The 72,089-nt window shown below is 42.9% G+C and overlaps 1 protein-coding gene across 1 annotated transcript; it reads left to right on the forward strand.

The window, feature by feature from the left end:
- The first annotated feature begins 25,389 nt into the window (after positions 1-25,389).
- Positions 25,390-53,073, forward strand: ARG2 (arginase 2). The gene is made up of 8 exons (XM_063439000.1): positions 25,390-25,604; positions 28,224-28,296; positions 36,963-37,140; positions 38,226-38,385; positions 42,754-42,848; positions 44,112-44,216; positions 50,263-50,399; positions 51,524-53,073. Exons 1-8 carry the CDS (start codon positions 25,488-25,490, stop codon positions 51,727-51,729), a joined length of 1,071 nt encoding a protein of 356 aa, XP_063295070.1. The 5' UTR covers positions 25,390-25,487; the 3' UTR covers positions 51,730-53,073.
- Positions 53,074-72,089: the final 19,016 nt, after the last annotated feature.

The raw sequence follows: 72,089 nt of genomic DNA on the forward strand, positions 1-72,089 counted from the left end.
TTGATTAAACCCAGGTAACCTTTCTCGGCTATGTGATCTCTGGGGAGGGATTTAAGATGGATCCGGATAAGCTCCAATCCATTCTAGAGTGGCCTTTACCCAAAGGTCTTAAAGCCATACAGAGATTTATTGGTTTTTCTAATTATTACAGGCGCTTTATTAAGGGCTATTCTTCCATTATCGCACCTATCACTAATATGACCAAACAGGGGGCTGATACTAAGAATTGGACTACTGAAGCTCTCCTTGCGTTCAAAACTCTCAAGGAGCTTTTCGCTTCCGCTCCAATTTTAGTTCACCCCGACACTTCTCTGCCTTTTCTACTTGAGGTAGACGCATCAGAGACTGGTTTAGGTGCTGTCCTATCTCAAAGGCTGGGGGTTGATAAACCATTACATCCATGTGGATTTTTCTCTAAAAAATTGACCGGTACTGAAAGCAGATATGACATTGGTGACAGAGAATTACTAGCGGTTATCAAGGCTTTGAAGGAGTGGAGACATTTATTGGAAGGTACATTACATCCTGTTACCATTCTTACTGACCACAAAAATTTGTCTTATATCGGAGAGGCTAAGCGGTTGTCCTCCAGGCAGGCTCGTTGGTCATTGTTTCTTACCCATTTCAATTACGTTCTGACTTACAGACCTGGGTCAAAGAATTCTAAAGCCGATGCGCTATCTCGCCAATATGAGCCCTCTGCTTCAGTTGAACCACTTATGTCCTCCATTGTACCCAAATGCAATATTATTGCTAATACCAGTCTCAAAATTCATTCTCCGCTACTTGACCAGATCTTGAAGTCACAACATCTAGCTCCCGGAAACACTCCTGAGGGAAGAAACTTTGTTCCTCCTGAACTTCAACTGGAGCTCTTACAGTGTTTTCACGAAAGTAAAATAGCTGGTCATCCTGGTATTCGCAAGACATACTCTTTGATATCCAAGGATTTCTGGTGGCCTTCACTTCGAAAAGATATTGAGGAGTTCGTCGCAGCTTGTGAGACGTGTGCCAAGACTAAACTACCTCATGCATCTCCATGTGGCCTGTTACACCCCTTGGACATTCCTGAGAAACCTTGGTCCTGTTTGTCCATAGACTTTATCGTTGATTTGCCTGCTTCCAAGAGACAGACTGTTATTCTCACGGTAGTGGATAGATTTACTAAGATGGCTCATTTCGTGCCATTACCTAAACTTCCGACTTCTCCTGAATTGGCGGAGATTTTTGCAAGAGAGGTTTTTCGCCTACATGGGATTCCTTCGGAGATTGTTTCTGATAGAGGCTCTCAATTTGTCTCACGTTTCTGGAGATCCTTTTGTTCTCAAATGGGCATCAAATTGAACTTCTCCTCGGCCTATCACCCTCAGTCTAACGGAGCTGCTGAACGTACCAATCAAAAGATCGAACAGTATCTGCGTTGCTTTGTTTCCGAACACCAGGACGATTGGGTCGGTCTGATTCCTTGGGCGGAGTTCGCACACAATAACCTTGTTTGCGATTCAACTCGCTCTAGCCCTTTCTTCATGAACTATGGCTTTCATCCTTCGATTTTTCCTTCGGTTTCCTCTTCTCAGGGGATACCGTCGGTTGATGATCATGTCGCCAACCTGAAGAAATTATGGGACCAGACTCGGCAAATTCTGTTACATAGTTCCTCGTTGTTCAAGAAACACGCTGACAAGCATAGAAAAGCGGCTCCTGTTTTTGTTCCTGGGGATAGGGTATGGTTAAGTACTAAGAATATTCGACTAAAAGTTCCATCTATGAAATTTGCTCCTCGCTACATAGGCCCTTACAGGGTTCTCACTCGTATCAATCCGGTTGCGTATCGCCTTGCTCTGCCACCTGCCTTACGCATTCCTAACTCTTTTCATGTCTCCTTGTTGAAACCCCTTATTTGCAACAAATTCTCCTCTAAGGTCTCCTCGCCTCGTCCTGTGCAGGTGGAGGGTCGGGAGGAGTACGAGGTAAGCTCCATCGTTGATTCCAGAATTTCAAGGGGAAAATTGCAATATCTGGTCAACTGGAGGGGATATGGTCCTGAGGAGAGGAGTTGGGTACCTCAGGAGGACGTTCATGCTTCTCGCCTTCGCAGAGCATTTCACCTCCGCTTCCCATCTCGCCCCGGTTCCTTCCGCCCGGTGGGCGTATCTGAGAGGGGGGGTACTGTCAGGGTACCTGAGGCCTCTACCTCTAAGGGAGGGAGAGACTTGGTGGTTTATCCATCCAGGCGAGCTGTTTCCTCCGTTCCTCGCGGTTCATCCGGCCACTTAAACACCGGCCGCGAGGAATCCACATCCTTTTCTAGCAGGACGCTCAATACGTGACGTCATGACGCTATCACGAGCGACCTGTCACTCAAGTGTCCGATATCCAATCGGCACTTGTCAGAGGCGTGTTTACCATCCGGAGCCAGGGTATTTAAGCTTGCTTCTCTCTTCAGCTCATTGCCCTGTCGTGGTTCTAGCTTGTCTAGTCACTCAGTGCTCTGGTATTCTAGTTTGCTCTATTTGGTTTTGACTCGGCTTGTTGTACTACCCTGCTTCTCTGTTATCCCTTGACCCGGCTTGTCTCTCGCTTATCTGTCTTCTCGTTCCCTCGACCTCGGCTTGTCTCTGACTATTCTCTATTACTCTCGGTACGTTAGTCCGGCCATTCTAAGGCCCGGTATACGTACCTTTCCACTCTTTGTACCCTGCGTGTTGGATCCCTGTCCCGATCCTGACACGTAGCCAGGCAGCGGAAAGGCCTCATCCACGAAATGGAGAAATTACTGGCGATCAGGTTTAACGACCAGATACAAAAAAGAATGCTGATGAGCCTGCTCATAATTCAAGCCAAAGCACTCTTTTTCCAAAGCTGTAGCAGAAACAGAAAGTGGTGAAGTAACCTTTCACGATTTTTGGAAATCATACAACATTTTACACTGCATAAACAACATTAAATCAGCTTGGGGGCAAGTGACAGAAAAGTGTATGCAAGGTATATGGCAAAAATGCCTAAAACGTTTTGTGAATAACCTCGAAGGGTTTGAAAGAGACCAGCATATTGATGGTGTAACGGACCGTTTCAGCAGACAAGGGGTTAAAATCGTTTAGGCGATAATTACCAGATTTTACTAATTACATGACGTAAAGTCATGATTTTATTAAGGACACGGAGGCGAGTATTAGGCTTTATCTCTTTCTTTTATTCCTCAGCAGCAAAGAAAGTTAATATATCTATGATATAGAAAGAAAAACTGTAGAAATACCCCACAGGGTTAACACATTACATCATCATTATCTCCCAGCCTATGGGAGCAGTCCATCTGTAATATCCTGTCACGTGACCTCCTCTCTTCCTCTTTCCTGATGGTGCCGAAGCCAGTATTCATTAACAACCATCAACAAAACACATAACTAATCAACAGAACATGCTGGTAGTCCCACTTATTGACGATGACTCCCTCCAAGAGAAAAACGGATACTCGGGAACTGATCCTTTCAAACTGTGGAAGGTGTCGGTGTTGCCGGGAGGTGTCTTTAGTATTCAGGCTAGAAAGGACAAAGAGAACAGGTGGTAAAATATGTTCTCATCAACTATTTTCATATCACCGTAATATTAAACGATTGTCAGTGCATATAATCGGTTTATACCTAAGCAAGTAATTACTATACATCTGTTAAGCTTGTAAAACCAAACCTTAAAGATGTTAATTCAGTACACGTACACATTCGTAATTCATATCCACATTTATTACGTACCTGGGTTGGGATACAAATTTTCTGAGTGTATCCGATCTGGGTGGGCTAATACTCGCCTCCGTGTCCTTAATAAAATCATGACTTTACGTCATGTAATTAGTAAAATCTGGTAATTTTATTAAAGGACACGGAGGCTCTTATTAGGCTAGTTCAAAGCTGTGAAATAACCATAAATGAAACATGTTCTGTAGGTCGAAATAATGTTCTCTAAACCTAGATTCATGGGACCAATCTGCTGTTCTAAGAACGTCTTCCAGTCTACAGCCCAAATTGAAAACCATTGAAGCCATGGCTCCCCTAGTAGAGTGAGCGCCATACATAGATGTATCTATTTTTGCCAAACTCATGATCCATTTCACCCATTGGGCTAGCGTCAATGTAGATACCAGGTGATGAGGCATTTTGGTAGCCAAAAACAACTCCTGATGTCTCGGACTCCTGAATCCCAGGGTTCGTTTTTCGTATTCTTGTAGACAAGCCACCGGGCAGAGATTAACATTATGTGGAAATGCAGGATAGGAAAACCGAGGTAATCGATGATTTTGTACATCTGGAAATGTTGAATGACACTCCTGTAGGGGTAAAGGAGCGTGCCTCTATGTTCAATGCCCGAACATCTGAAACCCTTTTGCAAAATATCAGGCTGAGAGGCATGGCTAGTTTTGCTGATAGCTGTTTAAGCGTGAGTCCCTCGTTCCGTGGCCAGGATTCCAATAAACAGAGTACCAGGTTTACATCCCACAACAACGTGTATCGAGGCTAGGGTGGTCGAGCAAATTTTATCCCTCGTAGGAGTCGGCACACCAGCAGCTGTTGACTCGCCGGAGTGCCATCTAGATCCCGATGACCAGCAGAGATCGCCGATCTATAGACATTAATGGTACGGTAAGCCAACCCTTGGTTATATAGATTGGTAAGGAAACATAACCGGTAACTCACAGGAGTACGTACGGGATCCACCTGTTGTTTCATGCACCAACTACTCCATCCATTCCAGGCATAGTGGTAGTATCGTCTTGTTCCAGGTGCCCACGCTCCTGCCAGTAGGTCGAAAGTGTCTTGTGGAACATCTGGTATGACCCAGGGTCCCCGGAAAGGAACCACGCTAAGAGTCTGAGGTTCCCCTTAATCAGAAGGGGGTGTGGATTGCCATCTGGATCCAGTAAAAGGTGTGAGACATCGAGTAGTTATCTCGGAAGGTCGATGGACATCTCCATGAGGTATGAGAACCAAGGTTGAGCAGTTCAGAATGGAGTTATGAGGACCAACGATATGTGAGCATGTCTGAGGTGTACTAGTGTCCGCGCTATGAGGGCAAAAGGAGGAAATGCATACAATCGACTTCTCAGGCATTGTTGGAGGAAGGCATCCACTGCTACGGCGTCTGGGTCTGGTCTCCAGCTGAAGAAGGTTGGTTATTGGGAGTTCAAACGAGATGCAAAAGGTCGATGGACATCGGACCCCAGAGCGTTTGAAGTTGTAGGAATGTTTCGCGGTCCAGTCGCCAATGCTGGCATCTCGCAGATGTCTGGAGTTCCAGTCTGCTACTATATTGGATAGGCCGGGAATGTATTCCGCTTGGAAACAAAATATTGCGATCCAGGCAGTATTGCCAAAACTCCTTGGCCAGATCCGTCAGGACGAAAAAAGGAAGAAGGAGGGCTCAAGGAAGCCCATGTGGAGAGTAATTTGGTAAAGGAGGTCCCTACCTTTTAATAATCCTAAGGGAGAAAACACATAAGTAAATAAAATAGACAGGAAGGTAGTGAGAGGTCAGACAGAGGGGAGTATGTACAGAAAAGCAGCTGCCCACTAAACTGGAGCAAGCTGATTAGTATCCTAATTCAAAAAGTCAAAAAGACCCCCCCACAGAGATATGTGGCCTCACAGTAAGTGGTTCCAAGTGGTCTAGAGAACTTAGGAGCTGATACTTAGTTAGTGTCCTAATTCAAAGAGTCAAAAAGACCCCCCCACAGGGATATGTGGCCTCACAGTAATTGGTTCCAAGTAGTCTGGAGGACTTAGGAGCGAGACTGGGAAAACTGCAGACTCTAAAGAGAGACCCTAATGAACCCCAAATTGCTCAGCCCATAACAGAGACCCTTGTATAGGGTAGACTGTCCCTAAGTACCTCAGCAGTGGTGGATAATCCACTAATGCCTACTAGAATACCATATCCCTTCCTGTCTAAATAGCTTAAATAAATCAATTTAAATTAATCCATAAGTGCTACCAATAAGAGTGCAAAAAAAAATAAATAATTGAAAGGCTAGCTCGACGCGCCTTTCGGCGTTTCAGCACGCCGTCGTCAGGAGCAATGAACTTGTACCGTTCCCTGGGGCTGTTTAAATACCCTGGTATCTGATGATAAACTCTGCCGGCTGTGTACGGTCACGTGAGTGGCCGTTCGTGTCCGTCTGTAGTTGGTTGAGTCACTTGCTCAGTCCCGCCTCTCCTAGCCGCGTCATATGACGCGGACCGGTTATGATGGGGGTGTGTGTGCGACGTCTCTAGCCGCGCCCCTTGTCAGCCACGTCATATTACGCGGTATCTGACGTGGGCGGTGAGGCGTGTTCACACACGATCGCGGGATAGTATCCGCCCCCCAGAGAAAAAAGACCGAGAAGGGGCAGCAAGAACCTGTGGTTCAAATATAGCAATATGGGACATAGTAATCAGTGCTCACAAAATTACTTGTGACGGTTAGTCAGAGAGGTATATTATCATACAGCCCAGGGGATTATGGTGTCATGTCAGTCGCATACTGCCTAATTTAAAGACATAGACTTGCGAGAAAGACTTGGCAGGACTTAAACAGCAGTACTGATAAATGTACTCGTTGTAACAATTAATCAAGAGGTTACAAGATCAAGCAGCCCATAAGTCAAAACTGTAATGTCATGACAGTCGCATGGTGCCTAATTTAAAGGTATACACTTGCGAAGAAAACATGACAAAACATAAACAAAATATGTACATATAAATATAAATGCAAAAAAGTGTGTTTATTTACAGTGTAATATCTTCATATAACAAAGGAATAGTAAGGACATCCCTCTGATTTTAATAACATCCTAAGTTAGAGAGTACAGAGAGATTAGACACTTCTAAAGAAAAGCGGAAAAGGAGAAGCCCTCATTTAGGCCTGCGGGAGCTAGAGTTTTGAGTTTGTAAATCCAATATGATTCACGTTGTCTCAATTTTTTGTCCCAATCTCCCCTCCGTGCGGTTTGTAGGATGTATTCAATCCCTATGAATTTCAATTTGTCAGCGGAATTCTGGTGGTAAATTTTAAGATGGAGTGAGATTGGAGTCTCTAAAGGTCTTCTAACCGAATTAATGTGTTCTCTTATCCTTAATTTAAAGGGTCTAAAGGTTTTGCCAACATATTTTTGGCCGCATGAGCAGGTAAGTAGGTAAATAACGCCCTCTGTCCTGCAATTAAAGAAAGAACGTACCGGAAAAGACTCCCTATTCTCACTGTCAGTGAACTCCTTTGTTTTTTGGTCCATGAACTCGCATGCGCTACAGTGTCCACACTTATATGTTCCCTTTGGTAGATAATCTTTGCTACCTCTTTTTAAGGGGGCTAGATGACTGTGTACCAGGGTGTCTCGTAGGTTCCTTCCTCTCCGTGCTGTCACGGAGGGGAATGTGGAAACTACTTGTTTAACATCTGGATCAGATGTCAAAATTGGCCAGTATTGTTTTAGGGTTCCCATCATAAAGTCCCAGCCTGCATCAAATGTGGCAATGCATCGAATTAATTTCTCATCTTGTTTCTGTGTTGTATCATCAGTAAGTAGACGTTCTCGTTCGGTGCTAATTGCTCTAGTATAGGCTCTCCGCAAAACCCTATTTGGGTAGCCCTTATCCTTGAATGCGCGTCTGAGTTCCCATGCTTTAATTTTAAAATCCTCTATGGAAGAACAGTTGCGTCTTAATCTTAAATACTGGCCAATTGGTATGCCAGCTTTTAGAGGACGAGGGTGATGACTGTGCCAGTTCAGAAGGCTGTTTGTGGCCGTTTGTTTCTTAAAGAGGGTTGTTGAGACCCCTCCACCCGGCTGAATGCTTATTGTTATGTCCAAAAAGTTGAGTTGTTTGCCACCCATCTCGCTGGTGAATCTTAGGTTTAGATCGTTTATGTTGAGAAGATTTACAAATAATTCAAAGTCTCTTTCATTGCCTGTCCAGATCATCAGTACATCATCTATGTACCGTTTCCAACAGGAGATCATCCCCATAAAGTAGCTCAAGTGGGGGGCTGATCTGATGTAGTTTTCCCAGGTACCCAGATACAAGTTAGCATAGGATGGGGCACACGATGTCCCCATCGCAGTCCCCCTAATTTGCTGGTAAATTGTACCGTTAAAGAGGAAAATATTTTTGGTAAGGACAGTTCTGAGGATATTAGAAACAAATTCAGTGTATGCAGCTGGGAATTGTAGTTCTTGTTCAAGAATAGTTTTGATGTTGTTAATTCCCTGTGTGTGGGGTATAGAGCTGTAAAGAGACTCCACATCCAGGCTGCACAATGCTGCTTGGTCTGGTATGGGGATATCCTTCAGAAAGTTGAGCATTTGTTTCGTGTCTCTTATGTACGATGGTAACTTAGAAACGATAGGTGACAGGATCTTATCCAGAAATATACTCAAATTCTGGGTCAGATTTCCACATCCTGATACAATCGGTCTACCTGACGGTTGGTCAAGTGACTTGTGGACTTTAGGTAAGCTATAAAAGGTTGAGAGTATAGGCTGTCTTACCAACATGAAATCAAATTCATTTTTAGTGATCAAATTATCGGATAGAGCTTGATTCAACATAGCTTTTATTTCGGTGTAGAATTGCATGGTAGGGTCATGTTTAAGTGCTCGATAGGTATCTTTATCACCTAATAATTTTTGTACCATTTGTATGTAATTGGTATGGTCCATGAGGACCACATTGCCGCCTTTGTCAGACGGTTTGATCACCAATTGATCATTCGCTTTCAATTCTTCTAGTGCTAATTTCTCTGTTCTGGTAAGGTTACCATTAGATACTATATTTATAGTCCCTGGTTCTACTTTTTCAATTTCCTTACAGACCATGTCCAGAAAGACCACGATATTCTTGTAGTCTTTCAGGTGTGGTGTGAAGCGACTTTTTGGTGCAAGATTAGTAGTTGGGATATTAGTGATACGGGGATTATTACAGTCAAGGAGTTCTACCAGAGTCTCGAGGCAATCCATATCTCTAATTGTTAGTCCCAAACTAGATGCTCTTTGTGCTTTCTTATGCATATGATATTTATGTAGGGCCAATTTGCGGGCGAACAAGTGTAAGTCCTTAGTCCAAAGGAATTTATTGAACGGAGGTGTGGGTACAAAGGATAAACCTTTAGAGAGTGTTCTAAGTTGTATTGAAGACAATACAAATGAGGATAAATTAATTACCCTTAAGTCTTTATTACTTAGCGTCGTTGTCTTCTCTGACCCCTGCCCCTCAGTGCTTGTCTTGTTCTGGGACGTTGAAGTTCGTCTGCCTGGCGTAGCCCTAAAAAATCTACACCCTTCCTTAGTATACTTTTAGGTTCAGTTTGTATTGGGTTTGTAGTCAAAGGTTCCCCTTCATTATCAGTGGATTCATATTCTGAAGTGCTGAAATGATCAGAATCAATTCTTATTCTCCTTTTAGTCTGGCGATATACTCTCCCTGTCTCAAAATCTGAGGTGTCTCTTGTAAATTTATTGTGTTTTTTAATTTTGATTTGGTAGGAGAATCTATCCAGGTTAGTTTTTAATTTCACTTCTAGATTCTGGAATTGGGGATCATCCTTAAACTTTTGGATATTTTCGATCTCTGTGTCTAAAGTCTTTTGAATATTTGTGAGGTGTATAGTTTCGTATTTACATACTATAGACATAAAGTTAGAGGAGCAATTTGCTGCTGCATTCTCCCATTCTTGTGTGAATCCTTCTATATCAATGTTTCTAGAGGGTGGAACCAAAACCCTGAGTCCCCTTGGGATAATCTTTTTAGATATGTATGTCTCAAGGGTAGAAATTTCCCAACTAGTCTTAATTTGTTGTTTGAAGATTTTAGTTAATTTGTTAAAACCACTCTGTATATCAACGGGAGGAAGAGTTTGTAGCGAAGAGCTAGTTGAAAAAATAGTATCTGCGTCTAGGCACCATTGCTTGTGGTCTATTTTATTTGTTAGGAAACCGGCCATTGATTCAACCGGGCTATTTCTGATCTTAAATTAATATCCTCTCTTTTGGTAGGATGTACAAAGGGCTAGGTATGGTGCATAACACCTTAATATAACGGTAAATAGTGATAATGATGGCTCTAATTCAGAGGTCAAAACAAAGGGGAAATGACCAATGAATAGGTGCCAGATAGCCCTGTTATGGGCAAATGCAAATATTACAAGTTTTAGAATGAAATATTGTATTTCTTAAACTGTGTACTTTGTCTTTAAAAGATATTGACAAGGTGTTAGAAATGGAACATATTGTTTTTCATAGATGTTTCTTTAAGCAATAACCTCAGTGCATAATATGTTTGCGCCATTTTGTCCCAGACGAATTACAATAACAATAATGCATAAACAAGCTTCAAGGCTATACTACGACTCTTTCAGTACACAATATACTGTGGTAACCCCAAGTTAATGGAAATTCCCCAAATCCGGGAATCTCCCACGACTATGCGCTTACGTCTTAGTATAAACAACAGATAAGCTATTCAGACTTTAAGATGCCATCTTGAACTAAGTCAGGAAAATTTCCATGACGTATGCACCCTTTAGTTATGGCCTTGTATCTTTGCCAAACTAAGGGAGGTCCTAAATTGATTTAAAGTAGACAAGTTACTTTTTCATATATGAACTACAGTGACCGTAAAATGGAGACACTTAAGGTATAAATAGGTGTACTTTTAAAATGTTAAGACACAGAGGAGAGACTTGGAGACAGACGCTGCTCCATCTGAAAATGACTGAGAGGCTGACATGATGACATGTTCAGAAGGGTATGTTAACCTATTAATGATATTGCAAGCATTTAATTTCATCTTATAAACTCTGCTATAATGGATTTGATATGTCTATATTTATATTTTTATATAATAAATATCTAAAAGACAAAACTATTGCTTCCAAGACAATCCTTATTTTATATTGTATTCTCAATTATTTACATATGTTAAATAGAGGATCTCTTACTAACTACATAACATTATGGCTAAGATATTTGTATGGTTAGCCCTGCTAAGTTCTATGCTTTAAGACATTATAGAGGTAAATAAGGGAACCGCCCACGGTTACAGCCCTAAAGAATTACTCTCCCAAAGTAGGGGATAACCCTGAAATATTGTACGAAAAAAGGAAGAAGGAGGGCTCAAGGAAGCCCATGTGGAGAGTAATTTGGTAAAGGAGGTCCCTACCTTTTAATAATCCTAAGGGAGAAAACACATAAGTAAATAAAATAGACAGGAAGGTAGTGAGAGATCCGTCAGGATCCTTGATTTCGAACCACCGAGGTGGTTGATGTAGCGGACTGCCAATATATTGTCCATGCGTAGTACAATCGAGCAGTTGGTCGCGGCCCCGAGGAGGCTCTTCAGGGCAAAGGAACCTGCTAGGAGTTCCAAACCCTTGGTGTGGAGCTCCTTTTCCTGTGAGGACCATTTTCCACCTGTAAACGAGCACCCCATCAGAGTCTGCTCGCGTCGGATTCTATGCTGAGATCCGGGGTGGTTCCGAAGATTGCCCTGCCGTTCCATGCTTACATGTGTTGAAGCCACCATGCGAGTTACTCTTTTGCTGCAAGGTCAAGAGGTACAGAATCTGAATAAGAGTGACCCAAGCGTAGGTGTGTGGCCTTGAGTTGTTGCAGAGCTCTGTAGTGGAGGGGTCCTGGGAAATTGCTTGTCTGGAGGCAGAGAGAAGGACAATTATGCTCGCTAGTTGTCGCAGGGTTAAGACCGGTCGTGCCAATGTCCGCCGGATTTCCTTCTTGATGTGATTTACCTTCGTAGTAGGTAAACTGAGCGTTCTGTGAATTGCATCTATATTTAACCCCAAACTCTATCGAGTGGGAAGGCTGCAAGATTGTCCTATCCCAATTGATTAGGAAGCCCAGGTTTTGAAGAAGGGCCAGCGCCCAGGAGAGATGTTGACTCAAGCGTTGAGAGGTCGTAGGTTGATTACTGGTCTCGTACCCCCACCTTTCTTGGGTACCAAGAAAATGTTGCTTAGGAAGCCGGGGGCGGTAGCTGAGACCTTGTATATTGCACCTATCTCTTTTAATGTGCAAATCTCTTCTGCTACTAGACTTTTGTCTCGTGGGGAAAGCACAATCCGATGTGCTAATGAGAATTGGATCGGTTGTTCTACGAATTCGATGTGGTAGCCTAGAACGGTCTCTAGGACCCAGACATCAGAAGTTAGGTTGCGCCATGCATCGAGAAAATGGGACAATCTGCTCCCCACATATGATAGAAGGGTGTGTAATGGAAAATGACCCACCATAAGGCCGACGGCCCTAGGAGGATCACCTGGTTCCGCGTGGGTGCCACGACCTGCCCCTGGTCGGGAAGAATGATGACGGTACTCTGGGTTCTGGAGGGTGGAATCTCGTTGTGCCGGTATCAGGTCCGGGAGGAGTGACCAGACAGACGGACCCGCTGTCTGCCGGCCCCACCGAAACCTTCTGTGAGAACACTCACTTCATACTATTCTGTGCCTTGTCTAGTGCCATAAAGGTGTTGACATATTTGCCCAGAGTTTTAACGAAATCGTCTCCGAATAGGAGACCTTTTGCCTGTGTGCCAGGCTCAGATAGTGCCAGGTTTATTAGTTTAGGCTCAATTTTTTATCAATATGGCTTTACGCCGTTCAGTGGCCAAAGCAGTGTTGGTGTTTCCAATCAGGCAAATGCCTCTCTGGATCCATCCCCTACTGGCCAATAGATCTACTGGGGTCCCCTCAGTTAGGGCTGTTTCGACTATGTCAAAAATCTTGGCTATAGGCCCGAGTATGTCCAGGACCTTGTCCTGACAATGTCTTAGAGAATAGTCCAGCCCCTTTTTGGCCTTCCATCCCGGTTTACTAAGAAACTGTGCGGTCTTGGGATCCACTTCGCGGGTCCCACCGGCCATGTCTGGGACTGTAGGGTGTGGGCATTCCGCCCTCAGTTTACTCCTCGTGCCCTTATCGAGGGGCTTCCTCACCCTGGTTGCTTTATAAATGGCCACGTGGGCCGTGGGGTACCAGTCAGCCGAGCGAGGGTTATGCAGGGCATCAGGGTCAAAAAGGGGGGTTTCCCATGGGCGTTTAAGATGGCGGATTCGTCCGCCTCCTGTTCAGCCTCTACAGCTGGCAGTGCAGTCTCGCTGCGTTCGGGGGAAGAGTCCTCCGAATAAACTGGGTCGATGGCATCGGACCCGTCTGAAACCTCCTCTGAGTCCGAATCAGAGTCGGACAAATCAGGTAGGGCTTTTGCCCTCTTCCAAGTCCGCACAGCTTTTGCCCAGTGGGGGGCTCTTTTACGTGGGAGCACCACGTCCTCAGTCTCAACAGGGCGCAACCTGTCCGTCATACTAGTTTTGGAGGCAATACTTGATGCGATTTACTCATAGCCTTGCGGCCGCTAGGGACCATTGGCTTGCTATCAGAGGCCATAGCAGCCGGATGCCATGATAGCAGAGGGGATAGAGTGGGACAAGGTGCCCGACATCCCTCCCATGGCATTGCAAATGGCCTGTGTAACAGACTTGCTCATGGTCGCATTCAGGGGCAAGTGGAAACTCCTCTGAGTTCATGTGGTCCTGGGATGCCTCCTCTACGCCACCAGGGGCGGTAGTGCCTGCGGACACAACAGTTGTGCAGTATCTGCTGGGCTTAGTAGAGGTGTTAGGAGCAGTAGTCTGTCTGTCAGAAAAGGTATTGCATAGTGACTTGGTACTGTGTATATACATGGACAATACCAGATGAAATTTGGCACAAGTCAGTTTGGCACCAAAATATATGGCACAGGTCAGAATGGCACCACTTAATGTGGTGTATATATCAATATGGCACACGTTAACCTGGCCTAAATCAAAGTGGTACAAGGTACTAAGGCACAGAGCAAGAAGGCACAAATAATATGGCAGCTTACCGAGTGTTCCCTCAGGAATGGCTCCTGGGGAACACTGTTAGACTGCCTGACACCCCAACCAGCCCTTTAGCTCTCTGAATGAGCGGCACGAGCGTCGCGAGAAAAACGCGGCAAATTTGCCAACCACAAGATGGCTGCCGCGATATGCAGGAGCGAACCGCGCATGCGCGGGTGGTCCTGGTAACGGCTTTTATGGCTGCGATTTGGCGGGCGGCTGGGGGCTCGGTCTGAGATGGGGAGATGGGGGTGGGGGGACCTCGGAGCCCCGAGGGCGTCCCCCAAGTGTTGGGAAAAAATAAAAAACGGGTTATAAACAACCCGAACGGGAGTGCAAGGGGGAGGCTTGCCCCAGGGGAGGGACAAGGACCCTGCACTAAACTATGAAGCGCCACAGTACAAATACATAATACAGGCAAATAAAGTACTAGGCAAGAATAATAGTATTAACCCAAGGTAGTAATAGCAACAGAAAACCCAATAAATAATATTAAGGGTAAAATAATACTAATAAAACAGTAAATAACAATACAATTTTTAAGAGCAGAAAAATTATGAGGTACTTAGCTGAGGCAGCAGCAAAGAAAGAGGGAGAGAGGAGGTCACGTGACAGGATATTACAGATGGACTGCTCCCATAGGCTGGGAGATAATGATGATGTAATGTGTTAACCCTGTGGGGTATTTCTACAGTTTTTCTTTCTATATCATAGATATATTAACTTTCTTTGCTGCTGAGGAATAAAAGAAAGAGATAAAGCCTAATAAGAGCCTCCGTGTCCTTTAATAAAATCCCCTTTTCAAAGACAGGCACAGCTACTGTAGAATCACCAAAACTCACGAATTGGATATAAGTGAATGCACCAAATTCCCGAACTGCATACAAGGGAATAAGGTAGCACTCCAAACTCCCGAACTGGAACCTCACAAATAGCTGCTAACAGACGAACAGGAAAAGCTCCCAAGCGGCTTACACTCCTGGCAATCAGTCTCTATCAGCATACAGTGAATCCCCCCAAGAACGAGACAAGGCTCCGTGTTGAGGGTCAAGCAGTGGTCTGTTTATTGAGGGCTACCTGCCCCTGTATTTATGCAGGTCTCCCACCTGGTAGACACTCCCCTAGGGGACCAGATGGAAGACTGTAACAACGGACAGACAAGTACCAATTACAGACATACAGTCACAATACTTTCCCACAGTGCATCCTGGCTTCCTCCCCTCAGCCCTGGATATAATTGAGAAGTAATTCAATTATCTCCCAGGACAGAGGCAAGACTCCATTATGCACGTGGTGAACACAAGATACAATATTACTTTAAAATACATAAAGACACATTTTATACATAAAACACAGACATGTCACATATCCCCAGATAGCTGGGATCTGAGCACACAAAACTACCGAATAGCGCTCAGATCCTATTCACACAGTTCAATTGCCATGCAGCCAAAGTCTTTAATTACACGAATTGGCTCCATGGCTGTGCTATCTGGGTTAACATTCACATATACAAACTACCGAATTAACATGTATTCGGTTAAATATGCACGAATAAGAACCAGGGGGCTGGAGGCTCAGCGGTGCCTGCACGTAAAAGTGTCCGCTTTTAGTGCACTGATTCTGGGCTGAGCACCGCTGGCCGTCCAGGGAGCTCCATAACACCGCCACCTAGCGGCCGCTAAGTGTAACCGCGGGCAATTAAGCTGCGGTTAACCGTAGCTGCAGGGAGGTAAATGGAGGGCACACGCCAGCTTCTGGGTGGCCAATTAACGGTGCCTGCCGGCTCCCCACGGCTCTGGGGAGGCTAAGAAAGGGCTGTTTGTTCGGTAGATAGAATCTACCGAACGGCTGTGCAGAAAGGAAGAAATAAATCTTTCTGCACAGTAAAATTAACCCTTTAACTGCTGGTCCATAATCCAAAGGCAGCAGGCGGGCAACCAGGCTCCTCCAATGCAATGTGGCGAGATTGGTCTCGTCACAGATGGCATAAAGCAAACAGTTGTGGAACTTGCTAACGTGCTTAATTTAGACGTTGAAGGGGAAGATATTGAAGAATTAGTGGAATATGTCGAGGGAGAGCTAACAAACGAAGATTTAGTAGAGTTAGAAGTGCAGCAGCACTTGGAAGAGGAAGAAGGAGAGGAAAGAATGGAAGAAGAAGAAAAGAAGTTCACTGTAAAGGGGTTAGCAAGTGTGTTCTCGAAAGTGAATGCGGCTATGTTAGAGCTGGAAGGTATGGATCCGAATGTTGAACGGTTCAGGAATATTTAATGGCAAATAAATGGCATTTTCCGATGCGATCATGAAATTCATGATGAAAAAAATAAACTTACAAAGCAGACCACACTAACAAGTTTCTTCTTAAAAGTGACACCCAGCACCACTGCCGCTACAATGACAGGTACCTGTACAGATACTACTTCCATTTCCTTGCCGTCATCTCCCTTACCTGGGCCCTCTACAGCTGCTGACAACTCCAATGCTGACCTTGAACTACTAGGTGCAACACTTTGAGGGATTCGATGACTACTGTACTCTACATACAGTATTTTCCAGCACACAAAGTCCAGAATTCCACCAAGGTGCTGGAAACATTCCTGCAGACATCACACTGAGACTCTTCTGTTGCAAAGTTTTTTGTTTTTTTTTATGACTATGTACATGTAGTTCCTGCAGACGTCACACTGAGACTCCTGTTTTTTTTTTCTTTTTACTACAGTACGTACAGTACAGGTAGTAATGTACAGATAAAATGTTAATGTTGTGTTTTGCTTTTTTGGGGCACTTACTTATTATAATGTTTGCACTGTACAGTATAGGTACGTACAGTACTGTATTTTATGTTCAGTACATACTGTAATGTACATACTGTACTTATTTAAGAGATGCAAAATAATTTTTTCTTATCACGTTTGAGTTTCCTTTGGATCTTTTCTTTGTAACAATGGTAATGTGAAGTAGAGGTACTGTACTGTACCGGTACATCCAGAATATAATCTACGGAATGGCACTGGTAGATTACTGTACAGTACTTACAGTATTTAAAGAAACAATCCAGGCACAATAACTACTACAGCTCTCTGTAGTGTTTATTGTTCCAGGGGTGCTATGGTGCCACTCGCAAGGTTCATTCGCAGGTTTTCATTCGCGGCAAAGATGTGAGGTACAACTTTACCGTGTACAAAGCTGTACCTTGCATGTTTTCTGCGAATGAAAATCCCTGAATGAGAAATTTGGCGAACGATAAGCGTCAAAACTCGCTTATCAACCAAATCGCTTTACGACTGAGTCATAGGAACGGGATTCGTAAAGTGAGGAGCGTCTGTAGTGCAATATCGTCTATATTCAATAAATAGTGCAAAAAGTGTGGGTATAGTTGCGCTTACATTTAAAAGAGCCTTTTTTTATGGTTTAGCTCTGAACCAGAAGCGCAACTAGAAACCAAAAAATTGCCCTTGGCCCTCCATGTGCCTAATTTCCCCATTCTATCCCCACAGTCCCTCCATGTGTCTTATTCCCAAATGTTTCTCCCCCAGCCCCTCTGTGTCTTATTCCCCTATTCTGCCCCCCCCCCTCCCAACTCCTCCATGTGTGTTATTCTCCCATTGTAACTCTGTGCGCTCCCCTCCTGCCAGCCACTGGGCAACCGTACGGTCCCGAAGTTATGGAGACCCACGGTCAACAGTGTGCCCAGGCAACCTGGAGCGTAGTTACGTCACTGCTCTGAACGTACAAGCCTGTGTGCCATTTTGGTGGCAGCAAATATATGCTCAACTGTGGTCATATAAAAATAAGGTGTATCATTTAATTTAGAAAAAAAGGTGGGAGATAGGTGGCGCCAATAAATAAGTACTATAAATCAGTGGTTCCCAAACCATTCCTCATGGCCCACCAACAGTCCAGGATTTATGTATTTCCCTGTTTTATTCCAATGGAGATACTAACAAAATCTGGACTGTTGGTGGGTCTTGAGGACTGGTTTGGGAAACGTTGCTATAAATAGATAAAACACATATATAGTATATAGGAATATAAAAAGTAAAAGTTAAAATAAAAATAGAGAGTTCAAAGACAGAGTTCAGGAAAGTCTTTTAACCCCTTAAGGGCCAAACTTCTGGAATAAAAGGGAATCATGACATGTCACACATGTCATGTGTCCTTAAGGGGTTAAAGGACCACTCTAGTGCCAGGAAAGCATACTCGTTTTCCTGGCACTAGAGTGCCCTGAGGGTGCCCCCACCCTCAGGGACCCCCTCCCGCCCGGCTCTGGAAAGGGGAAAGGGGTTAAATCTTACCTTTTTCCAGCGCTGGGCGGAGAGCTCTCCTCCTGCTCTCCTCCTCCGATCCGCCTCTTCTCCTCCCCGTCGGCTGAATGCGCACGCGCGGCAAGAGCTGCGCGCGCATTCAGCCGGTCACATAGGAAAACATTCATAATGCTTTCCTATGGACGCTTGCGTGCTCTCACTGTGATTTTCACAGTGAGAATCACGCAAGCGCCTCTAGCGGCTGTCAGTGAGACAGCCACTAGAGGAAATAGGGGAAGGCTTAACTAATTGATAAACATAGCAGTTTCTCTGAAACTGCTATGTTTATAAAACAATTAGTTAACCCTAGCTGGACCTGGCACCCAGACCACTTCATTAAGCTGAAGTGGTCTGGGTGCCTAGAGTGGTCCTTTAAAGACAGGACGTAAAGCCAACGATAGTTTTATGAACAAGGTGTTCTTAAAGTCCGTATATGGAGATAAAAGAAACAACTAATGGTGCAATATATTCAACAAGCAGGTAGCAGCTGGTAAAAAAATCTGATATGATCCTACTCTTGTTTTAAAGAGCTAAGGAACTAGCTTTAGTATGAAGTATAATCCCCACTTATAGGATACGTGAGATGGTGACTTGTCTGAAGGAGGGTCATATGAAATATAAAAGGCAATAGTGCATAAAACAGCAATAGTGCTCTCTATTTAAAAGTCAGGAGTACAGAGATAAAATGTAAAGTGGTTACTCACATTTACATGAGCATGTGGACTGCTCAGTGTATAGGGCTTGAGTGGTATAATCCCCAACTAGGATACTTTGGAGTAATGTCTCACTGGAACAGGATAAAACTCAGAAGCCAGGCAAAAAAAGTATTAAAATAAGATAAAAAAGTAAGATGGCAACTCACAGAAAGGAAGTGGCCAAAATACATTTAATAAAATACAATACAGTTATAAGAATGTTTACAACATTTAATTTGCTGTCTATTTGACATAATTTGAGATACTGCACCATATTGCTCTCCTTTTCTCTCCCATTTTATATATATATATAGGGTTTATTTCCAGAATAGGTTTTACTGCAAGAGGCTACTACTTTCAGAGCCAAACGAAAGACTCTTTGGATGTGAGCGTTTTTATGTATATACTGCTCCAATTTGCACTTAGCACTTAGCACTTAGCGGTAAGTTATCAAGTATATTTTTGCTCTTCACTCTCACTTTAGTGTTTTGTATGGTGGGCTTCATCACCTAAACACCTAGTAACACTTTGGTTTAGTTGCCCTGAAAGGGTGTTAGGGCCACTATAGTGTGCAGTAGTGGTTATGGTGCATGGAGTTTTCCTGTACTGGCTATGGTCCCAGGTGTGCCCTGGCTTATTCCCAGGATAAGTAGTAAAATCATTTTGCAATTTAACATTGCTTCACCAGCACCAGTTGTAGCCTCCCGTGAATCCCAAAGCCTTTTGCACAGCCCTGGCAAGACAAGTGGGAGACTCCACTTTAATTTTAAGTAAGAGTTTTATTGTCTGTCTTTGAATACATTTATTAAAGGGACACGCTACTGCCTCAGGAATAAATAAATGAAAACTTACCATTTAATAGATATATTCCCAATAAAAACATGAATGAACTTAAAGGACCACTATAGTGCCAAGAAAACAAACTTGTTTTCCTGGCACTGTGTAGTCCTTAGGTCCCCCCCACCTTCATGGCCCTCCTCCCGCTGGGAAACCCCTTCAATCACTTACCTTTCTCCAGCGATGGGCTCCCTCGGCGCCGAATGCGCATGCATGGCAAGAGCCGCGCGCGCATTCAAACTGCCCATAGGACAGCATTACTCAATGCTTTCCTATGGACGTCAGCGTCTTCTCACTGTGCTTTTCACAGTGAAAATCGCGGCAGTGACCTCTAGTGGCTGTCAGTGAGACAGCCACTAGAGGCTGGATTAACCCTCAGTGTAAACAAGGTCCGGTGGAGAAGCCCTGGTTGTTAGGTCGGAGTGAACTCTAACCTGCAGATCCTGAGGCTAGAGTTCACTCTTGCGAGGTGGCAACCGCGGCAATGCTCTGACCTTGCAAGAGGAGACCCGGCAGAGCTCCAGCTCCGGGTCCTCTCTATCTGCCCTGCCGGCTGTCAGCAACGTGCCTGTGGGCCGTGAAGGCACATAGCAGGGCTGGCGCTTGGATAGTGCCGGCCCTGCAGGGGAGAGCGAGGGAGAGCTGGAGGGGAGGCAAGGGAGAGGGAGTGCAGCACTATTTTTGGGGGGTAGAGGGGTGTAAGGGGGGCACGTACCCTGTTGTCACTCCCCCTCCCCCCCCGGATCTGCCACTGCTGTGTATGTATATGTATGTGTTATATGATGTGTATCTGTATGTATGTCAGTGTGTGTTTCTATATCTGCATGTGTGTGAGTGTATGCACCTGTGTGTCTGTGAAACTGTCACCCACCACACACTCTGTCACCCCCCTTCACCCAGCCACACTCACAATAACCTTTACAATCCTGTCACTCACCCATGCCATACTCACCACCCATCGATCTGCCATATTCAACCTATTACACTCACCTTCTCTAGCACAGTCACACTCAAACCCCCAATCGTGTTACGCTCTTTCTCCATCACTGTCACACTCGCCTCTTTACACCCTGCCACAATCACGCCCAACCCCATGTGTTTCATCCCCCAAGACTCCTCATGTGTCTCATTTTCCCTGCCACCTATGTGTCTCATTCCCCAGCCACACCCCATGTATCTCATTCCCCATCCACACCCCATGTGTCTCAATCCACCAGCCCTCTGATTTGTCTCATCCCCCTAACCCCCCAGTTCCCCATGTGTTTTAATTCCCAGCCCCCATGTGTCTCATTCCCCCAGCCCCCCGTGTGTCAATCCACTAGCACCCCCTTGTGTCTCAATCCACTAGCATCCCATGTTTCTCAATCCACCCCATGTGTATTTTTCCTCCAGTCCCCATATGTCTCAATCTTCCAGTTACCCATGTGTTTAAATTCCCCAGCTCCTCCTTGTGTTTCAATCCCCCAGCTCCCCCTTGTGTTTCAATCCCTCAGACCCTCCATCTGTCTCATTCCCTCAGCCCCATCTGTCTCATTTCCCCAGCCCCTCATGTGTCTCAATCTCCCAGTCCCCATGTGTCTCATTCCCTCAGCTACACGTTTCAATCCCCTAGCTCCCATGTGTCTCAATCTCCCCATGTGTCTCAAACCCCCAGCCCAGCAATGTGTATCAATGCCCCAGCCCCCCATGTGTCTCAATACCCCATGTGTCTCAATAACCCCAGGTGTCTTAATCACCTATGTGTACCAAACCCCCAGCCCTCCATGTGTCTCAATCCCTCATCCCTTCCATGTGTCTTAAACCTTTTGTTCCCTTCAAGGGTCTCATTCCCCCAGGCCCCTCATGGGCAGGGCTAGATTAACATAGGGGCTGATAGAGCTGCAGCTCCAGGCCCATGCCCATGAAATAGGTCCATTGATTTAAAAAGAAAAAAAAACGTTATTTAAAAAAACAAAACATTTTTACACTACTCTTAGGGTTGCCACCTGTCCGGTATTTATTTGAGGCTGCCTGCCTGGCTGATATTGCAGTAATACCAGAGATAATATACCAGAGTAATAACAGAGATTACTCTGTTAAAACACGGGGACAAAGACACACATGGGGACACTGAGACATGGGAAGACAGACACACATGGGGACACTTGGGGACACTGAGACACTATGGGACACTGAGACCTGGGAACACTGAGACACTAGGGAATGCTGGGAGACATGGGACACAGACACTTAGGGACACAGACACTTGGGGACACAGACACACTTAGGGACCCTGAGACATGGGGGAAAATACATACATGGGGACGCTGAGACATTTGGGGACACTGGGAGACATGGAGACACTGAGACACTAGGGACACAATGTCCTCAAGTGTCTCAGTGTCCCCATGTCTCCCAACCAGTATCCCTGATGTCTCAGTGTCCCCGTGTCTCCCACTGTCTCAGTGTCCCTAATGTTTCAGTGTCCCCATGTCTCCCAGTGTCCTTAGTGTCTGTGTGCCCATGTCTCCCAATGTCCCTAGTGTCTCAGTGTCCCCATGTCTCCCAGTGTCCCTAGTTTCTCAGTGTCTCCATGCCTCCCACTGTCCCCATGTCTCCCAGTGTCCCCATGTATCTCACTGGGAAACATGAGGACACAGACACTAGAGGACACTGGGAGACATGGTGACACAGACACGAGGGGACACTGGGAGAAACTGGGAGCAATCCATCTATACAGCAGAATCAAACTGTAAGTAGCTTTTTGTTGATTTTACAGAAATTTCTCTTATGTCACTCCTTGTGATTTACATCATGTGATGTAGCACATAATTAGTAAGGTATTTTTTCCAAGAAAGGTAGCAACCCTAACTACTCTTCACATACTCTTGCTTAAGTATAGAAACTTAAGAGGGATATATGGAACCAAAACTTGTGTGGACTAGCTGAAATGAAATTAGTTAAGGTAAAGCTGACTTTGGTCTCTCTAACACTGTAGCATGTTCCCTTTCTTCTACACTCACTACATCCACCTTTTCTCTGTCTCAGATTGTATACCAGGAGCTTCTGCCTGCTAGTAAGAAGGTAAGGAGACAAGTGGACATGTGAGTGCTAGGGGCCACTTGTGCCAACAGCATCCTGTTCAGCATCCATAGAGCGAGCGCATCATTAGACGCATTTATGCCAAGTTTAGGATGCTGTTGGCCAGCATGCATGATTGGCAGGCAACCTGACATGCATTCATGCCAGGCTAGCCTTCCAATACTTTGGGCAGACACCCCCCCCCCCCCTTTTTGGGCATGTTTCTGGAGTTCTGGTTACATGATCTGTGTCAGTGGCACACCCTTTTACACCGCCCATTGACTTCCTGCTTCACTGGACACTGCTGTTAGGGGGTATGGGTTTACTTGAAAGATGAAATCATGAATTAGAGATAGATTAGCATATTTTAAGAGAATCTGAGTTTTCTCATAGCTGCATCCTATGAGTTTCCCTCCGGCAGGTACATAACGCTTGAGAGGTATGACTATTTTAATGTTTTAGGTTGATAAGATTCTGTACTTAGGACCCTCATAATTGTCAGCACCAGGCCCACTGGGCTCTTAATCTGGCCCTGCTCATGTGTCTCATTCCCCCAGGACCCCCATGTGCCAGCTCACCTGATTCCTCAGGCAATCAGCACTCTGCCACGCTACATTCAGAGACCCTGACTATAATCACTTCCATAACATGAAGCAATGGCAGTGCCTACAGTGTCCCTTTAAGGTTCTCTATATTCTTATTTAGTGATTGATAAGCATGATGAGAGCTGAAGTGCTTTATTCCTCTACCACCAGAACTGCAGAAAAGGCAAGCACAAAAATGTTGATTGGCATTGAAACAGGCTTATGCCACCTATATCCCTCCTTTACAGCAATCAATGTCATGGCATTCTGTCCTTCACTGCATATATCCTACCATCAGTTCATGCGTCTGTCACTCATTATGTGTTTAATTTCACCCATTTCTTGTGCCTTGTACCTCCTCCTAGGCTATCAGTGTCACAATTTCATCCACCCACTGAATAACTCAACCACCCATCAAACATTTCAGCCCAGCCCTGTATAGTCTGATACACCTTCATAATAAATACGTTTGCAGGCTGCATGTTCCTTAGAACGGGGTGGAAGTAGAATGATTCATTCACATTTTCAATGACTCATTCATACTTCCTCTGTGATGTGTGATTACATGATGTCTCTAATCACTAGGTCAAACTCTCTAGAGGCCAGAGACCATGAGATATGCTTATTCCTGGAGCTGGACCTGGCCATCTACAGGATGACAAAATTGAATTGCTAATGCATTACTTAAGATGTGTTATAAAGATGTACAGTATTATGCGATCTATTTATTTTTTTTGTAGATATTTACAAATTCTATAGGTGTTTGAAATGCATGTTATTGCTGTTATTCTGACATGCCTAGCCTTGTTGACTAGATGTATCTCTTTTTGGGGTGGGGGGAAGTGTACAGGTAGGGATGCTGCCTTATAATTCTATGCGGGAAGTAAATCCAGCCCTGGGAAATATTGAACTTTTTACATGTAAGGTATGCATCTCAAACTCAGGTCCCCAAGATGTTACTGAACTACAACTCCCATGAGCCACTGGCCATATGTAGCTTTGAAAATTATCACCATCAACTTCTGGGGGAGGGAGGGGGAGCAAAGTTTGAGATCCTTGATCTAAGAGTGCCTAAGTAAAATAATTTAAGAAACTAACAGGGTTATTCACTAAAGTGAGAATTGCCAAGAATGCAAAAGTTAATTGAAAGTGCTCTGATTGACTGGCTTCCAACCCTCCTTTAACTCAAGAAGAATGTACTGTCAGTATTCTCTGCAAAGAGCCCTTCAACAATTGTGGGGTTGATTATATTACCAGGGATATTAAGTGTGTCGTTTTTTTTTCTTCTTACTGACAGGTTATGTAACCTTAGTAAATAGCTTCCCGGTGCAAAAATAACTACATGACCCATCTCATCTATAGTAACATCTTTTTTTTTTTTTCAGCCTCACTTTGTCAGTTATTTATTCCACTTAGAATATTTTTGGTAACTAGCGATCCCCAGTATCATACAACGCTTGGCTTAACACTGACTATTCATAGTCCCCATTACCAGAAGGTAGTAGCGATCTGGTTTTTCTTCTTTCTTTTAGCTTATGTAATCATTAGAAATAGCTTCCCGGTGCAAAAATAGCTGGTCTGGAAAATGTATCCAACTCATCTAAGTCACGTCTGTTTTTAGTCTCACTTTTTTCTATTCGGATCATAATTCGGATTTTAGGGAATAAACACCTTGCCAACCCCTTAGTCTTACACCTCTTTGACTGCAGCTCAGTACTAAACGGATCAGTCGTTTTTTTCGTTGTTGTTTTTTTTTTTTTTTAATTCATAATGTAATCCGTTCTAAGCACAAAATAATACCCAGCAAAGGGCAGTTTGAGGCGCCCAAAGTGGGCATTGAGATGACCGCAGCGAGGGAAGTGTCGCTCACACCTCCGCAGCCCAGCCTCTCAATTGGTGGATGAGCTAACACCTGGCCAATCAGGAGGCTTCAATGCGGAGGTGTGCACAGTGTGAGCGCTGGGCCTTTAGAAGGCGTTCCTCGGAACTCCATATATAGAATGTTAGAATCCGGCGGAGAGCAGCAGACTGGGATAAGTGTGTGACAAAGAGAGCGGCGGGCAGACACATCCTCTATCTAATACATTGTATCAGCCACACAGCAACATGTCTATAGGTAGCAATTTCACCAGACTACTGAAGAAGCAAGTGAGTAATATTAACTCCCAGAAGAAATGGACCCACTCTGTGGCTGTGATAGGAGCTCCATTTTCAAAAGGCCAGGTGAGCTATCAATCATCTTTTTGTGGGCTGTAAGAGAGATACAATGTACTTATCATGAATATATGTGTATGGAATGACTCATTTTTAAGGATTGGTGGGGTTTTTCTGACAAACTCCGGATGAAAGACCAGGCCATGACTTGCAGTCTTTGTGGTGTATATGTGTAGAATGCAGATCTTTAGCCATTATCAAAGCATCAACCAAACTACAATTTTAAATAAATACGTTGCCTTTAAATTTTAGGACTGTGATTTATTTATTTATTTATTTGGGGGGGAGAGGAGAGGGGAGGGGGGAAGGGGTGGGTGGGGGGGGGGTCGATATCATGCCCTATTTACTGGATTGTAAATGTGGATTTAAAAATATGATCTATTTATCCATTTCATGCACTTGAAAAAAAAAATCATGTATATGTAGCATCCTCTTTATCAAACATCCTTCTAGAAACTTCACTGCAAGGGTGGTTCAGATTACAATATAAAGATCCTTAATTCAAATGCCTTTAATTTATCAACTGGATCATTAAATTAAAATTAAGTTTGTGGATTGCATTACTAATGTAATAGATACAATCCCAGACTAACGTTCAAAGAAGTAGCTAGTTATACAGATCACCCAGTGGAAATTTTTATTTAGGTCAGTAACAGATGCAGTGAGAATTCTGTGATAGGGCTCTGTTTGTACATCTTAACTGCTTGTTTAAAAAAAAAAGAAAAGGAAAAAAACTGCTGCATAGTCTAGTGTTCCTTTAGTAATTACACATTTAAAATTCAGTTTATTGCTTGCTTTGTTTTCATTGTTCTGGAAATATTGCAAGTCATGAAGATCTATGTAAGCCCAAGCCTAAATCTCCCTTCTAACTGCAATCTTGAGGATCATCCACTCTGAATAAAGAATTGTGCTAATCCCTCTATAGGTTATTGTTACTTAGAAAGTACTATCATATTAACTGTGCTGGGTATTTTGGTAGACAAAGGAAGGTTTCCTGTTTCCTGTTTAACTATCCAGGCTACAAACTTAAAGGGACACTCCAGGCACCCAGACCACTTCTGCCCATTGGAGTGGTCTGGGTGCCAACTCCCACTACTTCTAACCCTGCAAGTGTAATTATTGCAGTTTTCTATAAACTGCAATAATTACCTTGCAGGGTTAACTCCACCTCTAGTGGCTGTCTAATAGACAGCCACTAGAGCGTCGCTGGATGTCCTCACGCTGTGTGAGGACCTCCAGCGTCGCTCATTTCCCCATAGGAAAGCATTGAAATTATTTTTCAATGCTTTCCTATGGGGAGACGTAATGCGCATGCGAGGCATTGCCGTGCATGCGCATTAGGTCTCCTCGGCCAGTGGGCGGGATCAGTCTCGCCCACCGGCCGACGCAATGCAGAGGAGGAGCGGCGCGGAGGAGGCGACAATGGCAAGGGACATCGCCGCTGCCTCAGGTAAGTGACTGAAGGGGTTTTCACCCCTTCAGTAACCGGGGATTGGGGGGTGGGAGGGAGAGGGACCCTCCAGATCCGTTTTCCTGGCACTGGAGTTTCCCTTTAACCAAAGTCATTTGGGTCGATACAAATTTGCTAATGCTAATTAGTTTTTATAATTTTGGGTCAACTGCAAGTATTGGCTTCTACATATTATTGTCATCTTAAATGTTCTTGATAAAATGCATTAAGGTTGTGTGTTTTATGGTGACAGAAGGCATAAAAAAGATTTTGAGCAGATAGCATTTAAATCATTAGCTTACTGACTTTTTTTTTTTATATATTAAAAAGTCAGAAATCGGTGTGTAGATTGTAAAAGTACAGGGAGCCATGCTACAAAAAGTGAAAACTCAACGCCTGTCTCAAACGCTATCTCTTTAAAGGAACACTATAGGGTCAGGAACACAAACACCATTTATGTCGTTTGCCCCCAGCCCACTTAAAAGGAATTAAAACTCACCTTATTTTCAGGGCTGCACAGGTCTGTTGGTGCTGGCCCCGCCCTCTTGATGATGTCAGAATTGCCGATTTTTAGCTAATCCAATGCTTACCCATGGGGAATGCATTGGATTGGCAAAAATCAGCAAGGGGGCTGGACTAAATGCCATTTTGGCCAATGAGAACCTCCTCATAGAGATGCAGAGCATGGGGAAGCTGAACGGCAAGGCTGCCTACTGTACAGCACTGCCCCAGGAAGCACCTTCAGTGGCCGTCTGAGGAGTGGCCACTTGGAGGTGTCCCTAGGGGCAATGTAAACACTGCCTTTTCTCTGAAAAGGCAGTATTTGCATGAAAATGCCTGCATATAATGATTATACTCACCAGAACAAATACATTAAGCTGTAGTTGTTCTGGTGACTATAGTGTCCCTTTAATCTTTCTGTCTGTCTAATAATCTAATATATTTTATTATGCAAAACTTGCTGTACTCCTCTTTACTGGTTTTATTGTGATAAAATTAAGTTTTGTTTTTATTTATTTTTAATCTCACAATTAAAAAAAAAAAAAATGAACAACAAAGCACATGAGCTGTTGATGAAGGAGTTAGGTTAGATTCAAAGGATTTTTCGTAGTAATCTGTTCTTAATCAATTGCTATGCTGATTTTAGTGACCAGCTAATAAATGTATTTTATTTATAGAAAAAGAGAGGCGTGGAACACGGACCCACGGCGATAAGAAATGCTGGACTCTTGGAAAGGCTTTCCAAAATAGGTAAGACAAGTAAAAAAAAAAACATATTACACAAAAATATTACAGACAATTGAGATAGAGTTCAATCGTAGGTAAATGTTAATGAATTTGTTTATTGCTATATCAAAAATCCACTTGCTGGTAGAGCATTACATGCGATTCCTGTGATGGTCCCTAGAACAGTCTGGTAGTTTCATACAGTGTGTTGTTAAAACTAGCAACATAGTTAGTTACTTATTAAGAGGCTGAAAAAACACCCAAGTTCATCAAGTTTCTTGCTCTACCACAAATCCAATGCTATCCCTCTGATGGTCCTTAGTATAGTCTGCTAGATCGATCCAGTCTGTTGTTAAAAAATAGCAACATATTAATAGAGGCTGAAAAAAAGACTCGAGTTCATCAAGTTCAGCCTTTACACATCTGTTACACGGGCTGAAAAGAGAGCGGAGTCCATCAAGTTCAGCCTTCCTCACGTGCGTTTTTGCTGTCGATCTTAAAGAAGGCATAAAACACAGTCTGGAGCGTATCGAATTTTGCAACAAACTAGGAAAAAAAATTCCTTTTGACCCTAGAATGGCAGTCGGATATCTCATTGGCTCAAGAAGCTATTATCCCACTAATTAAAAATTATATGTGTTTTATGTTGTTACAAGTATTAATCCAATTGCTGTTTAAACATCTGTACAGACTCTGATAAAACCACCTCTTCAGGCAGAGAATTTCACATCCTTATTGTTCATACTGTAAAAAAAAACATTTCCTTGCCTTAGACGAAATCTTCTTTCTTCCAGTATAAATCTGTGACCTTGTGTCCTATGGTCCTGATTTAAGGACCGATTTCCATACAATGGTTTACAGTGGCGTCCAAATATATTTGTATAATGTTATCACATACCCTCTGAGGCGCCGTTTTTCCAAACTAAATAGATATCAATTTGTTAACTTTTCTAAGAAACTAAAATGCTCCATTCCTTTTATCAATTTTGTAGCGTCTCTGCACTTTTTCTAGTGCCATGATATCCTTCTTTAGAACAGATGCCCAAAATTGCACAGCAAATTCAAGGTGTGGTTTTACCAGCGAGGCAAAATTTTATTTTTATCCCGAGAATTTATCCCCCTATTTATACATGACAAAACCTTACTGGCCTTAGCCACTGCAGATTGACATTGCTCATTGTTGCCTAGTTTGTTGTCTACAACAATTCTAAATCCTTCTCGAGTGTTATCACTAATTCACTACCATTTAGGGTGTAAATTGCTTGTACATTCTTTACGTGGAGTGCATAACTTTGCATTTCTCTACATTAAATTTCATCTGCTATTTGAGTGCCCAGTCCCCTAATCTATCTAAATCCCTCTGTAGCAAAGCAATATCCTGCTCGTATGGCAATACTTTACAAAGTTTTGTTTTATCGGCAAATACTAAAAACATGGCTTTTAATGCCTATTTCAAGATTATTTATAAATATGTTAAATAGGAGTCCCAGAACAGAACTTTGAGGGCCACCACTTGCCACCACTGTCCAGCTTCAATTTTTTTTTTAACATAAATGACTACCCTCTGTACTTTAGATTTAAGCCACTGTTCTCCCCAAGAACAAGAATTTTCATCTGGACCAATTTCTTTGGTTAAATTAAATACAGAGGTTCACTTATTTCCACACTTAGCTCCTTAAGTACTCGTGGGTGAATACAGTCAGTCCCCGGAGCTTTAATTACATTAACTTTCTTTAGCTGCCCTAGCACCTTGTCTTAAGTCATCCAGTGATTGCTAACCTGGACACCATAAATTGTTTCTGGATTACATTTCCCATGTCCAGAAACCATTTATGGTGTCAAGGTTAGCCATCACTGATTAGTCATCCAACGCAATTTTTATGCAATTTTTTTTTTTCAGCAATCATTTGCATATCTCTTGCCATAATATTCTACTTAATATATACTGAGGGAAAATAATAATTTAAAATGTCTGCCTTTTCCTGGACTTCATGAACTATCACGTTTATCTGTTTTCAGTGTACTCTCGCTTTCGATTTTTTTTTTTTTTGTATTTTAGAATTTATGTATTTAACATTTTTATCGGAGTTGGTTTTACCCTCTTTGGCTATCAATTTCTCACTTTCTTTTTTTTATAAATTCTTTATTTTTGCATGCATGAGATTTATATATGGTTCATCATATGAGAGGGTGACGGGTTACAACGTTGGTTAAATAATGCATTTGACAATTTTCAGCACAATTTTTGTTAATTGAAACATGCATAAAATCCTAGTTAGAGAGTGAGGTCACGTAAGAGTGTGGTCGGACTATTTGTTTGTGGTTTCGATACCTAGGTCATGGCAATTTCTCATTTTCTAGTTTAGCCACTCTAATTGCCTTTTTGCATACGTTATTGGCTTATTGTTAACCCAAAAGAAGTCAAAAAGGAAGAAAAAAATGGATGTAATTCCCAATCCAGCCATGAAAATATTAAATATGAATTTCAAGGTTAAAAAAAAAAAATCTAGAGATTTTTAAAAATGTATGCGGAATCTGATAAAACATACTTTTTATGAAGGAAATTCCAATATTTTATCATTCTTACTGTAAAGAACCTTTTATTTTTATAAAAATGAGAATAAAAGTAGGAATGTATGAGATGGAGAGCTATCTAAATAATCCTATTTGTAAATTGAATATGCTATCTGATTCCGTATTAAAACGACAGCTGTTCTCATTGGCTTTGACTTTCTACTCTGGAATAAGTGGTTTATTGTTACATAAATGATTTAAACTTGACCTATGTTTTGGCTTTTTTTCACATTCCGAAATGTGTCCTAATTTCACACTGCAACCTGAATTGACACCTGGTCTAGATTGTCATTCACAGGGGAAGGAAGGTTGATATAAAATCACTGCTTTATATGATCCATACATTGCTTTGCAATGTCCCTAGTTTGTTGCATAAGCTTTTTGCTTTTTATAAGAGGAGTTACTTTTAAAGGATTCACCATGTTGGTCTCAAACTAGAAGACAGCACAGTATATCACTTCTTCTAGTAAGGGCAATTTAAACATGTTGTTGTACTTGAAAGACGTTCTCCTCATTGCAGAGAGATCTGGTTTCACTGTAAACATGCCAAAGTGATGTCAGCTTGGAATTTGCAAGTCATACATCCAACTGCCTGCAGAACGCTTGATGAGTCGACTGTATCTGTGCCCTTCGACTCGTTGGATGTGCTCACACATCAGTTATTCTTCAACATGAGAAAGCATTTTGTAAAATTTAGAATTAGTTTTTTTCCCCTTTATTGACAAAATCAAAGAGTTTCCTTTGTGCTGTGAATCTTGCGTCACATACCCTGTGAATCAGTGCAGGAAATGTTGAACGAAAAATAAAAAGTGATGAACTAATGATGGTAGTCCCCATTACTGGGAGTATAAGACTGACCCATCATGTAGGTCTTCGGATGACTCTTATGTTTTAGTCACTCTGTGCCATTTATAGGTGTAGGGTGTGTATTATAATATTGTTCGGGGAATGCTTTGTGTTATCCTCTGTCTGGCTGTGGGGCCTTGCAGCACCATCTGTTGGTTGCAACAATTATGTGTACTACCCGAATAGCAAGACTTCTTAATTTGCACATTAAGGTAGATTTGCACATTATGATTTATGCATGCAGGGGACATATTTATTGTTTGGCTTCCCCACCCCTATATATGTTTTGTATTATTATGAGTGCCTGTATGATTGCCCATATGATTTTTTTTATATGTATTAATTTGAGTGTGTCACCATAAGTTTAATGTAATGTGGACAGGTGCTAGTCCTGAGTGTAAATAAAGTATTGTGTTCTAGTTCCATTGGGAACTGTGTGTCCTGTCTGGTTTGCTCAGGGATTCCAGTAGCAACGTTTTCAGATCTGCTTGCTGGCTACACTAGTCCCAGGTTGCGAGGACAAGAAAGAGCTAGGCCTGAGAGCAGCAAGTGCCTTTGGAGAGGCAGTGGTTGAAAGCAGGACAGGTAGAGGAGTCAATACCATCTGCTTGGGAGGTGATGCATGGGCAGAGGAGTTGATACCTGCCCTGGAGTTGATATGGGCAGATGGGTCAATACCTGCCTGGGAGGACACGCCCATCTGGGTAAGCTGTAGCTGTTGGCTTGACCGCTGGTCACCGTAATGGTCTTTGCTGGTAGAACTACATCCCTGGGGACGTTCCGTCACAAGTGGTTTTACCATTTAATAAATCTGTTTGGCACATGTTTACCAACTGTCTCTGTACAGTATTCCAGGGTGCACACAAATTTGGCAACATGACCAGTTACCTGATATACTAGCATTTGTATCACTAATTTTTGATGGGTACTCTATTCTACATCTAATTGAGTTTTTGTAGCATGGTATTTTAGGTGATCTAAATAGTGGATTTATATCATAGCTTCTCTAGTCCAAGTTTTGTATTGGCTTTACTCATTTCCATGTTGTGATTAGGATATAGGAATCTAACTTGTTGTGAGTAATGGCAAGACACTGGCCAAGAGGATTTGGACAACAAGTGGACAACATGGATAGAAATACATATTATTGGTCCTTAGAGTCTAAGAGTTACTGGATTTAATGAAGTACCTCCAACGAGGCAAATAGAAAAGGAGATTGCGTTCAATCTAAAGCAAACTGGTATTGATCAGGCTAGTTAAGAAACTGTTTGGGACAAACTACAGAATACAACAAATGCAAAATACTCCACTAAGAAGGCATTGACTTGTTTAGTTTATTACCATCCATGGACGCTCTACTGTTGGTGATGCTGGTAAATCTACCGTTCTAGTGGTTGTAATCTCTCTTGCATCTCGAAGTGCTCCAAGTGCACATATGAGAAAGTGACGCGCAGAAATATGAGTTGTCAGAATGTTGTGGAAGGGCATTGTCCAGCATTAATTTGAGTGAACGATGGAATGAAGAATAATGAATGACACTTGGAACATCATGCCATGAGTCCTGAGGAGGTGCTGCAATGTGGTGGTAGAATGCCTGCACAACTTTTAAAACGACCACACCTCTCAACATTATAAGATCTGTAATGGGGATAGGAAGTTGGCAGGTCTATGGGGGTGCGAGTACCACCACTTTTGTTAGAGTTCCTAAAATGACAGTCCCACCTGGAAATTGGATGGGATCACCCAACAAAGGGGTTGTCACTTTGTCTAGCTGGCCCCACTTAGAACAGAATATGTGTTAAAGTACTTTGTGAAGAGTCAGAATTTTAAAAACATGTTTTTTCGACTAGGTAAGTCCGCAAGCCCAGCAGCCATTGAATAGTCATCTTAATTTTCTACATCTGTTTATTTTTAACTGGTGTAGTTTACCGGAATATCTTTTAAACCTGTTCATAAAAATAGCTGTAACTCATATTATTATTATTATTATAGATATTTCCACTTTAACATTTCTTGCAAATGTACAGGATGGTATTTTAATGTAAAAAAGTGAACGTTTCCCAGGTTAACTTATTTTTAAATTTTTTTTATTTTTATTTTCCATTTGTCAAAAGGTCCGAGCATATCCTGAAATGTATAAAACAATTGGGGTTTACAAATTGAGATAAAAGAATTAAAGCTAGCAAAGCAAGTGACATGTCTTGTGACCAGTTTGTGTCTTTTCAGAAGACGGTCATTTCAAAGTACAGTTTTAATAATAATGTATATCAGAACAATTAAAAAAGAGAGAACTTCAAAACACCTTACAAATATCACCCCAAAACTGCACTGGCTGGTATTTTTTTAAAATATGTTTATAGAAGGCAATGACCTACTCTTGCCAATTTTCTTTACATCCCTTTAAATCCATATAGAAGCTATATTTTGGTGTCCTTTACCGGGGCATTATATGTTCTAGATACCATCCAGTTTCCTTAGAGTTAACAATCAGAAGAAACCTTTACAATATATCTTCTTACTGGAAATTGCACATTTTTGTTGATGCGAATTTAAACATTCCATCAATTGATCTGTGAGACAGAAAAATTGGCCTGGACACACCTGATGCCCAAGGCCCATACTTCTCTCTTGACAGTCTGTCAACCCTGCTGCTACTTGTTGGCTACAATGTGTTCTCATGTAAACTGAATTAGCAGAGACCCAAGTAGGAAGCCACACTGGCTTCTATGACTCTCTTGTGGCCAATAACCATCAGCAAGGGGAGGAGAGGAAATTGCAGTAGGCGGTGTGGTTATATATTTATTCGACTCACTGAACAAATTGGGGAGGAACCCAGTTCTACCCGGGCAGCTTTTGGCCTATGACCCGTTATGGCACATTGGGCATTTGTCTTGTTTGCTCAAGGGCCAGTCTGAGACTGATTGTTAAGACAGAGCTGTGGATGTAACTCAGCCATGCGACCCCACATTGGAGAGTATGGGGTAAAACCAACAGCCAGAGGCGGATCCAGAGCCCAAATTTATGTATCAGATTTTATCTTTAGAAAATGGACATAGGTATTTGCACAAAAGGATACAAAAGAAATGGCACTTACCAAACTGGCATATTTCAAGGTGCATACATGACCAGGACGGCAATCCAAATGTAAATTCAAAAAAAACAGACTCCCAGAACAGTAACTTTGTAAGGAACAATCAAGCACCATTTCAGCCCCATAAAGGGCTTTTGTTATGAAGCTTGGTTTGCCCTGGTACGCCCCCATTCCCTCTGAGATCTGCCTCTGCCAACAGATTTGAAAAGCACCTCCATGTTCTCGCACACAAGGTTAACCTGTTTATTCAGAGGAAATTTTCATCACAGAATATGTTCACCCAGTAAACAAGAGGAGATCTTAATATAGGGATATGAGTCTGCTTGATAGCTACCTTTCTATTTTAAGACTTCAACACAGGGAAGGGAAAATCAGATTGTAAATGTGCTTTGCGACTGTGTGAAATTCAGAACAAGTGGAAACACAGTCTAGGGTTACTTAGAATGAGTCAACAAGTATTCAATTACATGGAGGGACATTGCAAAATCTCTATTTAGACTGAGAAAAACATGTCCCAACTTAGCTGTTCAGGTAACACTATGTCCAGGTAAAATGTGCAGCGTACAGGTTTAAAGTCAATAACAAAGTAATCAGTGACACAGTGAGCAAAGATACATTGCTGGAGCAATACAAGATGAGCTGTCGTGTTTGAGAACATTTCACGTGATACCCTGGAAAACAGCTACTATTTCTTAACGCTCTGTATCCAATCAAAAGTCACAAATGTTTAAGTGATGCAGAGAGTTTGAAAGCTCACAGCGGTTAAATTGTATTTTGTGTGCACACTGGTCGGTCAGTGATATGCAGTGTGACGATTCCAAGCGCTATAGGGTGCATTAAAAGTCATGTATAGTCAACACTAATATTCTTATGAGGATAAAGTGAAAAGTGTTAACCTCATTTGATTAGTCTTGAGATCTAGAGGGAACTGATATGCTGCTACCCAATTATACTCTTGACAGTGATTTGCCTTGGCAGGGGAACCAATCTACAAAGGTAAACACATAGATATCTACATTTAAAATATCTTTTAAGAATTGACACAAATTAAGATGACTTTTTATTAATTAAATACTGCTTTTTGACATGTATTAATTAGGCAATTCACAATGACCGGCCTTTTGTTGAAGGAACAGCGTATCTTTAAAATAACTAATATATATATATATATATAATTATTATTTTTAATTATTGTTTCTTTCATGGTTTAGGTCGTTGGACCCTCTTAAAAAAATAAATGTATTAATTAATTAAACGCTATAATACTCTTCTGTAATCTAGCTCTGGAACAGTTTCCTCTTAGTAGATGATTATGACTGTCTGATGATCCTCTATATTAAGATGTTGTAGATTTGGTACTTAGAATGTCCCTTTAATTCTTTTCTTACCTGCTGTGGGAAATTGGCAAGTGCTATATGAAAGTGGGTACAGAAAAATCAACCCTCAAATGACAATAAAGGGGTACTTAGAATGTCCCTTTAATCCTTCTCTTACCTGCTGTGGGAAATCAGCAGGTGCTGTATGGAAGTGGGAACAGAAAAATCAACCCTCAAATGACAATGCTGATAACCTACAAAGTTAATTGCAGACACTCTATTTACAGAATTGATTCCTACCTTAAATAAATATTGTCTTAAATTACCTAAAAACCTATACATCGGTGGTACAAATAGAAAAAAAAAATCAAACCAAAGCTTCATCAAATGATTGACTAGTTGTGCAGTGGTGGTTTCAAACATGTATGCCAATATATTAAGTGACTATTATATTAAAGTACAATTCAAAGGTGTGAGACTGCATGGACTGGGTCCTTGCACCATCACCATAAAAGGAAAGTGATGTGGATATGGTGTTTGGACTGTCCTTTTAGGTAGCATTTGAGAACCACTGCTGTATGAGCTTTAATGAGTCTTGCCAAGTCAGCCATTCTGAATGTCAAAATAATTGTAATCCATTCATTTGTATTGACGGGAATATTTATACTTGACTATCCTTAGTCACATTCATCTTTTTGAAGGAGTAAAAATTACCTGTGTAAATCCTAGGTTAAGCCAAATAATTTGTCAACTCAGATTAGAGGGCAATTGCATCTCTGCAACTATATAGCAACCTAATATAATATCTATATCATTTTATCCAAATCATAATTTGCTTGGTTTTTTATTTTCTGTTTCTGCAGGATGCAGCGTATACGATGTTGGAGATCTGAAATTTGCCCATGTTCCTAATGACGAACTCTACAATAACGTTGTTAAACATCCTCGCACAGTTGGGCTTGCCTGTCAAGTATTGGCTGATGCAGTAAGCAGGGCAGTTGGAGCAGGACATACCTGTATAACCCTGGGAGGAGATCACAGGTTGTTGTTCTTTGCATTTCTTTGTGTTTTTAATTCAAATATTGATTCTTCTTTCTTATGATTTTCAGCCGTTAGGGGACTATAAGCGTGTATGCCCCCCTTAAAGGGGAACTGTTACCTCTAAGGATTTTTAATATTATGTATACTTATCTCTATACTTAAATAATATGTACCGGTATTTGTGAAGTGTGAAAAATAAAATTAAATGGGGATATTTACCCCTAATTATCTTGCAGTTTGGCCCGTCCACCTTAGCTCCCTGTCAATCATTGTTATAAGCGCTGTCCCTTGCAGAAGAGAACTGGATTATGATGTATTTTTCCAAATCTTTAATGGAAATTTAAAGGGACACTATAGTCACCAGAACAACTACAGCCTAATGTAGTTGTTCTAGTGTCTGTACCATGTCCCCGCAGCCATTTTGCTGTAAACACTGCCTTTTCAGAGAAAAGGCAGTATTAACATTGCTACTTAGGGATACCTCCGCTGGCAACTAGAGATGCTTCCTGGGGCAGTGCTGCACAGTGTATCATCAGTACCCAAATTCAAATCTCCCTTACTAGTACTGGGGCAGAACACCAAATAGCAGAGCAGATGGGGCCCCCGAGAGGACAACTTACTTCCTGTATGTCCAACTCGTCTGGTTACAAATGCGTGTCTGTTAGTCCACCCATTGTACAGCGTTGCGTAACTTGTTGGCGCTTTATAAATATTAATAATAATAAGAAGAAGAAATGTTCAGCATCTCCATGCAGAGTGTGGAGATGCTTAACACCAGTGTTACATACTGGGCAAGACACAGACCTAGTAAGCACCGCTAGTGGCTAGTGCTTTTAAAAGTTCTAATCTAGCTGATAAACACTATTTATTATACATTTAATTTTGAAGCTAATTAGTGGGTTCCCTCAGTTTCTCAGAATCTCAGATGCCCCACTTCACAAGTTTTGGTCATGGTGGTATCCATTATATCATAATTTATAAAAACTTGACAAATTTTAATTTTAATTAATTCTTTATTTGCATTGCTTTTAATTAGGTATCGATGTTGACGACAACAATGACACATCTCATTTCTTGTTCTGCAGCTTGGCACTGGGGTCAATCACAGGTCATGCCCAACATTGCCCAGACTTGTGCGTAATTTGGGTGGATGCTCATGCCGATATCAACACCCCTCTGACGAGCAAATCAGGGAGTCTTCATGGTCAGCCAGTGTCATTTCTACTGAGGGAGCTGCAGGATAAGGTACAGCTGCTATCATTGACATTCATTATTCATGACATCTTGGCTTCGTTTCAGGAACTAGTGAGGCTTGTCAGGGGCAGGTACTGTACAACCAATGAGGTAGCTCACTGCTCTGCTGTTATAACGTCTGCTGGCAAACAGCCCAGTTATTCCTGCACAACATTGAATTGACAGATCTTACCAGGATACCTAAGAACACACCTGTTTGTGTTAAATTGCATGTAAGCTGTGCATATCTATGTTGTCCTGCTTCAACCTGTTGGTATCAAATGTGTCATAGGGTTCAGATGTACAGGGTGAATGAGGTCAGGGTACACTCAAATACCTGCAAGATGTTTACAGGGCTATTCAATGAAGTGAGAATTCAAAGGGAATTATAATGCTTAGGCCAAAATAGCTGATCTGGGAGCACAGCTGACTTAGAACACTTTTTCAATTCAGCTATTTTGGCCTTACATTTGAAATTAATTTTGAATTCTTACTTCTTACTCTTACTAATAATTAACCCTATCTATGCTACATTGCTCTCATCATTACTATTAAAGTGAAACTGTCAATTTAGATTTTTGCAGAACCCCATGGCCAAATAAAAGCAATAACTTGTTTTTATTTTACTAAAATTATCAGTAGTTTTTAAGCTCCTTTTTTATTTTTTACATTTAAATGCAGGTAGGCACCTTTGTGCATACTGTCCTAATTCTGAGGTCATTCTGTGATGTTCAGAATCTTGAGTGTTCGTTTCTTCAAAATGTTCTGCCTTGGCTCAAGTCATTACAAACCCTTGTGTGGTATATTTCAGTGTACTGGCAAAGGTTTATTGCAATCACCATGGCCACTTCAGTGTTTTGAAGTAGTCACGGTGCAAAGTGCCTGTACGTGCACCGTTTTAGTATAAAGCACTACACACACACAGATATTTCATTTAGATGCCAAGTCCATCTCCAGCTGCAACATAAGCCAGTCTGAAATTAGATTTTCTAAACTGGCTAATGTGAATTCTGGAGATCAAATCCATCTGTTTTCAGCTCCCATGACATGCCCATTGATGGACATCCAATCATAGCACTGTCCCCACCTGTCCTCCATTTCTCCCTTTCCACCTTAGAGCAAACACAATTGCTGCGCATGCACCTTCAATTTTGCCTCCCTATGAGAAGCATTTAAATAAGCCTCGTGAGTTGGAGTGACATCATAAAGGGCGGATCCAGCTGCAGAGAGAACTTGGTCTGGATGTTAGATTGAAAGTGAGGTGTTTTTACTTAGCAGAACGTGTCAGGTTATAAGTGAAGGCTCGTCCCACCCCACTTTTTGTTGCAAATAAAATAAAAAAAGAACAATGTGTTTTTTGTGGTAAATACTTTTTTTCTTTTTTTTTTTTATTGATCAGTGTGTTAGAAAAAAAAAACATGTTGTGTCATCATGATTCGTTCTGCAGTGCAGGGTGGTAAATAGAGGCAGGTGGAGCAGCACTGCCTCTTGTTTTTGTGTTGCAATTTAAAAAAAGTCTAATCTATTTTTGTGGTAAGGACCAATAACTGTCTGTTAGAAAAACATGTTGTGTCTGACATAATTAGTTATGTAATTTATTAACTCCCACCTCCCCCTATGGGAGCATGGCCATAGGTACAGGTGGTTCAATGAACCTCAGTTTTTATTGCAAATAAAGAAATCCAATCTGTTCATATAGGAAAATAATACTTTTTAAGTCTGTCATGATTGGTTCTGCAGTTTATTCCAATCTTATTGATGTCTAGGGACGCTGCTGTGCGGTTATGCAACTAATCAGGTTTTGGGGCTTATTTTTTTAAGCACCCTGTTTATGCATATAGACTTTTCAGAAATGCTTAGTCCGCTGTGCCAGGATCTCTGATTTCATCCATTTTTTTTTTTGCATTGGACCCTCAGAACCTGGATGTCATGAAAGGCTGTAATCGGGTAACAGCACTGCGGACTATATAAATGATGTTGAACAAGGCATCCGACTGTCTAATATTATTTAATATTGGCCTATCTTACCTTTTACCAATGAACTTTTTTTTTCTCATGTTTTTCATTTTTTTTTTAATTTTTTTTAAATCTTATTTTTTTCTATCTTGTCTTACTTCTTCCATCATATTGAAATATAAACCTTCTTCAGTTTCACCATCATCAGTCACCACTGGTTAGGAAGCCGGAAAAAAAAAAAAGCTGTGAGAGAACAGGCAATGAATCCGTTATTTGTACCATAACCAAAGGGGACCGTGTCAAAATGCTGAAAGGAGCCTCTTAGGAGTGAAGTATGTTGCAATTTAAACTTAAATTGCATCTAGTAGTAGTTTAGTGTCCACGCACCTCTTTGAGGATTTTTATTGTGTAATGCTGAATTTGTTGCGTCAGTGTGTGACATCACAAATAGTTCCCTTTAGCTCAACCAAGTCCACTCACATCTAACAAAGTAGATTTTAAAGTGTTTTCTTTTGAAATTGGCACTTTTTATAAAGTAAGAAAGAGGAGGCACTCTTTTAACCGCGGAAGCACTTCAGCAAACCAAGATACTTTCGAGATTTAACAAGTGACATCACGATCCATTTCAGTCTAGACACAGACAGGGCATGGATTGCACTGGAGGAGTCTCCTCCTCTGCCTGCTTTCTCGAGGCAGGTGCAAAGGGCACTGCATTTAGCAATGACTGAACGAGCTAAGATGGCAGAACTCAGGTCCAATATGGAGCTCAATACAGAGGTGTCGATTTATTACATTTTTGTTTTATTTTCCACACCTCATAAACGCATATTTGTTAAATAAAGGGCAAAGTAAAAATTATAATGAAAATCCTGAGAAGTAAGGTTTTCTCTTTATGTTTTTCCAATGAAGCCTATTTATTCAGCCGTCTAGCCAGCCATATCAGCTAATTGTGAAATTGCCACTAAGTAAGTGAAATGGCTTTTTTTTTTCTTCTAAACACCGCACTCTGCATTGTCAGGGGAACAATTGTCAAAATCTATTCTCCTGCAAATTCCATCAATTGCTTTCATAGGCTGAATTCTCCCACACAATAGAAATGAGTATTGGTGGTAGGCAGGCAATGGTGTAATTATACCCACTGAGTCCATGTCACTTAGACAGAGCTATTGTTTGCTCAATGCACTGTGGAAATACATTTTATACTATAAGAAATGGTTATGTGAATTAATAAAAACCTGCTGATATTTATAATTCATGTAGCTGATGATAATTTCGGATTCAAATAAAATGAAACAGACAAATGCTTAAAGGGACACTTAGTAAATACAATTTATCAAAGGGGCACTCCTAAGCAACAACAGCACTACATCTTACAACAAAAAAGCACTACATTGCTGTTTTCCTTTGGCTAGAAACACGCCTCTAGTGGCTGTCATCCAGTCAGCCACCCCTTAAAGACACAGCTTCTGAAATAAAAGGGAATCATGACGGAATTTTTCTGTCATGTGTCCTTAAGGGGTTAAACCACTTCCACAGCAAGATGGCGCCGAACGAGGCTAATTTTTTATTTTTTTTGTTATAGAGAACTATATTAAATATCATATAACATTGGGTAGTATGTTGTTTCTTGTAGTAATCACACTAGAAGGCTTGTTGTAAGATGATTCACTGTTATGAGTGCATTGGCCCTCAAAGCACTGACAATCTAGAGTTTGTCAGTATCTCCAAAAATAGAATTGTGTTTTTACACCCCACCCCCTCTAGATGGTATACTGTTTCAAGCAGGGTCTTCATCAACCTATTCCTGCAACATTTTGTAATTGCCTCATTTATTGTAAAATGATTCACTTTATAATATTGTAAAGTGCTGCTTCTTCAGTCGGAGCTATATAAATGCCATAATAATAATAATAATGATAACTAAATCTTAAACTGCTTGTGTTTCTTGAGAACTTGAGAAAGAACTGCAGTTGGGTCAAACGGTTAACTGGCATTGGGAACCTCCATACATTTTGAGTGCTTTTTCATGTATTGACGTGTTAGGAATTTTTTCTTTTTGGATTTTATATTAAATGGTTGCGGAGCCAGAGTCCATTTTTTGGCACCTTTAAAGTGTGACTATATAAAAATATATTTATACATATTATAAGTGGGAGTTTGTGGCACCATCCCTTTTATTTATTTTTATTTCATTTGTATTTTTTTTTGATTAAGGACTGGATTGGGAACCACTGTAGAGTCAGGTACCAGCTGCTAACCTGTTTAAAACATTTATCACAAAAGTGTATTGGAAGACTGTTATATGTACTGAGATGGATTAGCCCATTATTAATGGTAATTCTATAGTATTATATTACAAAACAATGAGTGCACCGTTTAAAGAACCATTACATTCCTAATTTATATCTATTTTCTTTAATACAGATGCCAATAATCCCTGGATTCGCTTGGGCTAAACCATGTCTTTCTAGGTCTGACATTATATACATCGGTTTGCGTGATCTTGACCCAGCTGAGCAGTAAGTAATTTAAAATTTAAAAAATGTCACAAAATAAATCCTAACCAACTGTACATGTGTATAATTTTTCATTTTGACACTTTATTGCCTTAATGTGATGACATAGAAATGATCAAAGAGTAACATTTATTCTACATACAATCTTCATAACATTTAAAAAAAAAAAAAAAAAAGAATGTACGTATAAATTGTTTCTTTAAGCGTACAAAAAATATAATTTTTAATAAATATTGTTATGGTGTGAATTTAAACCACAATATGAATATTTAAGCATTGAATTGTTGTGAAATTAAAACCAAATTACAAAATTTAGACCTAAATAGCAGATTTGGAAGGAATTGTTTGTTGCCAGTAGGTAATAATTGGCACCCTGGGGGTGCTCTTTAGCACCATCGCAGAATATAAAAAGAAAAAAAAAACATGATCATGCCATCATATTCTGGACAATCAAAGTTACATATTTACATAGTAATATAGGCTGAATATAAAGACCATTAACTACAGCCTTTTACACACATTCTTGTCTGCTGTTGATAAAAAAAAGGTGGAAAATATAAATGTAATCAGGCTTAAGTAATGCCAATAAATGCTGAGAAAAAATCCTTCCAGACTCCAAAATTACTTGCACCAACAAGTTGTTACCATACATATTCCCTACTATATCCCAGAATATTTTATTTTCAAAAAAATACCGTCAAAAGTTCTATAAGAATGTGTTCTTTTCATATTGTGTAATGATTTTGAAAGAATTCCTCATGTATTATTTATTTTGTAAAGAATCCATTCCTCTGCCTTTGGTGAAGTCTACTTTCTCTAAATGAATAGCCTCTTGTCCGTCGTTCAGTCCTAATAATAAACTTGATACCAGAGAACATTTTGTACAGGGCCTGTATATGTTATATCAAATTCACTCTGAGACAACGTTTTCCAAAGTAAACAATTGTCTTGCCTTTCTCACACAGTAAAATAGATAGGCTACACTGAGTTGTAGCAGTCCAAACAGCTTTAATAAAAGCAATACACCCCTATATATACAATCTTTCGACTCCAATGAGCCTTTATCATGATAAAATCTATCTACTGTACTTTTTTTCTTCCATTCCCCTGACTATTTTTTTTAAGCTAACTTTATTTTTTCACAAACATTTAAATGAAAGGAAAGATCCTGCCTGTGAAAAACTGTGGTCATTGTTTGTGTTATATAGAGTTTACTTTTATAATTTTATAATCTGATTTGCATTTTATCATTGATTTGCCTTGCAGGTTTATTCTGAAGAAATACAATATCAGCTATTATTCAATGAGACACATTGATTGCATGGGAATCCATAAAGTTATGGAGAGAACATTTGATCAACTACTGGGCAGGTACGCAGTGGATTATGGTTATCTACCGAAAACTTTGGTGACATTAGTGACTATAAATATCTAATATCAAGCGTTTCATCAGTAATAGCTGGATTACGAGTTCTGACAGTTTATCTAAACATCTGAATATTATGATATTGTACATAAAAATAAGGAGACAGGAATATAGTTGTGCATATGCATTATATGGTACAATACCACAATGTATAAGTATAGCTTCTCATCTGATATAAATATTTTAGGTGTGTACTACAGAGGAAAGCAGTATTTAGAAAGACACGGAGTAAACACTAAACTGCAGTGAATTAAAAACAAAATTGCAACATTTAAGCTACATTAAAGTACCACTATAGTGCCAGGAAAACAAACTTGTTTTCCTGGCACTATAGTGTTAATAAGTGCCCCCCTCCCGCCGGGCTCTAGGGGGCGGAAGGGGTTAAAGGCTTACCTTTCTCCAGCTCTGGGGCTGGAGGGCTCCCTCGGCGCTGGGGACTCTCCTCCCTCTATCGCCGAATGCGCATGCGCGGCAAGAGCCGCGCGCGCATTCAGTCCATAGGAAAGCATTCTCAATGCTTTCCTATGGATGCTGGCGGAAGCACGGAAGCGCCTCTAGCGGCTGTCAATGAGACAGCCGCTAGAGGCTGGATTAACCCTAAAGGTAGGCAGACAATGTAATAGAGCAGCAGGAAATGCTAGCAGAATGCTTGGTTGTATAGGGAGAGGTATTAGCAGTAGAAAGAGGGAAGTGCTCATGCCATTGTACAGAACACTGGTGAGACCTCACTTGGAGTACTGTACACAGTACTGGAGACCCTATCTTCAGAAGGATATTGATACCTTAGAGAGAGTTCAAAGAAGGGCTACTAAACTGGTTCATGGATTGCAGGATAAAACTTACCAGGAAAGGTTGAAGGATCTTAACATGTATAGCTTGGAGGAAAGACGAGACAGGGGGGATATGATAGAAACATTTAAATACATAAAGGGAATCAACACAGTAAAGGAGGAGACTATATTTAAAAGAAGAAAAACTACCACAACAAGAGGACATAGTCTTAAATTAGAGGGACAAAGGTTTAAAAATAATACCAGGAAGTATTACTTTACTGAGAGGGTAGTGGATGCATGGAATAGCCTTCCAGCTGAAGTGGTAGAGGTTAACACAGTAAAGGAGTTTAAGCATGCGTGGGATAGGCATAAGGCTATCCTAACTATAAGATAAGGCCAGGGACTAATGAAAGTATTTAGAAAACTGGGCAGACTAGATGGGCCGAATGGTTCTTATCTGCCGTCACATTCTATGTTTCTATGTAAACATAGCAGTTTCTCTGAAACTGCTGTTTGCAGCAGGCAGGGTTAACTCTAGATGGACCTGGCACCCAGACCAATTAATTGAGCTGGATGCCTATAGTGGTCCTTTAATCAAAATGTGAATTTAGCCAAACTGGATATTTTTCTAAATTATTTATTGTGGTCTACATTTTATAATGTGGTTCTCAATTCACCACTGTTCAGCTTTTTTGAATACATGGGATTTAAAAGGGAATTACCCGACTATTGGACAGTGTTTATTATGGAAAATAAAACTGTGTGTCTAAATGTGGGCCTTTGAGTAGGGCAGACCAGTAGGAGACATAATGATGATAAGTTGGTAAAAATAGCATAAAGTTGTTTGGAGCAAAGCCAGTTTGGGCTGCCTGTGCTATTGGCACAGTCCTGGTTCCAAATGACTACATTTATAATACAAAAGAGAAACACCCCAGCAATTGGCAATTCTAGATATAATGATGGTTTTATTAGGTCATCAAAGGGCAATGTTTCGACACCAAAGGTGTCTTTCTCAAGCCATAAATAAGGTGTATCATACCAATCTGTTAAATAGGTGTTCACAAGAAGAATCATCCAGTCACAATGCTGTTTAACACTTTTGGTGTCAAAACGTTACCCTTTGACTGAATATAACCATCATTATATCACTAATTGCCAAGTGTTGGGATGTTCCGCTTTTCTATTATGATGATGATGATGATTTGGTGGTCAGGGACACCTGGAGAAGGGGTACTCCGGCTCAAAAAGGGGCTGAGTGGCAATCTTCATTCCAGTTCATCCTAAAGCGGATAGAGTTGAGGTCCGTGTTCTGTGCAGGCCAGTCAAGTTCTTCCACACCAAACTCATCCAACCATGCTATGTGCACAGGGGCACAGTCATGCTGGAACAGAAAAGGGCATTCCCCAAACTGTTCCCACAAAGTTGGAAGCATAGCATTGTCCAAAATGTCTTTGTATGCTGTAGCATTAAGATTTTCCTTCATTGGAACTAAGGGGCCCAGCCCAACCCTTGAAAAACAACCCCATACCATTATCCCTCTTCCACCAAACTTTACAGTTGGCCCAATGCAGTCAGGCACGTAACATTCTCGCCCATCAGGCTGCTAAACAGAGAAGCGTGGTTCGTCACTCCACAAAACACGTTTCCACTGCTCCAGAGCCCAGTGGCGGTTTGCGTTACACCACTCAATCTGGCTTTCTATTTTTGCTCCAAACAACTTTATGCTATTTTTTACCAACTTATCATCATTATGTCTCCTACTGGTCTGCCCTACTCAAAGGCCCACATTTAGATCACATTTAGACACACAGTTTTATTTTCCATAATAAACACTGTCCAATAGTCGGGTAATTCAGCTTTTTTGAATACATGGGATTTAAAAGGGAACAGTGGTGAATTGAGAACCACATTATAAAATGTAGACCACAATAAATAATTTAGAAAAATATCCTTGGTGATGCGAAGCTTGCATGCAGCCTCTCAGCCATAGAAACCCATTACATTAACCTCCCGCTGCAGTTTTTGTGCTGATATTAATGCCAGTGGAAGTTTGGTACTCTGCAGCTGTGGTAACTTTTTACACACCATGTGCCTCAGTACTTGGTGACCCTGCTCTGTGACTTGGTTATCTTCCACTTAATGACTGAGTTGCTGCTGTTCCTGAACGCTTACACTTTCCAATGCCACTTATAGCTAACCACGGAATGTCTAACAGGGATGAAATTCTATGAACTGACTTATATCAAAGGTGGCATCCTATCATCGTACCACGCTTGAATTCACTAAGCTCTTCAGAACAACCCATTTTTTTCACAAATGTTTGTATATGCAGACTGCAAAAATAGGATCTAGGAATATGCTATACAGGGCTGCCATCAGAAATTGTGGGGCCCCTAACACAGCTCAAGGTCTGGGCCCCTGTGTGCCTGCCTCCAAGCCCCGCCCACAGGAATACACACACACGGACACAGACACAGAAAGATACACAGATACAGATGCACACACACACACACACACTGACGTACATACATACTCACACACTGACAGACACACATACATACAGACATACATACAAACTGACATACAGATATACAAACAGACATACATACATACATACATAATGGCATACATACACATACATACTGATATACATACATACATACAGATAGATATATACATATACATACATACTGACATACACACTCACAGACATACATGCATACTGACAGATATATACATACATACACACAGACATACATACTGACATACACACAGACATACAGACACATACATACAAATATACACACAGACATACAGACACATACATACATACAAATATACACACAGACACACATACACATACATACATATATACACACAGACACACATACACATACATACATATATACACACAGACACACATACACATACATACATATATACACACAGACACACATACACATACATACATATATACACACAGACACACATACACATACATACACACAGACACACATACACACATACATACATACATACATACACATACATACATACATACACATACATACACACACAGACACACACACACACAGACACACACACACACACAGACACACACACACAGACATACACACACAGACATACACACACACAGACATACACACACAGACACACACACAGACATACACACACAGACATACACACACACACAGACATACACACACACACAGACATACACACACACACAGACATACACACACACACAGACATACACACACACACAGACATACACACACACACAGACATACACACACACACAGACATACACACACACACAGACATACACACACACACAGACATACACACACACACAGACATACACACACACACACAGACATACACACACACACACAGACATACACACACACACACAGACATACACACACACACACACAGACATACACACACACACAGACATACACACACACACAGACATACACACACACACAGACATACATACACACACACACAGACATACACACACACACAGACATACACACACACACAGACATACACACACACACAGACATACACACACACACAGACATACACACACACACACACAGACATACACACACACACACACAGACATACACACACACATACATACATACACACAGACATACATACATACACACAGACATACACACACACACAGACATACACACACACACAGACATACACACACACACAGACATACACACACACACAGACACACACACACACATACACACAGACATACATACATACACACAGACATACATACACACACACAGACATACATACACACACACAGACATACATACACACACACAGACATACATACACACAGACATACATACACACAGACATACATACACACAGACATACATACACACACACACAGACATACATACACACACACACAGACATACATACACACACACACAGACATACATACACAGACATACATACACACAGACATACATACACACACACAGACCTACATACATACACACACACACACACACACACAGACCTACATACATACACACACACACACACACAGACCTACATACATACACACACACACACACAGACATACATACACACACACACACACAGACATACATACACACACACACACACACACACACACACAGAGATACATACATATATTCAGACACACACACACACCTCATTTATCAGCCACCCTCCTCTTACCTTTAAGTTGCAGGAGGGTGGCTGGGGATGATGGGAGTGAGCGGATGCCTCTCCTCTTTCCTATTCCTCTCCCTCCGGTCTCCTCCCGCGCGCAGTAAGCTGTGAGGAAGTGACCGGCCGTCACTTCCTCCCAGCAGCCCTTGCGGTGCTGCCGCAATTTTTTTATTTTTTTTTTAAAGGGGCCCGGTCGCGCAATTACCCGGCCGCAGCGCTGACCGGGCCCCTGAAGATATAGGGCCCATCGAGTGGCCCTAAATACTTGGGCCACCTGATGGGCCCTGGTGCAGATGCCCCTGCGGCAGTTTTGCCGCTCCACGTGGGGCCCGGGCGGCCGGGCCCCCAGGGCCGCCGGGCCCGTGACAACCGTTATGGTTGTCACCCCCTGATGGCGGCCCTGATGCTATAGCATAATACCTAAAGGCAAAATCGTTTAACCTAGTGCAGCTATTGTGTATAAGTTGCTGTAGCCCCAACAGCAAGCAAAATATAGCAATCCAAAGTATTCATCCATAAAGCACAGCATAGTTATAGGTACAAGTGCAGCCCAAATGTATTCAAAGAGCATCTAAAGTACAGACATGAGTACAGACTGCATGGCTAGCTGCTTGATTTTTATACATCTGTGCCAATAGGTCTGATTAAAACAACTTAATTAAATAATTAAGAGGTGTGTCCCAATACCATTGACCATATAGTGTATGTATGCATTGCATTTAATGCATATAATATAACTATGCTACCAATGGAACAGTCATGGGAGGGCTTAATAAAAAACAAAGGAATGATGACTTTAGACAGGCAATACGTTTAATGCAATCTAATATTTGTCTAGCTATTCAGATTGGACTTGTGATATGGATGTTTACTTGTTTAACCAGATCATAAGCTAGTGGTTTCTTTTTGGTTCCAGCATTGTTTATTTCATGCATATTTATTTGTATTCATGATGCAGGAGACAGAGGCCGATTCATCTAAGCTTTGACATTGATGCTTTTGACCCAACGTTGGCTCCATCTACAGGAACCCCAGTCCTAGGAGGACTAACCTACAGAGAAGGTGTCTACATCACCGAGGAAATACACAACACAGGTAAGTTAATGATCCTTAATTGCTCACAAAAGCGTAAGGGGGCATAGTTAGGCCTGGTGGGGGAGCAGGGGGCACAGTTAGGCTAGGTGGGGGGGGCAGGGGGCACAGTTGTGCTAGGTGGGGGGGCAGGGGGCACAGTTGGGCTAGGTGGAGGGGCAGGGGGCACAGTTGGGCTAGGTGGAGGGGAGCAGGAACTGCTTAACTTACCAGGCAGAGGATTCGCCTGCATGTAGCTCTGCCCCGCTTGCAGTGTAGCCACGCCCCTGCTTGCCATGTAGCTCCACCTCCGATTGCCGCTTAACTCCGCCCCCTTTGCCCTCACTGATAGACCCGAGTGGGGTCTGTCAGTGAGGGCTGAGTTAAGAGGCAGGGGGGGCGGAGTGCGGCCACGCTACACAGCGCAGCCTGTATTAGGGGAGAGCTCTGAGCTCTCCCTCACAGGCTGTCACTAGGAGACAGTGCGAGCTGTGTAGGCTGTCAGGGCGCCCCATGGTCCATGGTGCCCTGTGCGGCCGCACAGCTCGCACACCCCTAAGGCCGGCCCTGACCCTAGTTATCTGTCAGAATGTTGAATAAATATACTTAATGATATTTCTCACAACTGTGGATCTACACCAACATTCACCAGTTTGCTTATTCCTACCAGCATTACAGAATACTAAGGCAAAGCCTTATATATTTGTTATTCACAGACCTGCATTGATTATCTCACACAAAACCTTAGAATGGGTAGGAACTCTGCACACAAACTCCTAAAATTACAAGATAAAAAGGAAACCAGTCTCCTTGCGTTCGACTGTTTTAATTACACCTATTTGCTGTCCCTGTGCAATCAATGGGAGCCTTGTATTCTAACTTGTACATGTCATATGTTATTTTTCTTCTTAAATAATGATTTAACACATGGAAGCTAGTTGTTAAAAATATTTTCCATATGACAATTGTAACCACAGGTCTGCCAACATGCTTTAATAAGTAGAACAAAAACAAAAAGTTACCTGTGCTCTATCCCAAATACCTATTCACATTTAAATAACTGGAGTCTTTTTTTTTTTTTTTAGTGTTGATCCAATGGCCATTTAAGTGTAAGCTTTAATAAGTACCTATTGCCCATTTTTTTCCAGGTATGCTGTCAGGTATGGATCTTGTAGAAGTCAATCCATTACTTGGTGCCACCTCTGATGAAGTCAAAGCAACTTCAAATCTTGCTGTAGATGTAATCGCTTCATGTCTTGGGGATACAAGAGACGGTGCTCACATGATTATAGATGATCTGCCTACACCTAGTACAACGTACGAATCTGACAATGAAGAACAAGTGAGAATTTAGCCTCAGTCAACGTGACACTCCTTGTTCATTCCAGGACTCTGATTCAGCACTGAAGGGTGGACCTAATTTGACAGAGAATGCTCTGTTTTGCAATTTGTTTTTTGACCAATGACTGTCTTTAATGCGAACTCGAACTGCAAGTAGCAGATTAACTTTGGACTATCTTGTAAACTGTGGGACATTAGAATGGCTGACCCTATAACATTTAAACTGTATGCATTTTACTGTTTGGGATTATTTTAACCAATGGTTGGCATTGATAGTTCTGTGTGCTGTGGTGTCTGATGGCATCTTAAATGGAGGTAGCCACACTGTGTAATGTTTTACCAAGTCGTGGAAGACCTCTTGTTTGCATGACTTGAGTTGTCATGGACTACAGAAGTGGAGGCTAAATTGTCCTACAGACATTTACTATTTTTGTAACTGGATCCTACTAAAGTCTATCAGGTAACTCTATATGTAGAGCCTGCTTAGACATATTGTATATTGGTTTAAGCGCTGAATTTCTTATTTGAGGGCATAATCTAGCTATCATTGTCAAGTCTGCAGACTTGCTGCCAACTTTACGGAGGTTTACGGTTTACGTATGGCTCCCATGCTATCTGAACATTTCGCAATTTGATACATTTATATACATATTTGCATAATTAATTTAATAGCTAATCATTGCCCAACATAAACATGGTATATGCCCATCTCATCAATGAAACACTGGCTCTACAGCTGGCAAAAGAAATATATATGAAATCTTAAACATTGTGTGTAGGGTTGTGGAAATCTTCAAACTTTATGCTAGGTTATATTTATGCAGTGTTTTTGATTCTTTTATTTTATTTATTTTAAATTCCTATCTTATATTGGGGAAGATTTATTTATCAAGACAAAAACAGGTTCTATTATGGGGCCAAATAAAGAGCTCACTAAGGGGCAATACAATGTACAATTTAGCACTTTGCATCCAGAATAGCACCTGTTTTTCCTTGATATAGCGCCAACATTGTCTCTTCCAATAGGTCACAACTAACTCACTGAATAGATGTCAAACTTTAAGTGTTTGTTTTGTGTTTTTTTTTTTATTCCGCATATTGTTACATTAGATAATATTGTGCAGACAATTTCTATTTTTTATAATTTAAAACTGGATCCTAATTTGATTACATTATTTTAGCAGGCCTCTTGTAAGATGTTATTTCTAGCATTAATAACTTCTTACAATAATATCTTTTTTTAACAGCATGTAAAGAAAATAGATGATAGATTACCATTTTAATTGACAATTTAACAAAAAAAGATTTAAACATCTGTTTAAATATGCATAAACGCCAATAAAATTGGATTATTTTTTTTCCAATGTTCCTTTCTCTGATATGTATTTTTCTGGTTGTCCACATTTCACTAGTAACATGCTAAAATCTGTCTGTGAGTATTTGTTTTAAAATCCTATTTCTCAACATTTAATTTTCACTAGTGTATCACATGGCTGACCCTAATGCTAAATGCCCTATAGAGGTGTCTGAAATGACTCAAAGGGATACACATGCAACCATATATGGAGGTAAAAGAAAACCGTTATAAGCACTTTATGATTAAGAAGTGTTGAGGTTTACTTATGGAATAAAATTTTAAAAATCTTTATAAATAATCTTTACATCAGTATATAAGAATTGCCTGAAATCTGACATAGGCCTCAATATTTTGTAAATAATCTGTTCAAATGATTTAATATTTTTGATTTAAAACAAATCATATGTATATACTTTTTTATATAGGATATATATTTTTGATCCTTTAAAGGGACACTATAGGCACCCAGACCACTGCAGCTCATTCAAGTGATCTGGGTGAAGTGTCTGTTTAACCCTGCGATTGTAATTATTGCAGTTATTGAGAAACTGCAATAATTAATTTGCAGGGTTAACTTCATTTCTAGTGGCTATCTACCAGACATATAATAGAGGCGCTTCTGGATCGTCTTTTGGTTGACTAACTGCCGCTGGACGTCCTCACGCTGACATTGGGGGAGCAGAGGCAGAGCCTGACCCAGTTCTGAGTGACATCCGCGCTGGAATCAAGTAAGTGACAAAAGGGTCTTTAACCCTTTCAGCACTACGGGGAAGCAGGGTGCGAGAAAGGGAGGCACTATAGGGTACAACTTTGTATTCCTAGCACTATAGTTTCCCTTTAACCCCTTAAGGACCAAACTTCTGGAATAAAATGGAATCATGACATGTCACACATGTCATGTGTCCTTAAGGGGTTAATATGTTGAGAGAAGAAAATATATATATATATATATATATATATATATATATATATATATATTTTTTTTTTTTTTTTTTTTAAATGTATCCAAAAATATGCCATCACTTGTAAAGCTTATCCAAGATTATTAAAATCAAGGCCATTTTTTTTTTTTTTTTTTTTTATTCTTTATTTTTGCAGTGCTTATAATGGTTACAGGCTTACATATGGTACCCCAACGGCATTCCATACGTTGAGTGCTAAACATTCGTTACCGTGGGTAGTAGATAGACAATGCACTTTTTTTTTTTTTTATATTACATAGTAAACAGGCTTAAACGTAGATTAAGAGTACAAATTACACGAAGGTGTCAGACTAGTTGGCATCGCTTTCATGTTATAACATGCTTTGAGATATAGCTAGCTGCGCGTACGGCGATAAAGTAAATTAAATGATAAACGTTACGCTTGACATCAGCATTTTACAGAAAAATCTGCCAGGTTGCAAATTGACTATAAACATGAAGAAAACAAAAACAATATGGATGAACAAGAGAGTAGTTCTAGGTTCTAAAATATGTAGCTGCTGTTGCTCAATTTGACTATGCGAGCGCAGTTTGTTTAACTGTGAATGTGAGCTGAGTTCTCACTAGACAGGCATGAGGTGAAGCTACTTAGGTTACATCCCTTGATATCACTTTACCGAGTGGGGAAGCAAGAAAGTGTGTATCCTGTTCTGCTGTTCAGGGCGGGTAGGTTGCGCTAAGGGCTTGAGTTAAATCTTGCTATCCAGCATACTAGCCGTGCCGTTGAGGAACGGTCAAGTTCTGTGTGGGGGTTTTAGCGGGTCAAAGACGTAAGAAGTGGTTGGGGGGAATTAGGCCCGTGGCTGGAGCGCTCGGTCACTACGTAAGCCCAGGAGGGACATTTTACCTCTGTATGCTGTGCATCTTGCTCGTTACGGTAACTTACAGTGTTAGACCAACATCAGGCCATATACAGCGATTGCCTAAAAGAAGGGGCTAAAACATGCAATCAGCGTAGAAGTTGGATACAGTCGTGAAATGGTGCCTTTGGAATGGTTCTGCCTGTGATACTGGCGCTAATTTTGGAATTGCCCATCTATGCGGTAGCGATCCTGTCCTAAGTCCAGTGCGTTGCCTGGGTTATCTAGGGGCAGTCCGTCACAGTAGGAGGCCTATAAGTGATAGGTTGAAGGGTGAGCACAGGTATATATAGCGAGACACAAAGTAGAGGTAGAAGTCTATGGAAAGGCCCTGTGGGTTCAGCTAGGTTAACAGGCCTACATAACAAGCCTGGTCCCGCCGCGTGTCTTCCATTACCGCCATTTTGTGTTCCGCTTGGATGTGCTACTGTTGTAGGGTGGCGACATCTCTCTGCATAGCGGCAAGTTGCTGTGTATGGCTCATTGTGTTTCGCTCGACGACATCCACGCGGTCCGACAGGCGTTGGATGTCTCTCTTCATTTCCGCCATGTCGGCCTGGATGCCCCGTCGGAGCTCCGCCAACAACTCCCTCATCTCCACCTTTGTAACCGGAGTTGCATCCGTCTGTGCCTTGGGTGTTGTCGGCGGTTTCGAAACGGGTAAGGCCACCTCTTCTTGGTCTGAGAATGGGTCGTCTGAATTGGTAAAGTCGTCCACATAGCCTGTGTAGTACGCCATGTTGGGCTCCAGGGCCACTTGCGCTCTCCGCCACAGGTCCCCAATACTTGCTCCCGGACGTGTTCCGTCTGATTTTAGTTTTTTACTCTTCTTCCCCATGCTGTCTAGGTTGTTGGAGCAATCAGCTTGTTCGTATGGTTTTGGGGGGGTAATATTTTGTAGTTTTGTGGATATAAGCTGGTAATACCACGGAGCTCACTGGAGATGCGACCGCTCTGTTCGGCTGTTGGCTCCGCCCCCCCCAGGCCATTTCTTTTAATATCTGTCCCACACTCCTTTTTATTAAATCTGGATATAGCTGATCCGGATTTATGGTGCAAATTTCACGACATAAGTACGGTAGGCCAGCTTCTTCACTGCATAATGAAATGCTGAGTGTTAAATAACTCAGCTGTTTGAATCTCAGGCTCTGATTGGTTGCTAACATCACATGCTTGCAGCTCCCGTGGTCAGAATGGCCCACTAGGTAAACATGGAAGTTTCCTGGTGGCTGTTTCAGTTTTGGTCAGTTTGACCATTTCCCCCATTTTGTAAATCTCTAGAAGTCCTGACAGTGTGTTACAGTGTCGTACCAAACTTACAGGAAATGGCAAATCCCACAAACAGAGTTCCTAAATAGATGTGTTACCAGGCCTTAGAGCACGATAAAGACAAGGTCATTAATAGCCAAGGTCAGGATTATAGAAATAAGGATAAATGAGGTCATAAGCCAGGTCATGATACCAGAAATACACAAAGTCAAATACAAGCCAAGATCAATATCAGAATATCAAGAGTGACTTACTATAAGTACGGAACAAGGCAGAAACCATGATAGGGAATTGAAAAAGGGCCCATATTAACATTATATAGGCTAACACATGTTCTTATCCACGTCATTTATGTGACTCCAAAATGCTTAATAATGGAATTGCCTAGATACCATGGTCACTTTAAGGGGCAGCATGATGTCACAACATTCAAGCATATTAGGACGCACCATTCAAGTGGGCAGTGTCTAAGGGAATACAGGTAAGCAGTGCTGTTCTTATATTTGGCCCGTGCAAACCAGGAGGAGGAGTGGGTCGCCAACGTCGAATGAGAAGTATAATGATATTTCCCTTTTTTGAGGAAAGGAGCAGGGCGGGTAGCAGTCAGCTCATGTGGCCCCACGACGGGAGCAGTGCAGCCGCGTGGATCAGGTAAGTTTGCAACACAGTGTTCTTTCTTTAGCCAGGACTTCAGTTACTCAGGTTCCGGTGCATGTATGTGTATTTATAGAGTGAAAATACAATGTTAATTTAGATCATGTTCCCAAAGAAGTAATATAAGTGAGGGCATGGAGACAGATGCAAGTGGAAGGGGAGACAGCCACACGTAAAGGATGGAGATTGGAAGTGGGATAAAGATGGTGGATATATACAATAGTAAGAAGAGGTGGTGATTAGACACAGGAATGCAAGGTAATTAAAGTCCCCCCACCCCCAAAAAAATACAATGCACAAATTTACACCTGCATTCACACACACATGTAAGTAAGGAATGGTGGCGATGGAGAGATGAGATGGGGGTCAGACAAAGTGGTGGGAAGACCAGGTAATCCAAAAGAAAACACACTCGCATTCACACACAATAATAAAACAGTTAACATGTGGGTAACTGCTCTTGATCGAGGAATAATCAGAGTAAGAGATACACAAAAGGACTGGTAGGGAAGAAAGAGACAGAAAAAGTGGATGGGGAAGTAAGAGATACACAAGGGGGATTGTAGGAGACAAACAAGTGGATGTAAGAGATTCAAAGATCGGGTTACGAGACACATAGGTAAAGCCGCGTTTTTATGGGGGGAGGTGCCAAAAGTCCTTGCACTGGCCCTGGCTACACCCACAATCAGACAATCAAACACGGTATACACATAACGGCACACTACCACAAACACAGACAGTGTACACAATCGGATATGGTATACACACAATACTACAACCATACTTTAACACAGTATACACACACTCACTGCTATGTATACACAATGCTAGACGCGCAGTCTGACAGTACACATTGAAATTAGTATTTTAGCAATTTTCTCAATTTTAGATATAGTCACTATTATAGACTAAATTTGCAATTTAGATTTTAGATTTTAATTATCCGTGTTTTGATTGTCTTTCAGTTTTAGGCCAAAATAGCTGAACTTCAAAATTTCTAAAATTCCGCCTTAAATTTGACTATTTCGGTCTCTAATGTAACATACATTTAGAAGCTTGATAATTCACACTTTAGGGAAAAATCCTGTCGTTGTCATAGCCAACACTAGGCTGTTTAGATATCACATGATCCCAAGACACAGTTAAAAGGCTTTCTGTTGCTATGTGCTTATCACACAATCAGCTGGTTTATAGGTCATGTGATCTCTGGAAACCAATCAAAATGTCACAGGAGCAGACAGGAAGTAGAGCGATTCAGCATGGTGTGCAGTCAGGGCCGGTGCATGGATTTTTGCCCAAGGCAAACAAAAATTTGCCTCTTCCCCCGTATGTTCTGCCCACCATGTGACATCACAATGCACTACCCATATGATCTGCCATATGGGCCAATGCCAGTTCTGCACAAAGTGTCTTTTATCTGAAAAGGCAGTGTGTTTACATTAAAAAGCCTGCAGGCACAGGCTATAGACACCATTAAGCTGTAGTGGTTCTGGTGACAACAGTGTCCCTTTAATGTGAGGTAAATGAGAGATTAGTGCCACTAATAACATATTGGACTGCCTACTTACCACCAAATGAGAACAAGAGGATGATGATGGGCTCAGGCTGAAGTCTGGCTCCACTGGTCTGGTGTAGAAGAGGCTCTCTGAAGACTGTTTGTAACAGTGTTCACAACAATTAATGAACAGGAAGCAGCTCAATTTTTTGGGGCCCTTTACACAGCTCAAGTACTGGGGACCCAGGGCCTGAACGTGAGTATGCCTACAAGGCCCGCCCGTAAGTCCACCTACATGGCCCACCCATGAGTTTGCTCACAGGAAGTGAAGTTTATGTGTACAGGCAGGGCCGGTGCAAGGATTTTTGGCTACACAGGCGAAGATGAATTTTGCCGCCCCCCCACACACGAATAAGATGTATCTTTAGCGGTGTCTCATATCCAGCCTTCTGAAATCCCCATGTAGTGTATTGTACCCCCCTTTAGTGTGTCTTACACCCCCTTGTATGTCTCTCACAACCCCCATGTGTATCTCCTTTCCCCCCCAGCCCCTTTGTGTGTCTTTCTTTCCCACAGCCCTTTTCTGTGGGTCTCTCCCCTCAGCCTGTTTTTTGTGTGTCCCTCTTCCCCTCAGGCTCCTTTGTGTAACTTTTCCCTCCCAAGCCATATAGACATAGATATATAGCTACACAGACACATACAGGCACATAGTCACAGAAATATGCAGGCACACAATCAAACAAACACAGCCATACAGGCACACAGTCATACAATCAACATACAGGTACACAGACATACAGTCATACAGACACACACAAAGAGACATGCAGACACTGGCATATAGATAAATAAAGACACAGTTATACAAACACAGACATACAGAGACATGAAGATCCAGGCATACAGAGACATACAGAACAAGGCGTACAGAGACATATATACACAGACAGTCACACAAAGATATACAGAACAAGGCATACAGAGACATATGGATACAGTCATACAGGCATACAGGGACATTCAGAAACACACGGACACAGTCATATAGAGACATACAGAGCAGGGGCAGATCCAGAACCTAATCTTGGGTGGGTGGGGGGGGGGGGGGGATGGTAGTGAGTTTTAGTGGGGTAATAGGGGCTCTAATTAAGGAGTTAAGGGCTGTAGTAGGGGGACAGGGGCTGTAGTTGAGAGTTAGGGGCTGTAATTGGGGGCTTAGGAAATGTAGTGGGGAATTGGGGCTGTAGTAGGGGGTTAGGGACTGAAGTAGGTTGATGGCTGCAAGTGGGAACAGGGGCTGTAGTGTGGGGGATATGGGCAGAAATTGGGGGAGAGGGGCTGTAGTGGGGGTAAGGACTGTAGTAAGGGAATAGGGGCTGTACTGGAGCTATGGGGTAAAAGGGAGTGGAAGGGATGTGAAGTAAGGGAGTTAGAGGCTGTAGAAGGGAGTATAGGGGCTGTGGTGGGAGCAAAGGGGCAATGTGGTTGGAAATGGGCAGTAGAGGGGGGACACAGGGGCAGTAGAGGGGGACACAGGGGCAGTATGGTGTGGGCACAGGCTGTAACGAGGGACACTGAGGCAATAAAGTGGTGTCACAGGGACAGTACGGTAGGGGGTAAATGGGAAGTAGAGGGGGGGACAGGGGCTGTTGAGGCGGGTAGAGGAAGTAGAGGAGGGAGACAGGGGCAGTAGAGGCGTGTGAAAGGGGGGCAGAGGCAGGGGGCAGGGGCTGTAGAGGGAAATAGAAGTGTGGTGGAATCTCGGTAAAAATAAATTTAGTAGGCCGAGATTACCACGTGGCATGTGTACGTGCATATGCTGACGTATCGATCAGTTGGTTGCACGAGGCAAGATACGATCAGTAGTGTACGGAGCATGTGCAAGAATACAGGATATAGTATTCCCCTCCTCCATTGTGCTGGACAAGCCATGCGGTCAAACAGGAAGTTAATTCTTATTTGTGTTGATTGGTTAAGAGAATGTGCGGGTGGAGCTTAATATGGGAGGAGTTATATGCCTATATAAGGAGCCTGCACTATTGTCCGGGGCTCAGAATTTGCTGTATTTTGGTGACGCTAGTCCCTCTGAGTCCCGATCGGTGATCCAATAAAGAATCTCTTCCTTCCTGAAGAAACCTGTGTCCATCTCTCTGTGCTTGGCTTCCGTCAGTTTCTCCGGTATCATTTGGTGCATTGGCCGGGAAACTCATCGTTCAACGGTAGCTGAGAGGCAGAGGCGTGAGACGGTCTATCTTTGCCCACGTTCTCTACGGCTGCACCCCTGAACTTCTGCGTGGACCTCCCTTCGTCTCGGCGCCACTGGTCTGTTGTCCAGGAGATCATCGGCCTCTACGTGAGAAGTGCTGGGGTGTCCCCGTCGATGAGTGTGAACTCAGGTTCAGGAACGAGGAGGTAAGACAACTGCTGTTTTAGACGGCAGGACCCACTAGGGGTATACCGATTGTGCGGTAGGCCCAAAGGGGTTTGAATCTGTGTATCTGCCCCCTCTGTCGGAGGGAAGGAGCGAAGGCGCACCGCTCGATCGAACGCTCTTTAGTCAGACCGTTTGATTTGGTTAGTCAGGCGGGGTCCTGGTGTAAATAGCCCTAGCCGGACACCGGTGTCTTGTCTAGACTAGCGTTCTAGGGTGTATATTACGTTCGCTAGGTCGGAGGGACCGGGAGACTAAGCGGCGCCTGTGTAAATTCGGTTCGCTAGTTCTCATCCTATCTGGGCTAAGTGGGAAGGCGTGTAAATTTGGAACCCACTAGACTTTTGATAGTGCGACTAAGAGGCGCCTGTGTAAATTCGGTTCTCTAGCTCGCTATATATGTGGTGATTGGGCAGTGTGGCTAACCAAAACGGGTGTATATAGTTTTAGGTAGTCCATTCAAGGTACTGGCCAATAGTTTAGTTGGGAATTGTAAATGTGTTAACGATTGTTTAGTAAAGTGTATATCTTGTTAGATAGCGCGAGCTCAGCCGTCTAGCGAGAGTGTTAATAGTGTGTTGCTGTATTATAGTGCACGGTACCATAACCCTGTATATTTACTGACACTGTATATAAGTACTAATCATTGTTGTCCATTGCATGTTTAACACCATAACCACTAATAATTGTATTGTGACCTTAACTTGTGCTTTGACCTATGCTAACCGTACTGTAACCGCTAATTGTAAAAGACGATGTTACTGGGGTGTGTTATAGACGGGTAATTCGTATATAGAGAATTATAGCGTGGGTGACTGTATAGTTACGCCAAAGGGCATAATATTGATTATATAGTGACTGGTGTAACAGCTGTGTGTGTACGGGAATTCCCTGAGTGTTTATTGTTATTGTGTACATTTCACTTGGTAACCGTACCACGTGGTGCTGTTGCCAGAGGAAACGGGTGCGATTGTTGAATAGTACGCGTGTATAGTATTCGTTGTCGACGACGTTCCATTGTTAAGTATGGGTGCGTCGCAGTCAACGATTCCGGATCCCTTAGGTTGTATGGTGAAGAATTTTAAAAAGGGATTCAAAACTTGTGATTTTGGGGTTAAAATGTCTCCTGTACGTTTGGTCACTTTGTGTACTAGGGAATGGCCTACTTTGGTTGCGGCATGGCCGCCACGTGGCAGTTTGGATCTAACTCTGGTACAGCGCTTACACGTGGCTGTATCAGGTAGGCCTGAACTTTACGGCCAGTTTCCTTATATTGACTGTTCGAGACAGGCCGTAAATGACTCGCCAAAATGGCTCCAGACATGCCACGAGGAGCAGTGTCGCCTCATGGTAGCTAGGACTTGTTCGTCCACTAGGACTGGTGTTAGGCCCATTTTGGACATGCTCCCTGAGTCCGAGATCCCTTTGCCGCCCCCTTACTTTCCGTTAAGAGGAAGTGACGCAAACGCAGGAAGTCCTGCAGCCCTCCCCTCATTACCCCCATCCACTTCCGCTTCCTCCTCCAGTACAGGATCCACCCCCCCTCGTACTAAATCTCCCCTTCCGGAACCAGAACCCACCCCCATTAGAAACGAATATCCTGATTTGGCGCCACTTCAGACTTCCGGTCAAGCTTCATCTAGCTCGGCTCGAAGTGTTTTATTTACGACCTTTTCCCAAAACCAACCTCCCACATCCCCATACCCTATCTCTCCCCGACCGGAACCCATGACTGACGCCTCTCTACGTAGCCCCATCCAAACCCGACAGTTGACTGGTGCCCAACAATTAAAGCACTATCAGATGCCTCTTCGTCTGAATCCCGGGTCAGCTTATATCGATGCCGCAGGTCAAATGGCACACGCTGACCCAGTTTTCGTATATGTCCCATTTACCACAACCGATCTTTTAAACTGGAAGACCCATAATTCCTCGTATACTGAGAAACCACAAGCTATGACTGATCTGTTCACCTCAATAGTACAGACGCATAATCCGACATGGGCTGATTGCCAGCAGTTACTAATGACTTTATTTAACAATGAGGAAAGGACAAGAATAAATCAAGCAGCCATAAAAGCACTAGAGGATAGAGCCCGTGTTTTGAACCAAGCTAATCCAGCAGCATGGGCCGCAACACATTATCCCAACACTGATCCCGATTGGAACGTAAATGGTGCTGATATGGTTCAACTCAGAGCCTATAGAGACGCTATAATTGCTGGCATGAAAGCAGGAGGAAAGAAAGCCATTAACATGTCGAAGACAGTTGAGGTGATCCAGAAAAGCGATGAAGCGCCCAGTGTCTTTTATGACCGATTATTGGAGGCATACCGCTTGTATACCCCCTTTAATCCGGAAGACGCAGACAATTCCCGAATGGTTAACTCCGCCTTTGTCAGCCAAGCATACGGAGATATTAAGCGCAAGCTACAAAAGTTAGAAGGGTTTGCAGGTATGTCCATCACCCAACTAATGGAGGTAGCAAATAAGGTCTATATGAACAGGGATACAGAAAGTAAGAAAGAGGAAGAGCGCAAGATGCGTAAAAAGGCTGATATGCTAGCGGTAGCGATCGCAGGCGTAGATAAACGGGGCCCAGATAGAGGCAATAATAGATGGAGTAGAGAGCCTTTGAGTAGGGATCAATGCGCGTATTGCAAGGAAGAAGGGCATTGGAGGAACGAATGTCCGCAAAGAGAGCAGTACGAGAGAGACCAACCCAGGGCAGGCTACGGAAACTTTAGAGGCAGAGCGAGAGGTAGAGGAGGCCCCGGAGGGAGTAATGGTTATAGAGGGAGTAATGGAAACAGAGGAAGTGTTAGGGAAGACAGGTATATTCCAGCAGCGCAAAGGTCCCGCGATAGAGAAGGTAGGGACTTTGTAGGATTGGCTGACACGGTCATGGAGGACTATTGATACCGACCGGGCTCCATCCCCCTTGGTCGAGCGGAGCCTATGGTCGATGTATCAATAGGGGGAAAAAGGAGTGCGTTCATGATCGACACTGGTGCTGAACATTCAGTGGTGACTAATCTAGTTGCTCCTCCATCTGGAAGGACTATTACTGTGATAGGAGCAACTGGAAGAAGTGCTGAAAAACCGGTTCTTAAAAGTCGACTCTGTACATTGGGAGGCCACGTAGTAAAACACCAATTCCTTTATATGCCTGAATGTCCAGTCCAATTGCTGGGACGTGATATGCTATCAAAATTACAAGCGCAGATTACATTCCTACCAAATGGAACAACATCCTTAAAGTTTAATGGACCTTCAGGTATTATGACTTTATCCGTACCAAAGGAAGAAGAGTGGCGACTTTATACAGTGTTGACTAGCCAAAACCCTAGGAGTGATGAGACATTGTTTAACATACCAGGAGTTTGGGCAGAGAACAACCCACCAGGACTGGCCCGCAATATTCCACCTATAAAAATTGAACTGAAACTTGGGGTTTATCCAGTAAGCCTAAGACAATACCACATCCCACAGAAGGCTAAGAAGAACATCCAATCCTATCTGGATAAGTTCATACGGTATGGTATCCTAAAATTCTGTACTTCCCCCTGGAACACCCCATTGCTGCCTGTTCAAAAGCCCGGTACAGATGAGTATCGACCTGTGCAGGACTTGAGAGCAGTCAATGATGCGGTTGTTAGTATACATCCAGTTGTACCCAATCCATATAACCTGCTTGCTTTAATTCCGGGTGGGGCTACTTACTTCACAGTCTTAGATCTCAAAGATGCCTTCTTTTGCCTCCGAATTGCCGCAGAAAGTCAATGTATTTTCGCTTTCCAATGGGAGAACGCTGTAACGGGCTCAAAACGCCAAATGACTTGGACAAGACTGCCCCAAGGGTTTAAAAATTCACCTACCCTATTTGGTTCAGCTCTAAGTCAAGATCTACTGGATTTCGAGTCTATCCCAGGAGAATGTGTATTGTTACAATATGTAGATGACTTGTTGATAGCAGCAGTTACAAAAGAAAAATGTCAGCAAGCAACGCACGATCTACTACATATTCTCTGGAAGGCAGGATACAAGGTGTCCAGGAAGAAGGCTCAGTTGTGTTTGCCAACTGTCAAGTATCTGGGATTCCATATCTCTGAAGGTCAAAGGATTATGGGGCCAGAGAGAAAAGAAGCTGTCTGCCAAATACCAATACCCAAGAATAGAAGACAAGTGCGAGAATTCTTGGGGGCAGCAGGCTTCTGTAGGATATGGATTCCCAGCTATGCGATACTGGCAAAACCTCTGTACGCAGCTATCAAAGGTACAGAGCACGACCCCTTCTTATGGACCCAAGAACAGCAAACGGCATTTGAAGATGTGAAGAAGGCTTTGATGAGTGCCCCAGCATTAGGTCTACCTGATCACACACGACCATTCTACTTATATGTACATGAGCAAAGAAGAATGGCTGTGGGAGTATTGACACAGTACTTGGGATCATGGCAAAGACCTGTTGCCTATATGTCTAAGCAATTGGATGCAGTGGCCAGCGGACTTCCACCTTGTCTAAGAGCCGTAGCTGCAGCCGCCCTGCTAGTAGCTGAAGCCGATAAACTCACTCTGGGTCAAGAACTTTATGTACGAGTCCCACATGCAGTACAGACGTTGTTGGATTACAAAGGAAATCATTGGTTTAGTAACAGCCGTATGACCAAGTATCAAGCAATGTTGTGTGAAAACCCAAGAGTGCATTTAGAGACTGTAAACACCTTAAATCCAGCTACCCTTTTGCCACAACCTACTGAAAGTCAACATGATTGTTTGGAAGTAATGGATGAAGTATTTTCAAGTAGACCAGATCTTCGTGATTTTCCCATCCAGAACCCCGATGTTCAATATTATACCGACGGCAGTAGTTATGTGAAAGAAGGGATCCGCTATGCAGGATATGCAGTAACAACAATAGACAAGGTGATAGAAGCTCGGCCACTGGCGAAAGGAACATCAGCACAAAAGGCAGAATTAATAGCACTAACACGAGCGTTACAATTGGCTGAAGGTTTAAGAGTGAATATCTATACGGACTCTAAGTATGCGTTTTTAACCACTCATGCCCACGGAGCTTTGTATAAAGAAAGAGGACTACTGAATTCAGAAGGCAAAGAAATCAAATACGCAGCCGAAATCCTACAACTATTGGAAGCAGTGTGGGAGCCGAAAGAAGTCGGTATCATACATTGTCGAGCGCATCTGAGAGGAGATGGTGATGTAACCAAGGGAAATCGGATGGCAGATAGTGCAGCTAAGCGTGCTGCTGAATCAGGAAGACAGGAGTATGTGGGGCATATAGCTGCTCTTATACCAACTCCACTGTCCCAATGGACTCCAGTTTATACAGCTCAAGAAGAGGAGTGGTTAAAGACTGAACCGGGAAAGTATTTGGAGAACAAGTGGTATCAGCTAGAAGATGGAAGAATAGTTATACCAGCATCACTAGCGGTAGAAATTGTCCAAAATTATCACAACGGGACACATTCTGGGAGAGACAGTACTGAAGAATCTCTCAGGAAACATTTCTACATACCAAGATTGTCCAACTTGACTCAGGCCATTGTACGCAGATGTGTAACGTGTGCTAAGAATAATGCAAGACAAGGACCAGTAAAGCCACCAGGAGTCCAGTTTATGGGGGGACTCCCCATGTCCGATCTACAAATAGACTTTACAGTGATGCCTAAATCGGGTGGACATCGTTACCTGTTGGTAATTGTGTGCACCTATTCAGGCTGGGTAGAAGCATGTCCTACTCGTACAGAGAAAGCAGGAGAAGTTGTAAGATTCCTGCTACGAGAAATAATACCCCGATATGGACTACCCTGTTCTATAGGATCGGACAATGGTCCAGCTTTTGTTCACCAGTGCCTACAACAACTGACTCATATGCTTGGTATAAAGTGGAGGCTTCATACTGCATATAGACCCCAGAGTTCTGGTAAGGTAGAGAGAATGAATAGAACTATTAAGAACCAGTTGGCTAAAATGTGTCAGGAAACCCAACTTAAGTGGAACGTTCTCTTACCCATAGCTCTATTGCGAATCCGCAGTACCCCTACCAGAAGGATGGGCCTCTCTCCTTTTGAAATCATGTATGGGCGACCACCTCCCGTACTTGGTAACTTAAGGGGGGATTTGAGTCAGTTGGGAGAAGGAATTACCCGGCAGCAGGTTGTAGAGTTGGGTAAGACTATGGAGGAGGTACAGAAATGGGTACAAGATAGATTACCTGTGAATATTTATCCCCCTGTTCATAGTTATCATCCAGGAGACCAAGTGTGGATTAAAGAGTGGAATAATGTACCGTTAGGGCCCAAGTGGAGAGGTCCTTATGTTGTTCTTTTGTCTACCCCTACAGCGATAAAAGTAGCCGAAGTAACTCCGTGGATACATCACTCCAGGGTTAAACCAGCAGCAGTCGATTCTTGGCAAGTTACAGCAGATCCAGAGAATCCCTGCAAGATCCGGTTGAAACGCACTACTCAGTCGGAGTAACGAGGAATTATTGTGGATTACAAATTTTATTGTTACAGGTGTGAGTGAGAAGGCCATAATAAAGCCTGTCCGCTTACCAACACATAGTGTATAAGCCAGGAAAGTCTCGAAGGGACACCTGTGAAGACGAGCAGAACTCCATTCCCTGCAGCCCTCACATCCTGGAAGCTGAGGTTCCATCGCACGGACGAAGACTGAGGATGACGGCGAAAGATGTGCTTTTGATTGTGTTTATTTATATGTGTTTTTATATTCAGGAAGGTAGAGGTACCGACACTCCTAGCTGTGAGGTATGCATTAAGACTACGAGAACAGGTAACCATATTTCCCAAACCCTAATTTGGCATTCACAATACGAATGTAAAGGAGAGGTATCAAGATGTAGATACCTAAATATAGACTATAGTGTGTGCCATTTAGGAGTAGGAGAACCTAAGTGCTTCAGTCCAGAGTATCAACCTCGTACAATTTGGTTGACTCTCAGGAATGGAGATCCTCAGGGGACCCTAATTAATAAGACGGTGTTAGAATCCGTATATTCTTCGGGTGTTCTGCTATTTGATGCGTGTAAAGCGATATCAAGTGGTAGAAAGCCGTGGAATGTATGTGGGGATCTTATATGGGAGAGGATGTATGGGTCTAATGATAAATATATTTGTCCCAGTAGTAAAAATAAGTATGTAAGTCCTAGATGCCCAAATAAAGATTATAACTTTTGCCCATATTGGTCTTGTGTGGGGTGGGCGACTTGGGGACAGACAGTAGATAAAGACATGATAGTGACTAAGTTGCCGACTAGCCCTTATTGTAAGTCTATGGAATGCAACCCAGTCCATATACTTATTAATAACCCCGACAAGTTCCTAGATAAGTATGGAAATTTATTTGGGTTTCAGATATACGGGACGGGTTTAGATCCTGGGACATTATTGTTTATAGGAATAGAGACTGATACGGTATCCTCCCAGACTCATCAAGTATACCATTCCTTTTATGAAGAGATGAGTATAGATAATAAGATCCCCCATAACGCTAAAAACCTGTTCATTGACCTAGCTGAAAGTATTGCCGGTAGTCTTAATGTTACCAACTGCTATGTGTGTGGAGGTACTAACATGGGAGACCAATGGCCTTGGGAAGCAAAGGAGGTAATGTCCGGTTCTGAGGCAGTTGACCAACTAATATCTACACAAGCCGATTATCATTTGAGTGTTAGAGGTAAATCTGAGTGGAGATTAAAGACCTCCATCATAGGTTATGTTTGCATAGCAAGGAAAGGAATAATGTATAATACTTCTGTAGGAGAATTAACTTGTCTAGGGCAAAAAGCTTATGATGATGATACAAAGAATACAACTTGGTGGTCGGCTTCAAATGTCTCAGAACCATCTAACCCGTTTGCCAGATATGCCAGTTTAAAGGATGTGTGGTTTGATTTATCCATCACATCTACCTGGAGAGCCCCAGCAAATTTGTACTGGATCTGTGGTAAGAAAGCCTATTCGGAGTTGCCACAGGACTGGGAAGGGGCATGTGTGTTGGGTATGCTCAAACCATCCTTCTTCTTGTTACCGATTGAAACAGGTGAGACTTTAGGTGTTAAAGTGTATGATGTGAATCATAGGAAGAAAAGGGGACCCATAGAGATAGGCGCCTGGGAAGATAATGAATGGCCTCCCCAGCGTATCATAGATTATTATGGGCCAGCCACGTGGGCAGAAGATGGTACCTTTGGTTATAGAACCCCTATTTATATGCTCAACCGCATTATAAGATTACAGGCGGTGGTTGAGATTATCACCAACGAGACGTCACAAGCGCTCAATCTTCTAGCGAAGCATAACACCAGGATGAGGACGGCAGTCTACCAAAATAGATTAGCCTTGGATTACCTTTTGGCAGTAGAGGGAGGTGTATGTGGGAAGTTTAACCTAAGCAATTGCTGTCTTCAAATAGATGACGAAGGGCAAGCAATAGCTGAGCTTACTAGCCATATGGTTAAACTAGCGCATGTGCCTACTCAGGTATGGAAAGGGTACAATCCAAGTAGTTGGTTTGGTAGCTGGTATGAGTGGTTTGGAGGGCTTAAGGCAGTGGTAGGTGGAGTCCTACTGATTTTACTGTTGTGTCTACTCCTACCGTGTCTTATACCCTTAGTAGTTAGGTCTGTGCAAAGCCTGATAGGAAGTATAGCAGAGAGGAAGGCTGCTGCACAGATAATGGCGATATATAAGTATAAGGCTCTAGATCAAGGAGAACCAATGCAGGAAGATGAGTGTTAAAAGATTCACATCATAAGATAAGTCTGGTCTGGTTCAAGGTAACTTGCGGTGTAAGCAAAACTAAGGTTATGTGATGCCTCAAGTAATTGTAAAATATCAAGAGGCATCAAAGGGGGGAATGTGGTGGAATCTCGGTAAAAATAAATTTAGTAGGCCGAGATTACCACGTGGCATGTGTACGTGCATATGCTGACGTATCGATCAGTTGGTTGCACGAGGCAAGATACGATCAGTAGTGTACGGAGCATGTGCAAGAATACAGGATATAGTATTCCCCTCCTCCATTGTGCTGGACAAGCCATGCGGTCAAACAGGAAGTTAATTCTTATTTGTGTTGATTGGTTAAGAGAATGTGCGGGTGGAGCTTAATATGGGAGGAGTTATATGCCTATATAAGGAGCCTGCACTATTGTCCGGGGCTCAGAATTTGCTGTATTTTGGTGACGCTAGTCCCTCTGAGTCCCGATCGGTGATCCAATAAAGAATCTCTTCCTTCCTGAAGAAACCTGTGTCCATCTCTCTGTGCTTGGCTTCCGTCAGTTTCTCCGGTATCAGAAGTGCTGTAGAGGGGCACATGGGGCAGTAGAGGGGGCAGGGGCTATTGAGGGGCTGTAAAGGGGGCAGTGGTAGTATGATGGGGCAGGGGCTATAGAGGTGGCAGGGGTAGTATGGTGGGGGCAGGGGCTATAGAGGTGGCAGGGGTAGTATGGTGGGGCAGGGGCTATAGAGGTGGCAGGGGAGTATGGTGGGGGCAGGGATAGTATGGTGGGGGCAGGGGGAGTATGGTGGGGGCAGGGGGAGTATGGTGGGGGCAGGGGGGAGTATGGTGGGGGCAGGGGGGAGTATGGTGGGGGCAGGGGGGAGTATGGTGGGGGCAGGGGGGAGTATGGTGGGGCAGGGGGGAGTATGGTGGGGCAGGGGGGAGTATGGTGGGGGCAGGGGGGAGTATGGTGGGGGCAGGGGGGAGTATGGTGGGGCAGGGGGGAGTATGGTGGGGCAGGGGGGAGTATGGTGGGGGCAGGGGTAGCATGGTGGGGGCAGGGGTAGCAAGGTGGGGGCAGGGGTAGTATGGTGGGGGCAGGGGTAGTATGGTGGGGGCAGGGGTAGTATGGTGGGGCAGGGGTAGTATGGTGGGGCAGGGGTAGTATGGTGGGGGCAGCGGGAGTATGGTGGGGCAGCGGGAGTATGGTGGGGCAGCGGGAGTATGGTGGGGCAGCGGGAGTATGGTGGGGCAGCGGGAGTATGGTGGGGCAGCGGGAGTATGGTGGGGGCAGCGGGAGTATGGTGGGGCAGCGGGAGTATGGTGGGGGCAGCGGGAGTATGGTGGGGGCAGGGGGAGTATGGTGGGGGCAGGGGGAGTATGGTGGGGGCAGGGGGAGTATGGTGGGGGCAGGGGGAGTATGGTGGGGGCAGGGGGAGTATGGTGGGGGCAGGGGGAGTATAGTGGGGGCAGGGGGAGTATAGTGGGGGCAGGGGGAGTATAGTGGGGGCAGGGGGAGTATAGTGGGGGCAGGGGGAGTATAGTGGGGGCAGGGGCTGTAAAGAGGGCAGTATAGTGGGGGCAGGGGCTGTAAAGAGGGCAGTATGGTGGGGGCAGGGTCTATAGAGGGAAATAGAAGTGCTGTAGAGGGGCACATGGGGCAGTAGAGGGGGCAGAAGCACTATGGTGGGGCAGGGGCTATAGAGGGGCTGTAAAGGGGGCAGGGGTAGTATGGTGGGGCAGTTTGGAGGGGTAGGGGCTGTAGAGGGGGCAGGGGCTATAGAGGTGGCAGGGGTAGTATGGTGGGGGCAGGGGGAGTATGGTTGGGGCAGGGGGAGTATAGTGGGGGCAGGGGGAGTATAGTGGGGGCAGGGGGAGTATAGTGGGGGCAGGGGCTGTAAAGAGGGCAGTATGGTGGGGGCAGGGTCTATAGAGGGAAATAGAAGTGCTGTAGAGGGGCACATGGTGCAGTAGAGGGGGCAGAAGCACTATGGTGGGGCAGGGGCTATAGAGGGGCTGTAAAGGGGGCAGGGGTAGTATGGTGGGGCAGTTTGGAGGGGTAGGGGCTGTAGAGGGGGCAGGGGCTATAGAGGTGGCAGGGGTAGTATGGTGGGGCAGGGGCTATAGAGGTGGCAGGGGAGTATAGTGGGGGCAGGGGCCGTATGGTGGGGGCAGGGGGAGTATGGTGGGGGCAGGGGGAGTATGGTGGGGGCAGGGGCCGTATAGTGGGGGCAGGGGGAGTATAGTGGGGGCAGGGGCCGTATAGTGGGGGCAGGGGGTGTATAGTGGGGGCAGGGATAGTATGGTGGGGGCAGGGATAGTATGGTGGGGGCAGGGATAGTATGGTGGGGGCAGGGGGAGTATAGTGGGGGAAGGGGAGCATAGTGGGAGCAGGGGGAGTATAGTGGGGGCAGTATAGTGGGGGCAGGGGGAGTATAGTGGGGGAAGGGGAGCATAGTGGGAGCAGGGGGAGTATAGTGGGGGCAGTATAGTGGGGGCAGGGGCAGTATAGTGGGGGCAGGGATAGTATGGTGGGGCAGGGAGAGTATGGTAGGGGC

Source organism: Pelobates fuscus, chromosome 13, assembly GCF_036172605.1.
Source record: "Pelobates fuscus isolate aPelFus1 chromosome 13, aPelFus1.pri, whole genome shotgun sequence".
NCBI classification, from domain to species: domain Eukaryota; kingdom Metazoa; phylum Chordata; class Amphibia; order Anura; family Pelobatidae; genus Pelobates; species Pelobates fuscus.

Coding starts and splice junctions, on each gene's coding strand:
- ARG2 (XM_063439000.1), top strand. CDS start 25,488: ATGTCTATAGGTAGCAATTTCACCAGACTACTGAAGAAGCAAGTGAGT. Junction 28,297..36,962: donor GGAAAGGCTTTCCAAAATAG/GTAAGACAAGTA, acceptor CTGTTTCTGCAG/GATGCAGCGTATACGATGTT. Junction 42,849..44,111: donor GATCTTGACCCAGCTGAGCA/GTAAGTAATTTA, acceptor TTTGCCTTGCAG/GTTTATTCTGAAGAAATACA.